The sequence below is a fragment of the Pinus tabuliformis genome, chromosome 8, assembly GCF_031772625.1.
Source record: "Pinus tabuliformis cultivar Carrire ecotype Pingquan chromosome 8, CPIR1, whole genome shotgun sequence".
Lineage (NCBI taxonomy): Eukaryota > Viridiplantae > Streptophyta > Pinopsida > Pinales > Pinaceae > Pinus > Pinus tabuliformis.
In genome coordinates, this window is record NC_142294.1 from 799,987,556 (window position 1) to 800,059,644 (window position 72,089).

Consider the following 72,089-nt stretch of genomic DNA (forward strand, 5'->3'; position numbering starts at 1 on the left):
TGCATAACCTGAACTAATCTGTGTAATTCTCTGTGGAAAGAGCAACTGTAGTTCAAGATCACTTTGTAGATGTATTCTCGCTTCACTAAAACCTCAAGAAATCTCTCACCAAATCTCAACAATACATAATTTACCCCAGGGAATGTGGCGAGTTCCACATAAAGTGATAAAGTGCCTCGAATGTGCCTTTGGGGTATGAAAAACATTGTCTCAAAGATCTTTCCAACCATAACTCAGAAAATGATTGAATAACTTATGGGAAAAGAAAAACCTTAGAGTAGGTTTACTAACTAGGGTGGAATCTTTCATGGGATCTACCAAGTGTCCTTAACCAAAGTTCTACCAAGTGGTTCCTTAGAATAGTGAAAAGAAGTAGGGAGAGAGGGAAACCTTGCTGAGGTCCTTGTTACATAGCAATTTGTCACCGTTTGTCACCGTCCTTGTTACCCCTCACCCGCACACTGGAGGACTCATTCCGGGACCTGTGAGAAGTGACATGACCTGAAACCACTTGCATCATATTCCTCTAAGTATGAGCTTCATATGCCCTGAAGACATCTCCTACAAAATACCCATGAAAATAGCTTTTTTTGCATTAGCGCGGGTCCACAGTTCATTGCCCATGCTAATGAGGGAAATCCTCTAAAAAGGGCGCGCCATTGGCGCTCTGTCTCAAAGTCGCACTCGCGCCAACCGAATTGAGTAAAGTTTTCAACGAACAAGCTTTCGAAGGTTCTCCTTAACCCATTCACCAACTGAATCTATGTTGAGCTAGGATGGTTTGGCTTCGAATCTCCATAGAAGGGGAGTGGTTTGCCACCTTTCATGGAAGTTTCCAAGTGATAAAGCCAATCCCATGAATAATGTGCTGGATCCTATCTCTTTCCTCTCTATCTATAAAAGCTTGTCTCTATGCCTTGAGCAAGCTAGTCAGTAGTTCCAGCATAGTGATAGAGAATACCAGGAGTTCAAGAGTTTGAAGCTGCAAGAGCCTTCTTTGCACCCATAAGGCAAAATCCAAGTAAGGAGATTCTTGTCACCCAAAGAGAGAGAGGCTTGTTCCCTATCCTAACAAGCATTGCAAGACTTGTGTAGCTGACTACCCAACCAAAGGAGGATTTGACGTCAGAACAATGGTTGTATTCTTCTTTGTTATTTATCAATAATAGATGACTATCATTATGGTTCCACTCTCATTGTCTTATGATTGATGTTGAGTTATATCTTTTCTGACTGATATATGATTGCATCTATTGGATTTTATGCTTGTATTTGTGTTGTTCTTTGCATGTGCAGGTGTCCAATCACGGAGATCGTGGGGATCATGACCGGTCGAAGCAAAGGAACGAGAGCGATGTCTCTTCTATGAATATTAGCGTTGGAATCCAAGTAGGTTCTCATCATCCACCTTTAATTTGCAATTAGGAACTTGCATGATAGCATTGTTTGATTATTGCTAGACCCGGTCTGGGCTAGTAGGGATCGCCTCTGTCCGCAGAGGGGATTTACCTCCACAACAATTTGGCGACTCCGCTGGGGAGTCTTGTCTCTTTGGTTTCTCGTTTGATTGCTTAGATAGCTTTCTGGGTTAGATTTCTTACTGTCTCTTGCTTCCTGGTCTACCTGGATACTGTTTTCAAGCCCTGGATTGCTTGCTTTTGTTTTTGATTTAGCAAACTTGATTAGCACGCTTTTTAGCCTTAGAGCCGCGCCAATCCCATAAAAGCGTGAGTTGCAGCTTGACAGTCGCGCGAGGCCTGTCAACTTTTCCAGTTTTCTTGTTTTCGAGCCCTCTCAGCTTGGATTGGTATCTTGCCACGTCTTTTTCAATTACTGGAGTGTGTTTGATCCTTGTTTGACTGGTTTTAGACCTCCATCCTTTGGGTGTTTGCCTGTTTCTATCGATTTCACATTTTGGCCCTAGGGCATCTGGTGGCTTTGTGCATCGAGCCTTCCGTAGGAGTCTTGGGTTCTTTGATCGTCCAGTCGACTTTGTGATTACTTTTTGCGCTTGCTCAGTAGTTGTTAAAGCCTCTTATTGATATTCAAGTGGTTTGCTTCTTTTCTGCTTGGATTTCGCTTGGCTTCGTTTGGGCTTAGATTACATAGCTCATAGAGGTCTTTGTGTTTTCATCTTGGTTTGAAGGACTATCTTGATGTTTTGGGGATTCAATTGTGTTCTCATTGAGTGAAATTTGTCTCACATTTTGTCTAAATTGAGTGAAATTTGCATTTAGGGAATTGTGAGAGATTACATACGGTAGGACCTGGAAATTGAAACTTAATCAAAGATCAACCATAAAATGAACTGAATGAACTTAAAAACGCATTGGAACATAACGCTCACTGTTTAGAGGTCTAGGCTAGAGATGTGCTCCAGCGTCGTTAAACCTAGTCACTTTTGTTTCACTTAAGGTTGGGTGATTCCTCCTTCCGTGACGCAACAAGTGGTCTAGCACGGACTTGAGCTCCCACGTACCGTCGAGTATATGGGGAGACCCCACTAGGTTATCATCCTTTATCTACAGGAAGCCGTGTCTGTCGCCTTACAAGCCGTAACGCACCGAACACAGCATTCGGGAGGATTGATTGCCGTACGGAAAGTCCTTGGTTTTCATATGATTGCCAAGGTGTATATGCAGTTTTACAGGTTGTCTGGTAAAACCTTTGCCTAGTTTCTCCAAAGTAGTCACTTTTGATCCTTTTCAGACTCCTTAAAAGAAAAGGCTCACTTGAGCACTTGTCACTTCGGGCTCACAAAACATTCAAAGGTGACTAGAGTCACCTTTTTGTCCTTTTCTCGACTCCTAAAACATGAAAAGGTCAAGTTCAGTTCCTTTTTCTTAAAATTTATTCGGCTACGTTCACATTTACCTGGTTAGATCTTATTTGCGTTAGCTTGAGTAGGCTTCTTTTCGTTCTCAATGGCAACTTTTCCGGGGTTCACCAACCCAGGGATCCCCTCTAACGGGAACCCTGGTCATTTCGCTCCTTTTGGAAATGTTGGTGCTCCTTATATGGCGACGTTGTCCCTCCCAGGGTTAACTGTTGGGTTTCCGGTCTGGTTGTTCTCAACCTCTTTGGTCCCTGCCATCTCACCATCTAGTCCATCCGTCCCTCCACCTAAACAACATCATGTTGATTCTAAGGTGGATCTCTCCCCTTCTATGCCCACTTCTACATCCTCATCTTCCACTTCACCTGGTGAAAGTCTCGATTCGAGTAACCAGGTGGCTAAGAAGAAGAAGAAGAAGAAGACGAAGAAGAAGAAGGCTCCTAAGGGAGAGGTTACAGGTACAGCTCCTTCACCCCAACCTTCTGCTCCTCCACGGAAGGTCAAGTTTCCTTGTCGATTATGCAAGGAGGACCATCTTCTTCGCTATTGTCCTGGCATTCCCAGGGTATTAGAAGTATGGTCTCGTGATCTGGCCCGCCCCTCATCGTCCTTTGAAGCTTATGGCGATGCTACCTTATCAGTCGGGAATGGTAAGGGAAAAGGGAAGATTCGAATCCCCTGTAGACTTTGTGAAGGCAATGATCCCCTTCACCTTTGTCCACTCATGGATAAAGCCTCCATTGTCTTGGAAAGTCTTACAGCTCCTTCACCCCAACTTCCCACTGGTTATCAACATCCCTCTGTAGCCGCAGATCATTCCCCTGCTGACAAAGAGATTGATTCATATCCTTCTCTTGTCCAACCTCCTCTTCCCAAACCTGGCTGTGCCAAGCCTATTCCAGACCAACCATTGGTCAGAAAGAGTGTCGACTCGAGTTCACCACCCGTCAATCACTCTGTTTCGAAAAAGCATCACTCCCATGTTCTTCTCATCTCCTCAGATTCTCCTAAGTCTGGAAATGACTCTCCTATCCCAGCTGCTCCCGAGAGTCCTGCTTCAGTTCCTTTAAAGCAGGGGGTCAATCATATGATTCCCCCACCAAGTAGTTCAGTCGTTTCCGTCGACTGGAGTCGTTTGACTACCTCCCCCCTTCCATCCCATGTGCCCTTCTGGGTCACGGTACATGCCTATAATAAGGCGCTACCTAGCATTGTGTTGGACGAGGGAGCATCGGTTAGTCTTATGCCTGCCACTACTTGGCAAGCCTTGGGTTCCCCACAGCTTGTCCCAGTCGCACCGAATCTGACGGCTTTTGACGGAGGAACTAGTCAACCATTAGGGATCCTTCCACAGTTCCCTGTTACTTTGGGAGGCAAGACCGTCTATATAGACGTATCGGTTACCCAAGGTGCTTTAGACTTCAGTCTTCTCCTTGGCCGTGACTATGTTTATGCCATGGGGGCCCTGGTCTCTTCACTTTTCCCGGTGGTTTTCTTTCGACACGATGGAAGAATAGTGACGATAGATCAATTATCATTCGTCCGTCCCCAGGTGCCTCCTGCGCAGTTGTCATCCCCTCCTGGTTTTCATCCACCAGTTGCATCTGCCCCATCACAGATCAACTACGTGGCTACCTATCCCGTGCTTGGATCCAGTGATGTCGCCGTCATGCATCATGTCATGGAGGCATTGGGCCCTGACTTCCAAGATGTTGGCCTTCCATCAGGAGTGGCACTCTTGGGAGCCTCAAATTCCTATTCATTATGGTGAAGTTCCATTGGAGCATAGTTCCTTTCTAGTGTCAAGCTCCTTAAAAAATGAAACTAGGTTTGGCGGAGCATAGTTCTTTTCCTGTGTCAAGCTCCTTAAAAAATGAAACTGGATCTAGCAGAGGATAGTTTTGATCTTGTGGCGACCTCGTTAAAAAAATGAAACAAGGGTTATGAGGATAGTTCTTTTACTGTGTCAACCTCATTAAAAAATGAAACAACTCCTCCTTTTCCAAATTGAGTCTTTGATTAAGATCTCGTAAAATCCAAGTCGAGTCTTTCCAAGATCTCGAAAGTGAACCTTCATTCCATCCACTTTGTTGAATGCAATGAAGCTTGGGGGGCATGTACCTCGATTTGCGTTATTATGTTGGGGGCATGTGAACTTATAACAAGCATAGTTTTTCATTTCAAGCTTGTGTAAACATGAAACAGAATCCAAGCAAAGTTCTCCATGGTTCAAGCTTGTGTAAAAATGAACCCATACCCAATTTACATCTCGTGATTTCCATTTTTATCCGCTAATTCTGCTAGATGAGCCTTGGTTGTTTCATCCCATTGCCACCATCTCTTTGGCCGATCATATGCCTTCACTTGGTTGTTTTTCCTTTCCTGAGGAACCACAGCGATGAGTGGTTTTATTAGCCAGCCTCTTGACCATTACATGTTTTGAGCAGTTCCACCATTGCCGGAACCAGTTGCTACCCTTTATACCACTCGTTCCTATAGGATGAGTCACCTTTAAGCTCTTTTCTGACTCGTAAAATATGAAAAGATTGCCGAGTATTTTCCCTTTTTGACTCGTTAAATAGAATAAAAATGGAGGTCTTCTTTCAGCTCTTTTCTGACTCGCTAAAAATGAAAAGATCGCCGAGTTATCCCTCTTGACTCGTTAAACATAAATAAGAGGCGGTCGTCTTTAAACCCTTTTCCGACCGTGTAAAAACGAAAAGATCGTCGGACCCTTGTCGTTTCAGGTTCGTTAATGGTTACGAAACGACGTGATATTGATCGCTTTTTTTACTTTTTTAGGTCGATGTCACTATATATGAAAAGTACTTCTCGATCGTAATGGTCAGGCGGTTCTTTCGAGCATTGTTTTATACTTTTTCAGGCTTGGGAGACACAACTTTATGAAAAAGGACCCCCCTGGAGTTTTCTTTTCTGTTGTCTTTTCAAACTCTCTCAACAAGAAAAGACGCCGAGTTCTTCTGTTGTCAAACTCGTTAAAACTTAATGACATCGGATTCTGTCGAAATGACGCTCATAAGCATATGCTATCCCCGTCAAACTTGTTAAAAATAACTGGGGTACTCGCCAGAAATGGTGGGGAAAATGGACCCATAATTATTGTCGTGTCGGCAGTATGTCGCTCTTGAACATGGCACTTGTCTACATTCGTGTCTGGGTGGGGACATCTCATCTTGTTTTACATTAGCCTCCGTGGGTTTGGGTTATTCTATTTGACCTGTCATCTGCTCATTGCCTTGTCACCATGACCTCTGCTGATTTGATGTCAAATATTGCCAAGTCCACTGTCGTGCCGCCAATATGTTCAAGAGAAGTTGACCTCTGCGGAATTACAACCCCCCTCTGATACCTCACATAATTCTGATTCACCACAACATTCTTCCTCTGTCTCGTGTCAATGATGTGGGAAACATTATGGCCCACCTTTGATCAAGGTCACTTCCTATCGACTTCAGCTCATTATCCAGGAAGCTGATCTAGAGACTCCCTTCTGGTGCCTTGGAGCCTGCATGCCTCAATGGCAGGTTCTTCTTGTTCGACGAGAGGTTTTCATCATTGGCCTCCGATCGAATGATTCTGCGGGTGTTCGACGCCAGCTCACTTATTCGCATGTCGTAGATTGTACCTATAGTACCTTGAGGGCCATTGTCATTATTGGTGGTACCTCTCGCGTCTATTAACAGTTTTCATCATTGACTGGTAATCAGACGATGTTCATGCATGTTCGACTTCAACTCATGTATTCGCATGCCTGAACTTGTACTCTGTTCGGGTCAAGATGGAGCGCAAGACCCTGGATTTTGTTTGTTGGAATCCAGGCTGCGATTTGTGGTTTATTATGATCACTACATGACTCATTCACTGGATGGCTGCGACCATGCCTGAGTCTATTTATCGATCCTCTCTGGATGGTTGTGCCCATGCCTTGGATCTAGATTATTATGAACTCTGTTATGGATGGCTGTGCCCATACCACATATATCATGTACTTGAGATATCAGTTGTACTTCTTTATGCAGGTTCTCCGGCGGCCGTGTTTTCAGTCACGCATGTTCTTGTAAAGCATTTCACCCCTCTCTCTCCCTCGGGCCTCATGCTTTAGGGGGCATCTGTTACACAGCAATTTGTCACTGTTTGTCACCGTCCCTGTTACCCCTCACCCACACACTGGAGGACTCATTCCGGGACCTGTGAGAAGTGACATGACCTGAAACCACTTGCATCATATTCCTCTAAGTATGAGCTTCATATGCCCTAAAGACATCTCCTGCAAAATACCCATGAAAACAGCTTTTTTTTGCATCAGCGCGGGTCCACAATTCACTGCCCGTGCCAATGAGGTAAATCCTCTAAAAAGGGCGTGCCATTGGCGCTCTGTCTCAAAGTCGCACTCGCGCCAACCGAATTGAGTAAAGTTTTCAACGAACAAGCTTTCGAAGGTTCTCCTTAACCCATTCACCAACTGAATCTATGTTGAGCTAGGATGGTTTGGCTTCGAATCTCCATAGAAGGGGAGTGGTTTTCCACCTTTCATGGAAGTTTCCAAGTGATAAAGCCAATCCCATGAATAATGTGGTGGATCTTATCTCTTTCCTCTCTATCTATAAAAGCTTGTCTCTATGCCTTGAGCAAGCTAGTTAGTAGTTCCAGCATAGTGATAGAGAATACCAGGAGTTCAAGAGTTTGAAGCTGCAAGAGCCTTCTTTGCACCCATAAGGCCAAATCCATGTAAGGAGATTCTTGTCACCCAAAGAGAGAGAGGCTTGTTCCCTATCCTAACAAGCTTTGCAAGACTTGTGTAGCTGACTACCCAGCCAAAGGAGGATTTGACGTCAGAACAATGGTTGTATTCTTCTTTGTTATTTATCAATAATAGATGACTATCATTATGGTTCCACTCTCATTGTCTTATGATTGATGTTGAGTTATATCCTTTTTGACTGATATATAATTGAATCTATTGGATTTTATGCTTGTATTTGTGTTGTTCTTTGCATGTGCAGGTGTCCAATCACGGAGATCGTGGGGATCGTGACCGGCCGAAGCAAAGGAATGAGAGCGACGTCTCTTCTACGAATATTAGCGTTGGAATCCAAGTAGGTTCTCATCATCCACCTTTAATTTGCAATTAGGAACTTGCGTGATATCATTGTTTGATTGTTGCTAGACCCAGTCTAGGCTAGTAGGGATCGCCTCTGTCCACAGAGGGGATTTACCTCCACAACAGTCCTCTAGAGTCCTTGAAGAAATTAGAGGGACCCCCATTGATGAGAATAACAAAGGAGGAAAAAGAAAAGAAATGTTACTCCCATTTGACCTATTGGGTTGAGAAACTAGTTTAGGTAGAATTGCATGAAGAATGTCCCATCTAATCTTATTGTAGGCTTTAGCTAGATCAATATTGAGAACATCCCATCCTCCTCGTATTTAGAGAGTGCGTGACTTCTTGGGCTATCACAAGGAAATTTAAGATTTGGTGTCATGGCAAATCTCCTTGTTCATTTGAAATCAATACTTGTCCTAAATCTCAAAGAGATAATCCTGGTTATAATCTTAAATGAAGAATTGCATAAGGACATTAGCCTAAAGATATTAAAACTTAGCTCATTCTTATGGGGTGTTTTTTATTAGAAAATTTGTGTTTAAAGCTTTGAATATAACCCTTGATTTCTTTGATTCTTCAACAACTTAATCTAGGAAGTCTATTTTAATGATCTCCCATGCCATCTAGAAAAAATCAATAGGGAACCCATCGATACCATGCTCTTGAATGCGATTAATAAAGTTCTCAATGGTATTCTTGGAGACCATGCTTGGGAAAATTTGAGAATTACATCATATCTTCTTCAAAACCCTTTCCATGCTCTGAAAGGAGTTTTTTCAAGTAATTTACTGCTTCCATATAGAGATTTTTGTGCCTTTCCATTTCATTATGTCTACAGTGCTTGCTATCTTTTTAGAGATATGTTTAATTTATTTTAAACCAACACAAGATTATGAAAGAATATAAAGTTAGGGTCTACTACTTGAAGCCAATGAACTCTATATTTATGACACAAGAAAATTTCCTCTTTTTTCTAAAGCTCTCCTCCAACTTGGCTATTGGATGAACTTCCTTATTTTTAAAATCTAGAGATAGATCACTATTTCAAGAGATGATTGAAGGGTTTGCATTCCTAAATCCAAGGATTCCTTCTCTTTCAAAAATATATTGATAATATCACTATTTCAAGAGATGATTGAAGGGTTTGCATTCGTAGCTTCAACGATTTCTTCTCTTTTAAGAGTATTATGAGAGATCTCCTTGTTCCAAACTATTAGTTTGGATTTTTGAGATGTTGGAGTTTCTTTTGCATGATAAACATTTTGGATCCCACCACTTGATAATATTTCCACAACTTCTAAATTTTAATAAGGAAATCAGAGTGAGAGGGCCACATAAGCTCTAATTTCAAGGGGTCGTTGTGTGGTTTGTCATCATTTCTATGATTAGAGAGATAACCAAAAGATCTAATAGGGTTTGAACTGCTAATGATTTGTGAGGGTTCCTCTATGGATGAGAGAATCTAAGTCAAAGTCACCCTCTATCCATTCTTTGTTAAGAATAAATATGTGTAATATTTTCATAACAAAACCTTTCTCATTTATCTTTTTATTCGAAGTCAAATATCCATTTCTTTGGGTAATGTCAATGTGGAAATCCTTTTGGATAAAATCATACGAAATTGAAGTTGGATTTCCATATAGGCTGCAGCCAACCTTTCTTCTCATGCACCCCTAGAATTATGTTCAACTCCCCACCAATTATCCATTGTAATTTATTCAATATTTTCTCTCTCTAGATAACATTTTCTAGCAATTAGGTTTGGGGATTGTTAAGAAAGGACCATAAACTAATAAACATTAGTGAGGTAGAAATATTTGTCCCATATTTTGGAGGGAACCTTAAGGTTATCCGGAATATGCCTTTATTAACATCCAATACTTCCAAGTTCATCCATGTAGCTATCCCTCCACTTCTGCCCTCTATCCCTTATAGAGATTTCTTCAACATTCTTTTACATTCTCCTTTTGGTGTCTTCCATCCTACTTTCATGAAGCTCAGATTCTTGAATGAATATGATGTCTATCTTTTCTAGGATGATCTTTCTATTAAGTGACCTTTGTTTAACCTTTGGACCCATGCCTCTTACATTTCATGATAGCATTTTCATGAGGATGCAGAAGACTACCCATTGGCTTTTCCTTTATTATATATGACACAGTCATAGATTATCATTGAACAATATTTTTTTTTTTTGTGAAACCAACTTTTGGAACCATCGTCAGTGGTTGCTATAAATGGAAGGGTAGGAAGATGCACAACGAGAAATAATGTAGCACTATATCTTATGACTTCTCCATAGGTACATCTGCAGAATGCACACCTAAAGTTCTATTGTTCACCTATTAGACCAATGTGGATTATAGGAAAACTTGGAAGGTTTGGACATGACTGTTCCAACCATACTCTTATTGGCCTACAATACATATATTCATAACACATACCTACAATATTGTTCACCTATTCAGCTAGTGCATATTGTAGGAAAACTGTTAAATGTTGGACTTTGCTATCTCAAGTTCACACAACAGTGCTAAAGATGCAATGCATTGTGTGCGTCCTTAGATATGTTTGAGATTGCAAGTTAACTATTTAAATAAATGCATGTATAAAACTTCTATATTAGCAAAATAACTATAAATATTTTTCCTAGCATTTTGGGATGAATTCACAATATTATGCTAAAAATTGTTGTTTCAATCTCTGGAAATTATGATATATAAATGTGAGATATATACTCTGCATCTTTGGGTTATCTCCTTTTCAAAACTGAGCTTTTTTAGGCTACATTTTAGTTGTTTGAACTTTTAACTTAGAAGAAATTCTTGAATGGACTTCGTAAATACTTGAATGAATGGACTTTGTAAGGTAGTGGAACCATAAATTGTGTTATTTCAAGGATTTGACTTCCATATTTTCACAAAATACAATGTCATCAATAAATACTTATATGTATAGATACTTATGTTTAGGATTATATATGTGTTGGAGCGGTTCCTTTATGTTTTACTATAATCCTAACGCTGACAAGCTTTAGTTGACTTTTTCATCAATTGTTCATAGAATATGCAAAATATTTCATTGTCAAAATGTGGAAAAAATTACATTTCTCCTAATTTATTTTTTTATTGTTCATGACAAGATAATCATGTTACATGAATGAGGTATCCTACAGTCTGTTTCAATTTTTAGATTTTTTTTTCCTTCCATTTTTTTTACAAGGATGTAGATTTCATTTTCATGTTGATAGTTTTTGCGTTTATCTTATCTAGCCCCAAATGCTAGTAATGAAGCAGATCTTGAGAAGTAGTCATGGATACAAACTATCATAGGTTAATGTTACAATACCACTTCCACTTGGCATCAGAAAAAGTTTAATGGTAAGTGACATAAAGAAGATTTATTTAACGACAGGGTTGAAAGGGAAACCTCATGTCTTAGTTCTAAGTCATTTATTTGCATTTCTTAGTTGTAAGTCATCTGTTTTTGAGCTTTACCAAATCAATTATTTCAGTAGTCCAATATGCATGGCTTGTATTTCTCATCTGATGTCAGTTACTTGACATGGTTGATATAACATTCAATTATAGGCCACTTTTATTTTAAGTCAGAGATTTTATTGATTAAAAGGATGTTCATATTTTGATTGGTTTACTTCAAGCTTGATTAAAAAAAGTTTTGTAAATTCCACATGGATGTTATTTTTTTAGGGTGAGCTCTTTGCACCAGTAAGGTCAGATGAGTCCTATAACATAGGTATACAACAAGCACATCTTTGGCCTTTGTTGTGTATCTATTATTCTTTATATCATTGATGGATGGTTATTGATGATGTAAAACAAAGGATGGGAAGGTCCTGCCAATTCTCTTGACAAAACAAAATAAAATGGAGTGGTAGAATTGTGTTTTAAAGGGTGAGCCATAAATCAGTACTTGAAAGGTAGAACTTGAGAATGGCAAGTTATATGATCTGGATCTAGAGACACAATAGACCGTGGAAAGAAACTGATGGTATTGATGAGTCTTCCTGGCAAATAAGCTCTAACTGTTGGACCATTGCCCAAATTTTAGTTATCTGCAATGGCAATAGTGACTCTATCTTTATTTGTATGAATAGCGACTTTGGCCATTGTCCTGTTCGTTTCCTATGAATGATTTTGATTTTCAAACTCGAACTAGTTTGTTGTTAAATTAATTAAAGCTTTGATGACAAACATATAGTTTTCAAAGCTCTTTTCTAAATCTATTTTATTGAGCAAATTTGTCTTTTTACTTTAGGTACTGTAGATTAATATTGTGTGACATATGCTATGATATAATTGCCTGGATAAATAGACATAAGTATTGTACAACATAGTCTTTTTTAAATCTAAAGAAAAAATATTTCCACATACAAAGTTTATTAATTAAGAACATCGTTTAGGCTTCTTTGCTAAGTTATGATTATATTTCGGTAGGGAATTTTGTGTACGCTGATATTCTATTGTCTCTTTGGCTTCTGTCAGGGAACAATGGTTAATAAGCAATGCGTTCTTGAGCAACATACACACATCTTATTCTACTATCGACAGGAAACTCCATGGATTTCAGGCATGGCAACAAAAACGCAGATGTTCATGGGATATCGAAAGTCAGTGTTGGATGAATTTAATACTAATGATGCTTTTGATTCCGTGTCAGATAAATAATGTCACGAGTCAAATTCAAATAAACAAAAGAAACTCAAGAATGAAGGTGAAGCTATTTCTTTCTGTCCTAGTCAATTTCTTTTGTTTGTTGGTTGCTGTCATGTTTTGAGTGCGGACTTGTGAAATTCCAAATTGCATGTTGGTTTATGTAAAGGGGAAATATATGTGTATATATATATATATATATATATATATATATATATATATATATATATATATAGAGAGAGAGAGAGAGAGAGAGAGAGAGAGAGAGAGAGAGAGAGAGAGATAGATATATATATATGTCTTTTTTTATCATATGTTGTTCATGGTTTCCAGAGATCCGTGTTACATTTGCACAGAAGTTTAGATATCATCTAGATATCTAAACAGCAAACAAGAATGACATTGAGATTTTTCTTTCACTCAACCTATAACATATTGCATCTATCTTCATCAATGTTCTTCTTCCATATGCTATCCACTTATGACATTTCCTTTGAAATATTTGGTGCATTTGCTAGTTATAGGATATTTATAGATTATAAAAGTCTTCAGAGTTTCACTTCTAATTGAGTATTCAACTGAACATATTGATTCTCTTATACATAATTATTTTTCCCTCCACCCAGTTTTCATAACTTCCATAACCATTAAGTAGGGACCTGCAGCTTCAATGTTTCTTTGCTTTTTTAGTAAAATATTGCCAAGTCTTTAATTTATTGAAATTTGTAGAATTTAAAATTTATAAAGTTTCAAGGTCTTATTTTTAAGAGTCTAATTCTTTAAAGGGTGCTAGCTCAATGGAAGAGCACTTTCTTTACAAGCAGGAGGTTGGTGGCTCGATTCCATCGTGCCCTGACATCCATATGAAATGGTGACGATCAATTTCTAGTGATGGAGGCTCTTCTAACCATCACCAATGAGCTTTGGTAATAGTTTTCGACCCTCTCCAAAATATGAAATGATGACAGTGAATGAACGCCACCATATATACACATCAATAGTGACAACCCTCAAAGGACTGTAACCATAAATCGTTGTTGTTGATATGAAATTGTGACAGCCGTTATCCATCATTATAGTCATTATTTATGATGGACCTTGAATGTCACCACAACACCTATACTTCTGGCAATGCAACTTTTGGTGACAGTCAACGAACGTCACCATATATATGCACCAATAGTGATGGCCATGAAAGATCCATCACAATAAATCATTGTTGTTCATATGAAATGGTGACAGTCACTATCCGCCATTATAATCAATATTCGTGATGGACCTGGAATGTCACCATAACACCCATACTTTTGGTGACGCCACCTTTAGTGACGTTTAGTTTTTTGTGACAGAGACTATGGTCCATCACCATTGCTCATATGAAATGGTGACGGTCACTTTCTGTCATTATAAATCATTATTGGTGATGGACTTTGAATGTCACTACAACACCTATACTTTTTGTGACACCACCTTTAGTAACGTTCAATTTTTGGTGACAAAGGCTATGGTTCGTCACCATTTCTCATATGAAATGGTGATGGTCGCTATCCGTAATTATAAATCATTACTGGTGATAGACTTTGAATGTCACTACAACACCTATACTTTTGGCGACGCTAGTTTTGGTGACGTTCAGTTTTTGGTGATGAAGGCTCTTTTGACCGTCACTAATGAGCTTATGGTGACATTTTTCGCCCTTCACCAATGTCCTTTTTTCCTGTAGTGTGCTACCGCCTAGAATCACTTCTAGCAGGGATTCTAATGCTACTACTCAAGAAACATAAGAGAGATTATCATCAGGAATCCTAGATAAACCTAAAACCACATCGGGGAGCACATATCAACCCGAAATCCAATGAAAAAGAGGTAGGTCCTATGGGACACTCTCACGTCATGTCTATGACAGCGGGGAAGGTCCTATATGACATTCTCACCCCAAGGCATCTCATCGAGCAATAAGAAAGATACAACTTACTAAGAAAGAATCATAACTACCCCATTTTGCAATCAACAGGTGAGATACCAATTGCTATACAAGGTAATGATCAAAATCATCCTATTTCTTGTTGATCTTCACAACAATGACCCTAAGGAGTCATGTGGTAGAACACCTACATCATAATTAGCTTGTGTGAGATATCTGACTTATCAAACGTAAGGATCACATACCCCCAAGATCTCTCTTAACCCGTTGTCCAAATGGGGAGCCACAAATCCAACAAGCCTAACTTATGGATATGATGCCAATTGGGGTATACTCTACATAGACCAAAATAGGGAAGAAGCATCTTCCACCCTGTGGGTAACAAATACTGGTAACACCATATTGTCTAGATTTCCTACAACTCGAGGTGCCCTGATGTTTTTTTGGAAATATATGGCAACATGGGTCCATGGACTGATGTTGCCTCCCAAAGTGGTAGTGCTCGGGTAGATCTTTCTAACAAGCTATTGTACACGTCAAATGGAGATCATATGCCAAAATTACGACCTTGGGAAGTTGATGTACCAATTTACCCAAACGGGGCCCACAGTTTGGCATTTCATCTTCTAGGGTTAGGTTTCAGGATGTGAAGGGTTTTCCATTGTTTCTCAAAAATAAATAGGCCTTTGAGCCTCATTGTAACAGTTCATAGGCATGTAGCCGCCACATCTCTTCTCAGAGATAAGCTACCATCGCCCTAGCTAGTTTATTTCTATTTCTGTTTGTAAGCATATTTTAGTATTTTACGGTAATGAAATGAAGAATTATTTCCGATGCATATCTGTATTTATGGTTATCTCTGTAATATATTGCGTTCCTATTTAAGTCTATATCAGGGGAATCAGAGTGGTCTGCTTTTTTTCTCTGTTTTTCTTTACATGTCCCCAATGAGGTTAGGATATAAGGAGTTAGGGCTTGAACTAGTCAAACCTTTATGAGACCAGCCTCACAAATCCCGATGACCTCCCATGGTGGATAAGAAGAAAGATGAGGGGGCAGGATATCCTATCAAAATCTTGCTCGAAGAAGCCCTCGAGCAACAAAGGAATGTGATGATGGATATCTTTTCATATATTCTTCAGCGGCTACCCAGAGGCGATGCATCGGCTTCCAACAGCTACTCTGGAAATGCCACACCCTTCAAGGTACAAGTTAATTTTGAAATCCCCATTTTCGAGGGTCAAATAGACGCAGATGCTGTAGATAAATGGTTAAATTTTCTAGAAAGGTATTTTTCTGTTCATGAATTTTCGAGTCAGGAAAAGATTGTTTTCACTCTTCTCAAAGTAGCCCTCCACATCAAGGACTGGTGGGAAACCTACTACGAGAAGAAGGATGAAATTACAGGCTCACTATTTCTAGCCGCACCCACTTGGAATGACTTCCGGGATGCCATCAAGGAGCAATACTACCCTGTCAAAAGCTATGAGGATAAATACATAAAGCGGACCACGCTGCGGCAGGGAAGGGACCAATATGTGCTGGAGTTCAGCAACATTTTCATACCCTTCGCACACAGTTGGGTATCAAAGATTCTAAGCTGCATTTGGTACTCAAATACATGGCTACCTACATAGATACATCCAGGAAGAGATGGAGTTCTTGAACATCTCATCACTCGGCACTGCATACCAATACACTGTCAAAATTGAGCAAAAGTTCAAACAGAAGAAGCGAGACTTTGGATTTGCAAATCCGAAGACCAAAGGACAAAGCCAAGGTGGGGTGACCCAATACAACCCCTCGAATCCACAAGAAAAGAAAAACACCACGAAGTTGAAGAAGGACACAGGATAGTGGTGTGAGTTCCACAAGAGTCCCACTCTAACACAAGTGAGTGTCGAACCAAGTAGTTGCTGGTGGCCTACTTGAAGGCTTCCGAATCAGATGCATGTTCCGACCCTGAGCTAGAACCTGACAAGGGAAATGGCAAAGGGAAGCAGATCATTGATGCGGATCCCAGCACAACTGCTGCCACTGCCAAGATCTAGAAAAATGAGCCCGAAGATCCAGAGGAGTGCGAGCATCTTTTCCACTCACAGATGTGGGTGAAGGGTTCACCGCTACAATTCATTGTCGACAGTGGTATCCAAAAGAACCTCATTTCAGCAGAGGTTGTGAAGCAGTTGGGCCTACCGACTACACCACACCCGCAGCCGTACAGTATCGGGTGGCTTCATGAAGGACGAGATCTCAAAGTTCGCCAGCAGTGCCGCCTTCCCTACACATCAAACCATTCACAGAAGAGGTATTGTGTGATGTTACACCTCTGGATGTTTGTGATGTATTATTAGGCCAACCATACTTGTGGAGGCGGCATGTTCTGTATGAGTCAAGGCCCCGTGCTGTGATTATTTCTTTTGAGTAATTCATTATACAAGATACCAGAGGTAGCTCCACCTACTACCACCCCTTTGATCACTACTAAGAAAGGCAGCAAGCTCATCTCCTAGGCTAGGAAATTCATCTGTCTGGTTCACTCCCAAAGTAAGGGGAAGATCATTGCTACATCCATGACCCCTGCAAAGGGCTCCTCCACACAGCAGCAGCAGCAAAGGGATACAGTCATGACAGAACACAGGAACAACTTCTCCTCACCCACAAGGGTACCACATAAGTTTCAGGTGGGCAACAAAGTTTGGTTACATCTACAGAGAGAATGCCTTACCAGAACCCATCGGAAACTCAGACCACTCTAACATGGTCCTTACACCAATACCAAGGCTATGGGCAACAATGCTTTGAAGCACAACATTCCTCCATTCCTTTTCTTGCACCGAGTGTTCAATGTGGACCATTGTCGACCATGCTTCCCACCATTTTTGGACACATCAGAGATTGCAGAACAGCTCACCAGAGACCCAGATCAGCAAAAGCTTCTTCATCTCACGGGGAACTCAATGCAATGGGGACCATTGCTTCCTAAGGGGGGAGGAATGATCTAGGTGGATGTTGGTGGCCACCCACTTATTCCATTTGGACCTCCACAATTGTCTCTTTCAGTCTTTTAAGTTTCCAAAAATATAGCACAGTTTACTATTTTTAGCAATTTTTTGGGTCCTGAACTTCCAGAGCCATTTTGAGGCCCTAAACGACGTTTTTTTGGAAATCTAGGGCAACATGGGTCCATGGACCATTGTTTTCTCCCAAAGTGGTAGTGCTCGGATAGATATTTCTAATGAGCTATTATACGCATCAAACGAAGATCATATGCCAAAGTTACGACCCTGGGAAGTTGATGTACCAATTTACCCAAACGGGGCCCACAGTTTGGCATTTCATCTTCTAGGGTTAGGTTTCAGGATGTGAAGGGTTTTCCATTTTTTCTCAAAAATAAATAGGCCTTCGAGCTTCATTGTAATAGTTCAGAGGCATGTAGCCACCACATCTCTTTTCAGAGATAAGCTACCATCGCGCTAGCTGGTTTATTTCTATTTCTGTTTGTAAGCATATTTCAGTATTTTATAGTAATGAAATGAAGTATTATTTCCACTGCATCTCTGTATTTGTGGTCATCTCTGTAATCTATTGCATTCTTGTTTAAGTCTGGATCACAAACATACCAGGCTCGGGGAGATTTCTTTGTATAATGCTTTTTGTAAACATAAAAATTGAGCAAACAAACATGCTCAACCTCACATAAATCAATACTTTGTAATCAAATCAGCTATGTCTACTTGTCAATCAAGAACAAACATCAAATCGATGAAAGTTCCTACTAGTATCACTTGTTAAACCATTTAATCCAAGTCTGCAAATAGAGCTCACATACAAGTACCAAGTTATAACCTTATCTATTTGACCTAACGACATTTTTCATTTATAATATCAAGCCAAACTTCAATGTCATCCTTATGATCATCATTTATGTCCCTAAATGTGAATGCGTACATTAATAATAAGTCATAATGAGATCACTGCATACTAAATCATAACGTTTTACTCCTCAACGAATGTGCCAAGTGCCAATGGTTCCAATACAAAATCAATTATGTCTACATAACACTATTGTTTCACATCAAGGAAAATTACCATTATCAAGAACCAAAATTGATGAAAACCGTAATTCATTATCATTATGACCTCAATAAATCCATAAAATGAGACATATTTATGAATTGTTAAGTGTCATGTCAAAGTTCTAATACTGCTTATCTATATGAAGTCAAGCCAATAAGCAAAATCTTCTCAAACCCTTGCGATCGTTAATACCGACATATACTAAATTCAATGATCGAATCAAAATATCATATTGAAATGCAAATTCTAGTCCCATAGAAACATAATTTTAGTCAACACATTCTCATTCTATATAGTAAGTCAAATATTCAAACTTCCATGCTCATAGGAGTTTCTATTTCCTACTCCATATCTATGGGACTATTATACTCTTGGTGCGCTCCCGATCTTAGGCATAATGCTTCATTTTTTGTGTCCTACAGGAACAACCAAACACATAGGCCTTCTTCTATGTGAATGGGAGGCTTAAAACCACATCCTTAATCCTTCTTCCATGTGGTTGGGACTTAGACTAGGATAACCCTTCTCTGCTAAAATCAAAACATGTCAAAACCTTTTCCATGAAATCAGATGTTTATTCATGTCTACAATCCTTCCTCCAATAGTCAAGCACCTTATTTTCAAATAATAATAGGTGTTAAAATCTCATGAAAAAATTCTCCCTCTAAATGGGAAGCCACTTCAGTCATCATCATTTAAAAAAACAACCTGTCTATCACAATGTTGTCATGCATCAACAAAACTTTCAGTTAATGAAATCAAACTATACCAGCTTTTTCAAACATTTATGCATCATACTCATAACATATATACATCAGCTACTTCATCATGACATATTAACATGACATAAAAAATTCATCAAGTGTTAAAATCAAATAATTAGAATAAATAATAGGAGTATACTTCAATGATCATAATCACAACATCACTTCTTTATCACATTATCCAACCATCAAGAGATGGAATCCATATTTACCACATTGTCAAATTTACTAAGCTTATCAGAACCTAACAAGAAGGTCCTCAGTATCAATATTACTATTACACTTTTATATTCAAGTTTATCATGTTTATAAAAAGTATTAACAGTAGTATCAAGTCACCATATATCTAAAACAATATATCTAGCTTGTTTCATAAAATCAAGAAATCCATTATGTCTAAAATGTAAGATACTTGTCAAATATCAAGTGCACCAATATATCACATGTACCATAAATCAAATTTATTTTCATATTCATATATGGGTCATTGATGAAGGTGATATTCCCATCATACCTTACAACTTACCTTTCCATCCAATATTGCATGTGAAACAATATACTATACATACCTTATACAATTCATATAGCTTTGCACTTTGTATCACTTTTCATCAGAAAATGTAGATAATCTCTTCCTATACTAGCTATACCATCCTACACCTTGGATGATCCTTAAGAAGGATCCACTTATCACATCTCATCAAGAAGTTAGAAGTATCCAAATACTCAAATATACATGCAAGAATTATAATCAATGATCAAGTAAAGACATAAATAATTAACATAAATCAAAAAGTAGTCATCCTCAATGAGAGGTGATCATTTCCCTCTTGAACCAACCTTTAAGAGTCATGATTGTACATGTCCCATATAACAATGGTGCCTTCATTATATTTCAACCAAATTCATCAACAACCAGGTCTACTTGAGACTATCTCATCTAGTGCTACACTAGACCTATCATGAGTGCTAGACCATCTTCACACTAATCGTGCTAGGGTTTTGTTGATGCCTGTAGACCACCTGGTCCAGACCTTAGTGCAACTCCATCAATTGGTGTGGTGGATCTGACTAGATATTATGGGACTAGTTTCCCTTAACAAATGGTTTAATGGATGATTGTTTTGTGTGGTGGAGATGGATAGATGTTTCAACTTATAACTCAAAATATACAAGTATAGCTATATAACCTGGGTATCCTGTTAACAATGTGATTTTTGATTATTTCTAATAGACAAATAATCATATAGATAGCTTATTTGTCAATATAAGGATGTATTCATATAATGATTACTTCGTTTAAAAATTTAAACGAAGCAATAATAAAAGCATATCACATTCATCGTAATATATATCGATGACATATATATTCAAATCATAACAATTCTAAAACCTTCAGAAATGATATGCTAATGAATTGTTTGAAAACGCATGCATATATATCACCAATATCAACTTTTTAAAAGAAATGTTTATTCACATAAGGAAATAAGACAAAAGCAATGATAGGAATACTACATGCATTTGAATCCTTCTGATGTAAACAACACTCCAATTCCACTTTCTTATTTGAGAAAACTTCCAAGAAATACAGAAGTGTAGGTCTTTAAAAGGCTTCTTTCACAAAAATGTAGAATCTTGATCCACTATTGATAAAAATACTTAGAAGTACAAAAGTGCAACTTCTTAAGTCAAATCTTATACAAATTGAGGACCCTTTCTTAAAAGACATGAAAGGGTTTAAATAATCAAAATAAAAACTAACTATCAATAATAATCGTTGTGAGCTGTTAAAACTACCAATATGAAAATCTAGGATTTGATATAAAAATAATAGTGTGATAGCGGTTGAACTAATACACTAAATCTACTTCCTCTCTTGTGCTTGCAGTTGACAGATTGCGAGCATTGGCTGGATTTCCGTAGTGTGACTCATTCTAGAATGTAGTTGGGTTGTATATGTGGGATCAGAGAGTTCAGGAACCATGTAGTTGATTGTGTTGGAGAGGAATTTTATGGCCATCTGTTGGCTATGTGGTTCAACTAAGAAAAACCAGAATGCATCCCATGTAAAATTTTGAACCTCTCCAATTTGTTTTTCTCTGCTTGCCATGTCCTATCTCCATTGATCTTCTAGTGCTTTTTCTCTTGAGAGTTTTCCTAGAAGGCAATCGGAGACCAAATTTGTGATACATAAACTGTCATTTACTAATTCGATTACCCCGTTCATTGTAGCCCTGGCTCTAGAAGTTGCTATTTCGGCTTTTATTAGCTATGACTCCCATTCCGAAAACAAGATTTCGTTGTGCGTTTCTTGTATTTTTGGTAAATTGGTAGCCATGCCTTCTTCTGAATTTTTCCAAAAGAGAAAATTTCTTATCTTTTCATCTGCCTTTTCAAATTCCAATCTAGTTTCAATTGCATTTTCAAACAACGATGCAGAGATATCACACAACGGGTCAACCAATGATAGATTATGGCAAAGGATGTTTAACTGCCGAGATAAGGCTTTGGTTACTTCCAAGGCTTCTTTCCTGAATTCATTAACCTGTGGATAACCATTGAAATTTTCTATCTATAATTGAAATTGTGTAATTTGATCTTCTTTAGCCTTCTTTTCCTGCTAAGTTTCCATATGAAGCCTGCTTAGCTCTTGAGATAACTCTTGTTGTTTCTGGAGAGCCTTTTGATCAATATTCTGCTTCTCAACATTCAACTATTCTTTTAGTTGCTCATTTTGCTATCTCTGCTCTGCTAGCTATTGTTCAAGTTGACTAATCCTTCGTTGTTCTTCCACTGATTGCTCTTCGATTTGAGTGATCCTCTAATTATTTTCCCTGATTAGCTGGCTAACTTCTGAGGCTTTGTCTGTTGTTGTAGCTGTATAAGCCCCTGCATATTGAGATAATTTGGTTAAATCCTCAGAAGGATTAACTTCTGAGTTTTTCCATACCACATTCATCATTTCGGCATGAGGAGTTGAAAGAGGTCCTTGATCAATTTTCCTCTTTTTCCTCTGTCTTTTAACCACAGCCCTATGCTTTGGACTATAGAATACATCTAGGGGTGGTATTTCTTCTATTTTCAGTACAATCTCCTCTATAGGATTTTCAGGAATTATCTCAATATCCTGTTGAATGTTGGGTGTGCCAATTGCCCCTTCAATTGGAACATTAATAACTCCAGGCTCTTGTGTTGCGGGTGATTTTGGTGTAGTGAGCTTTTGGGAGTCATTCTAGTTCTTGATCATTTGATCGAACTGCTCCCATTCCTTGAGTAAGCTGGAATCAATATTTACATCGATATCAAGGAGCTCACTGGTTCCTTCATTTGTTCACTCCTCCTCGGGACTTTTCTCCCTTTTAGGGCTCTTCTCTCTTTCAGGAGTCTTCTCCTTTTCAGGAGTCTTCTCAGTAGTCTTTTCTTCACTGTGGTCTTCATGTTGCACCATAGAGGTAGTATTTAACAAGTCCAGAGGTAATGTTTGCAACCTTTGTGTTCTGAACTCCATAAATCTCTCTAATCCCTTTGCTCCCAATATGATTTTTGTTGGATGTTTTACTTGAGAAAACAACTCAGCTGAAGTGAACAAATCATCATAATCATCCTTCTCATGTTCAAACTTGGCAAGTTTCATATGAAAAGTGAAGTTGTATGCCATTTCTTTTGGATCATACTGCCTCTTTGGAATGACTACTAACTTTAACATTTTTATTTTCTCTGTTTCTTTCTCTGTATGTTTGAAGTCATGCAGTGTGTAAGTAGCACATCGGAGGGGGAATGAAGGCCACATTTTCTTTCTTGATTCCTTAAGGTTCTTGGACATCCTTGTTTCTATTATCTAATAAGCTACTTATCTGGCCAATAGCTTATCAGGAATGTATAATGGGAGGACATGTGGATCTTTAGTGCTGCCAAAAAGTCTGATGTAGGTGAACGTTTCTTCACCGAACCAACTACCAATTGATGTTAGGTCAACACTGGCTTCATTGGACAATCGAGGAGTAGGTTTTTTGAATATAGCATAATGAACGGGCAAGACAAAACCATGGTAGATTCTATAAAGATGATTTCTATAATGGCCTTCCAAAAATACTTATGACAGATATGAATGGGAGTTGGGTCTTGTGGAGTCCATTTCCAGCCTAAAATGGGGTGATTAGAATTGAAGCAAATAGTATCCATAATGTAGGAACTCATATAGAACGGGGGAATTATTCGAGTAGTGACAAACCTGTTTCTTCTATAATCAAGGATTTGGTTGGCCATTTTATCAGATAAAATGGTTGCCCAATCCATGATATAAGAGTCAATTGCTTCTTCCATCAAGGGCACCATTTCTATAGAAAACCTAGCTGAATCAGAGACTCCAAAGAGTCTACATATCATGGCACCAGCATAGCAATAAGGAGATGCTAAGGAGTCTATGGAGTACATACCTGAAGATTCATGCTTGTGTTTGTTTGGAAGATTCCTCCACTACTTGATAGGGTTGGACTCCACCTTGTTCTCCTTGGCGAAAGCTTCTAAAAATGCCTTGTTGTAATGCTTCTGTGGTTCCGGAAAATGGTACATCTTTCTGATATCTTCTGCCCTAAATGACCCAAACATCCTTCCATCAGCGGTAAAGAAATCCCTACCTGTTATGCTGATACTCTCAATTACCCATCTAACCAAGTCATTGTAGGGTAATACTTTGGCGCGCGCTGCTATTCTCTGGAGGAAGGAGCTGGCCAAATCTTTAAGAGTACTTTATGATTTATCAGTGGAGTCAGCCATTCCTCTTTCTTCTTCAATTTTGGCTGAATCCTCGGCTTCCAGTAAATTACATATGCTTTCCAATGAAGCCTTGCCAAGACTGAGGCAAGTAGTATTGGCTATTAGTACCCTTTTTACTGGTTCATCTTTGGTTATGACGGGGACTTTTATTTTCTTTGATTTCTTTGTCATTTTTGCTAGATTGATGAATTTAGACTTGCTCTGCAAAACAAAACAGAAGAACGTATCAGAAGATAAATTCATTCAAAGATAATACACAATATACAATATTAACAGCAATTAATTGCAATGGGTGATACGGATTTTGATATATTATGATACCACGGATGAAATCCTTCAAGGACTCAACCATAACTTCTCTCTTAATGATTTCCCATAACTTCCAACGTGACACTTAAATGTCGTAATAACATGTCGCATCGCAAATTTATAACTGTCCTTTTAAAATGAATATCGTGACTTCCCAATCGGCGATTAGCGATAATCACATATCGCAGATTGGGAGGTACAAGCGTTATGCTTTAAACGTTTCCTTTGCATATTTGTGATTGCGATTAATGATGAGCTGGCATGGGGAGGCGGGATGGCTTTTAAAATTGATAAATCATTTGTTTTTCTCTTTATAATTGATTTATAACTTTAACCCACAATTCTTCGTAATGGCTCACATTTCACCTTTATCGAAAAGTGCGCTTTTCAATAATGAAATCACATCGGACTATTTCAAAGGGGCTTATGATATGTATTTCATGATTCGAGTGATGCGCGATTGCGATCGACTTATCGCATCGGAGGACTTATGTGAACAATTAGAATGGTTCCTTGATAAGTAGCGATATGCGATTTCTGATAGTGTTATCGCATCGGCGAAAGTCAATGGAATCTCTTAAGTCTACCATTGAAACAAAGGATGTGCGCGATGCGACATATTCCTTTATGATAAGGTTTATGTTATAATTTTAAATCGGATCGGACCTTATCATAAGGATTTTCATGTGTTGTGTGGATTTTGCAAATTGCGATTATTATTTAACTTATCCTAAAAGAAAAAGACTTATTACAAATATTGATTTTTTTGAAGTTTTATTGCTTTTATTTAAGTTATAAAAGGGGACCCATTTCTTATTAAATTTTTATATGATAATTTTGAAATGGGGAGGGTTTTTCTATAGCACAACAAGTTTCCAGATTGCATCTCTCAAATATTTGTCATAATCGAGGGTTTCTTCCAAACCCTAGCCTCATAATATTCATCAAACACTAATAACCAAATTTCCTAAGGGTTCCTTCAAACCCTAGCCTTATTTTAGTCTTCTATGTATTCTCTTGCTTCCATCAATGATGTCTTCAAGAATACACTTTCCCTTGTCCAAATTGAGTGCTTCAGTAGTCAAAATTGTTCCTCTTGAAAAGGGAAATCTAGACCCATGGTTGGAATTTGTCACTGAACTTCCAAATGAACATAAACCCAACTAGTTCATAAAATTACATTTCAGATTTATTCTAAGAATTTCAATTCCATAACATAGGATGGGCCTTGCCCTGCACTAGTAATATGCCTCATCCTCTTGAGCCCGTAAGTATTTCTAATTCACCTTTCTGAAAAAGATGGGCCTAGCTTTCTCTGGTGTGTTGTAGCTGGACCCCTTTAATAATATTGCGCTTAAAGTACCTAGGTAATTCTTTTTGGATAATTTTATCTACCTCCTCTTCTCCAACCTTTCGAGCTATCATAACTTGTGACTTGCTTGAATTTTTCTCCATGGTTTACTCTTGAATTTTCATCCATTTTTCTCCTTTTCTCTCCGTATTGGATCTCATCATCCTGACAATATTTTTAGTGTGCACCATTTTTTCTTTTTGGGACACTCTTGAGTAGCCGTTATGCAAAATCAGAAAATTAGTAAGAAAACACAAAATATGCAAAGATAATGGACCATGGTCAGTTTAAGTTTGATTTCTAATTCTCTTGTGGTTTATTTCTTTTATATGTGTCACTCCAATTCAACGATCATGTACGAATCAAGTCCTCTATCTATATTTTTATGAAAATTTAAATTGGTTAGGACTTGAAATTTGGTTCCATGGGTTTTTATGGATATTTGGGGACGATATAAAAGTAGAAAAGGTAAAGAGAATAATTTTGGCTACAATTCAAACAAAATCACATTTTCACTTATGATGATTTCTAATTCCTTGAACATGAGACATTATTTCTCTAGTTCAATGCTAACTATAGTTTATATTGAAAAAAATATTGATCTTGGGAAAATCGAAACTTCATAGAATGGAACTTCTTCATTATTTTAATCTCAATTAAAAGAAGAAGTTAATTTTTTATAGAAAATTTATATCTTTAAGGTAAATCTTAGTGAAATTATTCAAGGTAAATCTTGTATGCCCATTTTCATTTGTCACCATTTTCTTATGCTTTTTGTTTCAACTTTGTTTTTACTGTTTGCTGACCTAAAACCGTGTATTTGTAGGTCTTCAAGACTCACTCTAAAAACTTTGCACCCCTGTTTTCTCAAATTTGGAATTCACTCTCTTCATTTTTTTTTTCTTTCAAGCTTTGGAGAAACAGTTATAATGTCGATCAAATTCTAAATCAGCTAAATTGAGGAGCCTCTAAACCTTTAATGTGTTTTAGAACCCTTATTTTTATTAGAAAAAATGTTAAGATGTTTTCATGCAAGATTAATGTTGGAACAATAAAATTTTCAAGGGGAGAAACTTCTTCTTTATATTCACTCTCTATCATAACTATTATCTATAGTTAAAAATTTTGTTTGAATAAAACTCTAATCAATTGCAACTTTACAAGATAACTTAACGAAATGTCAAGTTAATAAAAACTTGTGTTTTGTCCCTCATACTTGTCCTTTTGTTGGGATATTTTTCATAAATCATCTTGTGGATGTTCTTGTTTAGTTATTGAATTTTCATCCAACTCTGTGCTTTTAGTTTTCACCTCGTTTCTTCTTTATGCAATTTTTGGAGTGGTGATTTCTGTTTCTCTCTAGATTGGTTTTGGTGAAATTACCAAAATTTGTATGGAAATAATTATTCTTCCCAACATTGGTTGGAAATTTTTACTTTGTCAATTACATAGGTTTTCATTTACCTTAAAGGGATATATTCATTGAATTCTAAATTCTTCTTTCCTTAATTATTTTCCCATGGAGGAACATACATCTTTTCCAAGTGATATACTTTATATTTTCAAGGAAAGAACTGGTTTGAGTCTAACACAATGAATCTCACCCATCCCCTCACTCCACATAAAGATCCTCTATATTGATAGTTGTAGGCAAAGGCTAAGGAGTGAATTTTTTATGAGTATTATATCCATTTTCTTTAAAATCTCTTGTAAAACCTCGCCCTCTTCATCCAATGGCAAAAGGAAATTCTCTCAATAAATCAAAAGGGTGATAAAAGACTGTTGAAAGCACATATGTATGGGAAACAAAAGTAAAATCATCAGGGTACTGAACAAGATCACTGGCAGCGAGGCTATGATTGTGTGGTACTAAGACAACTTTGTTGGGGCTATGGATGTTCACTGGCAGTGAAGCAATGTCAGGTAAGGGAGATTATTTATATTCATGGATATATACTTTATTTGAAATTTCTTATACGTACCTCTTATGTCACTCATAAAAGGTAAATTTAAAATTTATCATTTTCCTAAAAGAATGTATCCATGGTTTTAGACATAGTTTCTTTCAAGTCTTTCTTTTTTCAGAGCTCATATAGTTTGATCAATTAATTTGAGATCCATGGGAAATGTTTTGACGTTGAAGGCTTGATAGAATTCATCATTTCAACCTTTTGGTAAATTTGACATCATTATCTTTTCAACCAGAGATAAATGCATATTCCCCATGTGTCAACATTGCTGTGGTAAAACAACCCCCCATTTTTACTTTATTACCACTATAATAATAATGGGGACAATCTATGTAAATTTCAGTCATATCATTATTTTAATGTTTTAGTTTGGTTAAATTTGTGGGATTTTCACCTTCTTTAGATTTGTGTTTTAATTATTTCATTGGGTGAGGTTTGTTACAAGCGTCCAAATGACTCTAATTTTATAGACTTTGGGCTTATGGTTTTCAAATAACGCTTATTCAAAGTTCAGGTAATTTTCACCACCTAAGCTTAAAATTGTGCAAAATATATTTTACTTTTATTTGTAAAATAATCAATTTTAAATATATAGCTAATTATTTTATTAATTTTAATTAATTAGGCTAATATTAATATTTAAATATTATTTTTAATTATTTTTTATTTTATTGACAAACCACTCTACAAAACAACTATAATTAAGATTGTATAATAGTTAACTATATAATAACAAATGTATTATGAATACTATATTATAATAAAATGTTAAAATAAATAATAAAAAATTAATTTAAAAATAACGTGATGCTTGGATCCCAAAACAAAACGTAATTAGAAATTCCCAATAGTCTACAAGCCTTCGAACCTCCAGGTATTCTTTCTAATTAGCTCTTAACCTCCCGGGCTCCTAGGCCACCCATCCTCCTTTGTTTTTATTGGAATCTTTCATTTTCATTTAATAAAAAGGATAGTATAGGGGGAAGGCCCACTCCATGTGGAGCCCAACTCCTCCCTCCCCTCTTTAATACCTTATGGGGCTCGGAGCATCTGACCCTCCCCTCCTCCATGCACTTGTATAATCTCATATATTAACAACTGAAGAAAAAAAAAATTGATGTGACTTGTTAAGTTTTGACTTTTTATATTTTATATTCTTTGTATTAGGGCTTTTGTATTATGTTTTTTAATTAATTACTTTCCAAATTATTTTTTGTAATTAAACTTTTTTAATATTTTTATTTATTCTAAAATGTTGGGCGCGGGATCCCCCAAGGGATGTTTTGGGGCTTAGAGCCCAGATTTTGGTCCAATGTTGTAATTCCAATGTAAAGACTTCAAATTTTGTGGGTGCGGAGTGTGTAGCTGTTAAAGAGTCATAAGGTTTTCCGCCCATATTTTGATAATGTAATGTCATCTGTAGAAGATTTACCCATGGTCCGTGGACCATGGAATTGTATAAATAGAGCAAATTTGTAAGTAGTAAAAGGCATCTAAGATCGAATAATGAGGATATGAAGTATACGAGATAACTTTGGAGTGTAAGTCTAAGTTTTTGGTCATAGCATAGGTAGAGGCTCTGCAGCTAAGTGCGCAGAGGCCTAGTAGTCCGTAGCTAAGTGCGCAGAACCCTACAGCTGAGTGCAAAGGGCAAGTCAAGTCTGTAATCATCTAGAAGTATTAATAAAGAGAATTTTCTATCATTTCTGTGCCTTTATTTTCTCTTTATGCATCTGTTATATTGGGTATGAATTTCAATTCTAATTCTTATATGATGCACGAATGAAAATAACTGTATTGGTTAAGGGAATGTAAGTAAGAACATTTGTCTATGCAACGATAATCAAGATCTGTCAATAAGGTAAGTAAGATACTTAGTCTAGTTTGGAAAATAGCGTAGTTCGCTTCCGTATCAGCGTGAAAGGACATCACCCCCTACTTAGGGTTGCGCGAAAGCCAATTGTAATAGATTGCGAAGGTACTAAAGGATAGGTCGAAGCATGAAGCATCCTACGCAAAGGCAAGTATAGTTGGAATAAACTGACATCACAACCATCTCAAGGGTGCAAAAACTTGGTTCCATAACCCCCCCATACTGCTTCAGGTGAGACTTCAATCCGCGCTCTGCGGGCTAATGCCGAAGGACCAGTAGTGTAGGGATTTGTTTGGCTAACTAACGCTGAAACTGTGTTAGGCCCCCTCAAGCCAACAAATGTTTCCATTTCCAAGACTGTAATCTGCATAAGAGATGTGTGACGTTGTATCATTGGAATCCAACTAAGAAAGAAATCGAAGGTTGGCTAGATAGAAGAATTCACGAGTTCGCTGCGTAGAAAAATAGAAACTCACAACTGTCAAAATAATAGTGGTTAGATAGCTACCCATATATGGACATCCACGAAATATTTCTCGCATCCTTCCCTACTGAGCTATACGAGTGGATCACGAAGCTAATAGATAGCCAAGGAAAGTGGAAACTTGATGGTCCTATTGTGTGGACCCCAGAGCTAGTGCGAAGGTTGGAAGCATAGAAGGGTAAGATCGCACGCACTGTCAATCATTAGCTCAATCATATTATAGGAGGATTTGTTACTAAGTTCACAGTTGAAACCTCAGTTAGCTATAGCGAGGTGGAGCAACACTTTCTTAAAGGACCGCGAGGTAAGTATGTAAAGTCTTTGAATACTTGGATTAAAATGTTGATGTGGGAAAAGTAGGTTATGTATTTTCCTTGATGTTCGGGGCTACGTGAAGCGGAAAGGTTTATAGGAACAAAGGAAATAAGGGCCCTGAAAATAGCCCCTTGATTTCACCTCTATGTGGGGATGAGGAAGAGCTTGCGAATGTCTCTCCGCGAAGTGCTATTGATCTGATAAGACAAAGAATTCTACAAATCCCACCTCCACCCACACCACCACCTTCTTCACTGCCATCACCTCCATCTTCACCCATACCACCTCCACCACCACCGCAATTTAGTATGGTGAAAACAGTGAACTTTCCTTTGTTCAAAGGCTTGGGAAATAAGGACCCAGACCAATTTTAGTTCATAGTGAAGGTTGTATGGGAAGCTCAAGGTGTTACAGATGACCATATAAAGAAAGAAACACTGGTTAGCGCCTTGTAGGATCGCAAGTTGACTTCGTAAATTAAGTACTCCAATGATAACCTGAATGCGAGAGTAGCGAACATCAAAGCAGCACTGAATAGGGAATTTAGCAAGCCTAAATCTGAAGCACAATTGATTATTGGATTCAAAGAAATCACAATGCTACTAGGTGAGACACCTTGGGAACTAGATGAGAGGCTGAAATATATGATTCATGAAGAAAATATGAATTTGACAGATGAAAAACATCATGAGTGGTTTGTAGCTTCGCTACTACCACACTTAAGGAGTGTATTGTTGCAACAAAAAATAAAAACTCAGGTAGAAGCGTTGGAGATTGCCATGAGACTACATGAGACCCCGATGCAAGATCCTAATCTAGGAGTTCAGAAGATCCACGCACAGCTGAAGAATTTGTGCCTTGAGATGCAGATCTTGAAGCAGGATAGGACATTTTGACCAGAAGTGCTCAAGGAAGTATGGTGCCTGAAATGAAAAAGTCAGGGTCGTGACAAAGACCACTGCCTGGTCTTTACAAATTACCTTGCAGGAGGAGGACTTATGTCTTTAAGGCCAGAATCTCAAGCAGGACCCAGCGCGACACCTGCTTTGTGGCACGCTATCTGTCAAGTAGCGGAAAGCATGCCACGGATAACTGCCACTTGTTACAAAAGTATACGCAAACTCCACAATAGTTGTTTTGCAACTTTTGTAAGTCAGTAGGACATGATGAGCACACTTGTAGGAGCTATGAATTGATTATGGATAGAACTCCCGCCTACAGGGTTTAGGTTGAAACGCAGCCCCTTGATCAAAATGTAGGGATGGTGTGGATAGGACTCTAACGGTGCGGACAAGGCCGAGGCAGAGGAGGACCTGGTAGAGGTCAGGGACAATTGATTTGCTACAATTAAGGAGGGCTAGGACACTATGCCCTTGATTGCACTTATCCAACATGCACATTGTGCAAGTATTGCACATTGTTTGATCATGAGACAGAAGATTGTCGTACATTGATAGCTAGGATATGTTACAAAGGAGCGCTACCACCTCCCCCAATTCAAAACCTGTAGATGACGAGGTCTAAGCCACATGAAGAAGATCTGAACATAAACATTGTGCTCTGAAGTGGAATCGTGATAGGAGATGACAAGGGAAAAAAACTGGAAGACAGTACCTGGGTTCACAAAGCCCCGATGAAAGAAGCTGAGTTTTATATGGAGCGCGTTCAGAAAACCTTCATGGAAGCTAAGAAGAGCTCCGCTTCAGCCTCCACATCAGGAATCAAAGATAAGCCTGAGCTGGAGATGGACCCCTCTATGTTCACAACATTCTTTGTTAGGGTCCCACCCTAGCCCCCTTATTTATGTAATGGGATCGAGTCATAGTCAAGAGTCAATAAAGCCCATATTAATAATTGTAAATGGTTAACCCACAATTAATGATGGGACCACAATTAGTTGCAAATGGGCCGCGGTATTAGATAGATGGTATTAATAAAACCCATGGTATTGATCCTTGGTATTGCATGTATGAGTCATATATAAAGGATAGAGACTCCCTGTGAGGAGCATCGTGTCTTATTTTTGTATTGAGCTTTGCTCTATTGGAGGTTGCCCCCTCGAAGAGGCCATTGAACATTGCTTTTTGAATAATAAAATATTTGTTGTTGTCACTTACTATTCTATGTTCTCGGTATCTTTCTTCACATATTCTGTATTTGGGTATCTTTTTGTAGGTTAAGAGCATAACAAGTGGTATGAGAGCACTTTCCAGGGCCAGTGGGATCTCCATTTCTTAGCAAAATTTTTTTTGGCTAGAGACGTGTTCCGGTGTCTTTAAACCACAGGATCTGTCATTGAGCACATAAACTTGCGGATTTGGGAGGCATGCACGCAGGAAATACAAGAGGTGGTCACGCTTGTTGGACTCCCTTGCAACCCCTGTGGGTACCCCTTCGAGTAGTAGCGCATTAGACAGAACCGCGTATGGACTGTCTTCCAAGTGCCTTCTAGGTATATCGAAAGCCCCTTAGCTCCTCTGCAACCTCGCCATAGATAAACCGTCGGCCATATTGCTGCTATAGTACACCGAGAACAACACTCGGAGAGATTACTCGCCCGTACGATGAGGTAGTCGGGTTGTACGGATAAGGGTATAGTTGATCCTCCTTAGTTAGAGCCCTGAAACATTAGGCTGAGTACTACTGTCAGACACTCCTCGAGACCATAGTTCCCTTTTCTATTTCGGTATCACGCATCATCTCTACCAGATCAACGCGCAAAGAGGTGAAGCAGCAGTAGACATCAGTCCCACAGTTCCGAGTTAGTAGACTAGCCATTCTGATCTATTAGATCCATCAGATCCGCAGTAGCAGTCTGTTCCGCCGCCCAGAGTTGTCCGATCCGCCATTCAGATCTCTCAGATCCACCAGATCTGAGTAGTGGTGTGGGGTTCCTATACCGGGGTATAATTTTTGCAGGACTTTTGGAAGCATTGACATTTTGAGGATTTGGCGACTGCAGTATTCATAAGGAAGGAGTAAAACTTCGTTAGGAGTTTTCAGAAAAAAAAAGTCTGAGATCTCCGGGGTGCTTATTGGTGATCTAGCCCTTCAGAATCAGGACGAAGAGCTGAGCATGGTGGTACCATTCAATTCTTAGTGAAAAAAATAAAAATTTAGACGGTCCCAATTTTCAAGAACATCAGGTCAGTGCGTGGTAGAAACTAGAGCTCAAGCTATGGCCAATGAAAGGATGGACAAACTTGAAGAATCCTTGCAATCCCTCCAAATTCAGTTTGAGCGACTAAATAGCATGGTCCCGAGCATAATCCCAACGGACAAGGAGGAAGCCCATGAGGAGGCATATATTGGCAATGGACACAATGAGGGTGAGTCTAGCCGCTCTCTTCACCTTGGGGGCCCCCACCAACAATACTGTCCATGCCCTCCCAAGTTGGATATGCATAAATTTGATGGTTCTCACCCAGCAGCATGGATAGCACAAATAGAGCAGTATTTCAATCTGAATAACATCTTAGATAATGAGACTGAGCTTATGTTGGGGAGCATGTACTTGGACAATGAAAGGTGGCAATGGTGGGAATGGCATCAACGTTTCAATGGACATTTTAGGACTTGGAACTCCTTCAAAAAAGCTCTTACAGAACGCTTTGACCAGGAATCCTCTTTTTTGGGTCGTCTTACTAAGCTCTGATAGACTGGCACAGTGGATGAATATGTTACAGCCTTTGAAGCCTTAGCCTTCCGCACTAGCGGTCTCCCAGATGTGTTCTACATAGAATGTTTTATCATTGGTCTTAAAGAAGCCATAAAAGTCCACGTCTTACTGCACCACACTCCCACATGGATGGAGGCTTGTATGGTAGCTCGTAACGTGGAACGTGTGTTAGTAGCCCAGTACAGTCGCCAAAATTTCACTGCTAACGGTCGCCCCCCACAGGCTCACAGCACGACTCAAACAATTAAGGTTCAAAAGGTGTCACTTGCAGAAATGGCCGAAAGAAGAAAGCAAGGATTATGTTACTACTGTGATGAAAAATACTCCCCAGGTCATAAATGCAAGAAGCCCAATTTTTTTCAAATTGATGCCATTGACTACAGCTCAACGGGGGAAGATCCGCCATTGGAGGAACATGAGCCGGTAGAAGAGGACAACCAAAAGGACATTGTCCCTGACGAAACAATTATTTCACTGCATGATTTGGCAGGGATTTTTGCACCTCAAACTCTCAAAATCAAAGGTTTTATTAAACATCGCCTAGTAGTAGTCTTGATTGATAGTGGAAAAACACATAATTTCATCCATCAAAAAGTCGCGGAAGCAGTGCATTGTTTTGTACGAGTAGTTTCTAACTTCCAAGTCCAAATTGCGGATGGGGGCACAATGAAATGTGAAGGCCGCTGTGAAAATGTCAAATTTCAAATGGGGGATTATCAGTTGATGACCCACATGTTTGCCATACACATGGGAGGGTGCAACATTTTCCTCGATGCTGAATGGATTCACACTCTTGGGCCAATCACAATGGATTTCCAGGAGTTATATATGAGTTTTAAGCAGAACAACTCCACACATACCTTCCGTGGACTCCAGGCGGGAGCTCCCTCTATCATCAGCTTGCATAGGATGGAAAAATTGCTAAAAAAGGGCCATCATGGAGTTATAGCTCAATTTAATGCCATCCGGGCTGTCGAAACCAAGTCTCTACTAATTCATCCTGAGATGCAACAGATTTTAAATAACCATCTACCGGTCTTTGACAAGCCTCATGAGCTTCCACCCTCGAGAGGGGAACATGATCATAGCATCACCTTGGTTCCAAGGGCCCAACCCCCAAATGTGCGCCCATACAGATATCCGTTCACCCAAAAGAATGAAATAGAAAAAATAATCAAGGAACTTTTGGAAGTAGGTGTCATTCGTCCCAACATTAGTCCTTATTCATCACCGGTGGTCATGGTGCTCAAGAAAGATGGGGAGTGGTGGATGTGTCCAGACTTTAGGGCCCTCAATAAGTTGACAATCAAAGATAAATTTCCCATCCCGGTGGTTGACGATTTGCTGGATGAACTCAATGGGGCTCAATTCTTCACTAAGCTGGATCTTCGCTCAGGCTACCACCAAATTCGCATGAAGGAAGTCGACATTCCAAAGACTACTTTCAGAACTCATGAAGGCCATTATGAGTTCTTGGTCATGCCATTCAATCTTTCTAATGCCCCGTATACTTTTCAGAGCCTTATGAACCACCTTCTCAAACCATATCTCAGGAAATTTGTCCTTGTCTTCTTCGATGACATCCTCATTTGTAGTTGCACTTGGGCCGCACATCTTCAGCATGTAGATCTACTCTTGCAACTGCTCCGCAAGCATAAATTATTTTTCAAGATGTCCAAGTGTTCGTTTGGCATGGAGGAAGTTGAGTATTTGGGCCACATTGTGGGGCGTGAAGGTGTCAAGGTGGACCCCAAAAAGATCTAGGCAATGTAGGATTGGCCTCAACCTAAGACCTTGAAGAGCTTGAGAGGATTTTTGGGTCTCACAGGCTGTTATCGTAAATTTGTCCGCAACTATGGTCACATAGCGAAGCCCCTCACTCAACTCCTAAAGAAAAATTCATTCTTCTGGAATGAGGACGCACAACAGGCATTTACAGCTCTCAAAAATGCCATGTGTTCCACTCCAGTCTTAGCACTACCTGACTTCACCAAATCTTTTGTCATTGAATGTGATGCTTCGGGTATGGGTATTGGGGTGGTCTTAATGCAGGAAGGGCAACCTTTGGCCTTCACAAGCCAACAACTAAGTGGGAAGAATCTTGGCCAATCTACCTACGATAAGAAAATGATGGCCATCTTACATGCAGTAGAGACCTGGCGACCTTACTTATTGGGGCAACGTTTCCAAATCCGCACAGACCATCACAATCTTAAATATTTTTTGGAGAAATGCCTATCCTCCCCACAACAAAATAAATGGCTCACAAAAATGGTGGGATATGATTATGAGATCATTTACAAGAAAAGGCAAGACAATAGTGTAGTAGATGCATTATCTCGCCAATTTGAGGAGGAAAGTACTCTGCTAGCAATTTCCCTCCCCATTCCAGAATGGATGGAAGAGGCTCGCAGGGAATGGTTTTCACATCTTGGGCTCTCCCAACTCATTTCTCAATTGCAGGTGAATCCAAATTCCACCAAGGGCTACTCGTGGCAGGATGAGATTCTTCGCCACAGGGACAGAGTCGTAATATCACCAACATCCACCCTCAAAAGTTGCATTTTGGCAGAATTGCACTCATCCCCCATTGCAGGACATTTAGGCTTCCAGAAGACGTATGCTTTCACCAGAAGATCATTTTTTTGGACAGGCATGAAAAAGGACATCCTTACTTTCGTAGTAGAATGCGATGTCTGCCAACGCCACAAAGGGGAGACCGTCAACACAGCAGGCACATTACAACCGCTGCCCATCCCGACATCAATATGGACAGAGGTTTCTATGGATTTCATTACAGGTCTTCCAAATTCAGGAAACAAGTCAGTCATCATGGTGGTTGTGGACATACTTTTGAAGTATGCTCATTTCTGCGCCCTACCCCACCTATTTACACCGACTTTGGTCGCTCAATCTTTCATGGATCAGATCTTCAAATTGCATGGCATGCCCACTTCTATTGTATTCGATCGCGACCCGATCTTCACCAGTAATTTTTGGCAGGAACTCTTCAGGCTACAAGGCACTCAACTAAAACTCAGTACTTCCTATCATCCGCAAATGGATGGTCAAACTGAAGCCGTCAAAAAATGTCTAGAAACCTACCTTAGGTGTTTCAGTTCAGAAAAGCAACATCTTTGGTTACAGTGGTTACCTCTAGCTGAATGGTGGTATAACACCAACTATCATGCCACCACCAAAATGACTCCCTATGAAGCAGCATATGGTCAACTCCCTCCTTCCCCTACTTCTTATATCAAGGGGTGCTCAAAGGTACAAGCAGTGGATCAACTCCTACAACACCGCGCAACCATGCTAGCCCATCTTAGAGAGAATATTCATCAAGCTTAAAACCGCATGAAGCAACAGGTAGACCAAAATTGCTCAGAGCACCAATTTCAAGAAGGGGATCAGGTCTTTTTGAGGCATAAACCATATAAGCAAACATCACTCAAAGACAAGGGTTGTCAGAAACTATCTCCAAAATTCTACAAACCATATCAAGTACTTCAGCGCATTGGAGAATTGGCTTACAAGTTGGCTTTGCCACCTATTGCAAAAATCCATCCAGTTTTCCATGTCTCATGCCTCAAGAAAGTGATTGGGAACAATTGTATAATTCAAAACCAGTCTACCTGAATTAGACAAAGAAGTGTCAATCTGGCTCCAACCTGAACAGGTCCTAGACACACGAGACAAGCACTTGCAGGGCCGCATGATTAGGGAAGTCCTCGTCAAGTGGAAAGACACCTCTCCGGAAGATGCAACTTGGGAACCAGCCACTATTCTTCAACAGTTTCTGCAGCTTCAGCCTTGAGGACAAGGCTAGTCTTAAGGGGGAGGGCATGTTAGGGTCCCACCCTAACTCCCTTATTTATGTAATGGGATCGAGTCATAGTAAAGAGTCAATAAAGCCCATATTAATAATTGTAAGTGGTTAACCCGCAATTAATGATGGGACCATAGTTAGTTGCAAATGGGCCGTAGTATTAGATAGATGGTATTAATAAAACCCATGGTATTGATCCTTGGTATTGCATGTATGAGTCATATATAAAGGATAAAGACTCCCTGCGAGGAGCAACATGTCTTATTTTTGTATTGAGCTCTGCTCTATTGGAGGTTGCCCCCTCGAAGAGGGCAGTGAACATTGTTTTCTGAGTAATAAAATATTTGTTGTTGTCTCTCACTATTCTATGTTCTGGGTATCTTTCTTCACATATTCTATATTTGGGTATCTTTTTGCAGGTTAAGAGCATAACATTCCTGGAAACCTGTATGAAGCTACTATGTGATAGTAAGGTTGTAAAAGGGTTACAAGAACTCATCAACAGATGCGTTGGGGCTGCGCCAGGTGAATCACATGTAGTGTGCAAGATTGGAAAGCATAAAATAAGAACGGGGCGTGAAATGAGACTAACAGCACAGATCAGAGAATATGAGATGGACCAAGTCATTCTGGATTTGGGATCAGACGCAAATGTTTTACCGAAATAGACATGGGAGCGAATGGGGAATTAAAGTTTACCGAAACAGACATGGTGAGTGATTTGTATACATCTTAAACTGAGTCAATAAGCTTGTGTTGGGGGGGCGCATCTGAGGGAATTATTTATATATCAATAATTTTCATTATAAAATATTAATTATTTTCTTTAAATTATTTTTATTATATTTATTAAAATTTAGATATATAATTTTAATTATAATTTTAATAAAATATCCAAATTTTTCCTGAGCATGCACTTTCTAGCACATAAGGAGTTTTAACGCTATAACTTTGGAAGCTAATATCTTGAGTTCTACTTGGCCAAGTGAAGCTCGAGATAGGTCATTAGAAACATAAACCCATAGAGAAGACTTTGAGAGTGGTTGTATGACCATATTTCGTAATTTACTATGTCTACAATTTAGCAGAAAATGGAGCTCTGAATTTGCACCAAATAACTAAATTTGTTTCGGAAAATTTGGTTGCATGAAACTTATCTGTTGCAAATTCATTTGAAGGCAGCCTTCTTGGGCAATAGAAATGTTTACAGGGATCAATGGAATCTCACATTTCTTTTCCTTTTATTTATTTAACTACATTTTAGTTTGAGAGTTTGCTTTCCCAATTTTTGGCACTTTGTTTTCGTGTAAAAAATTAATCCATTTTATTTGAATTTTGATTTGTTTATGGAGGAGATATGTTGGAAAGGATGAATCTAAGAGATCTTGGAGCATTTCTATTGCACTATAAAAGGAGAAAAAGAGGATTTGCAATTGAAAGTTTGATGGATTTGAACCACTTCCAGCAACTCTCCATTTTTTACAGATTTTCTTTAAATTATTAATAAGAGTTTTGAGAAAGAGGAAGGGGTTTGTCTTCTATGCAAATTAGAGGCTCTAGGAACTTTTGTAATGAAAATTAGAGCTGTATATCGGGAGGAAAACTCATATATGGGTTATTTGGTGTTTTCGTTTCAAGATCTAGACATTGTATTTGAGGTAGAGCTTGCACTAGTGTAGCTCTTTCCCTTTAGTGGAAATGCTTATAAATCTTGAAGGCATTTTTTAGATCAAATTAAGAAATAGAACAAAGGAATTAGGTTTTATTGATTGTATTTCCGAGAACTTATATTTTTTAATGTAATTTTCATTCATTCAATGACAAATTTATAAAAATTGTTTCATATTTTTCATTTCTCTTGAATACGCTAATGATTGTTCATTAGATGAGCTATCTTGTCCAATGGAATTAAAGATCTGTTATTCATTTCCTATTTGCTCAAAGTAATTAAAACAAATTTTTGAGTAACTATTCACTTAGAAATTTGCTGTCTAAAATCAATTTAGTTGTCATTAGAATTAAGTGAACTATTTCTTAGTTTTAGTGGTCAATCATTCATTATTTTAAATCACCAAAAAAACCATTGACATAACTCATAATATCATTTGTTAGAACTTATTCAACAACCAAGTATTCATTAATAAAATCATGTTAAATCCTGAATTTATTTTAAATCTTGCACATGGTATTTCGTAGTATCTCCGAGATATCAAGTTAGGTTAGTTTCTTTTACTTTTCTGCATTGCATGTAGATTTATATTCATAGTTTGATTAATTAATTTCATTCATAGAAGTATCCTTATAGAGGTGCAGCCTTAGGTGTGTCTTCGTTGAGTAATTAATTCATCTTGAGGATTGCTTTCTTGCAAGCTAGCAGCAAGAGAGTAGATCAGATAAATCTCTTCTTCTTGGTAAGTAACAAAAATAACAAAAGTTAGCAAGGAGAGAGGGGGTAACTCAACCCAATAGAACTCGTTAGAGACATCATTTAAATGGATAAGATTTTAATTTGGGACTCTGTCTGAATGACATTCCCAAATTTTGATGAGGTCAGCTTTCACCATCAACACATGGTTAACATCCACTAAGATTGAAGTTTGTTTATAGGGAATTATTTATTTATTTCTAATTTAATTTTTGTACTTGAAGAGAATTATTGGTGAGTTAGAAGGTTAGGAAGGTTGGCAGTGCAACAAATATTTTGAAGTTAATATTTAGTTTTGGAATACATTGGTCATTCTAAGATAAAGCAACTTTCATATTCAGCCTTGTTAGTGTCGCAAATATATATTCTTTTATACCATCACAATTTGGGAATTTTCCAACAATGAGTTTCACTATGCTGATTTTCTTCTTTACACTAGTCAAAACTAAAAAACCATTTTGATATTCTAGATTAAGGTTAATCACCTCTTTATACATATCTTAATTTTATTATATCATATAATTTTTCATTGCACCACAATTTAGATGCAGTAATATTTTAAATTCCATAAAATGAATAATCTTTTTATTTCCCAATAATTTAATGGAGATTGAGAATATTTATGCTAGCATCCCACTTCTCTAGAGTTTGAAGAAATTTCTGTAAGACGCTTGTCTTCCATGTTGTTCAACTTGTTGTTACTTTGTAAGTCCCTAGTCATAGTCATGCTCTCTAAAAGGAAAAGGATTGTTTATATGATGAGAATTTGATTTGGTGTATTCACTTTGATTTTCAGATTATAATTTATAAGATTCTTTTGGATTTAATATCCATTGAAATGATTTTTTTTTATAAGGGACCATATATATTTCTTTAGATGTTTTTAAGAGTTAAAGGTTTAGAGGTTTCTATTATGATAAATAATTTGAAATTAAGATTTAATTTTTGGCATATGTAGGATATTCTAAGAGAAAGTGAATTTCATCTTAAACCTTTTAGTGTCGCAAATATGATCGGATTCTTTTGTCCCTACAATGTTTGTGAGTTTGCCAATACTTGATCTCACTATGATACTTTTCTTCTTTATGCTAGTCAAAATAAAAATATGCTTTTGTTATTTTAGATTATGTTTGATCACCTCCATATAGTATCATAATGTTATTTAATTCTTCATTGCACCACAATTTATTCTTAAATTTAGATGTAATAATATTTTTAATGTTATTCTTATTTTATAAAATGATCTTATTTCTTATTTCTTAATGGTTTAATCATGACTCAATATCGTTATGCCAATATGCACTTGAGCCTTTGGTGATTTTCTTTAGAGTTTCAAGAAATTTTGGTAAGCCTCTTGTCTTCCATTTTTTTTAACTTGTTCTTATGCATTGAATACCTAGTTGTAGCCATGCTCTTAATAGGGGAAATGATTTCTTATATGGGGAGGATAAGATATAATTTATCGACTTTAATTTTTATATTATAGTTATAAAATTCTTTTAGATTTAATATTCACTAGGACCAAATTTGATTTATAACAGATTATTTACATTTCTTTAGAGTTTTATTTATATACTTTAAGAGAACTTCTAATCAGTTAAAGGTTAAGAAGGTTGGTAGTGTGACAACTCTTTTGAAATTAATATTTAATTTTGGCATAAATATGACTTTATTATAGAAAGTGACTTCTATCTTCCACCCCATTACTGTCATAAAAATGATAAATTATTTTATCCATTGACTTTTTAGGACTGTATAATACTTAATTTCACTATGGTGATTTTCTTCCTTACACTAGTCAAAATAGAGATATACTTTTGATGCTCTAAATTAAGGTTGATCACCTCAGTATAATATCATAATCTTCTTATATCCTCTACTCGTTCATCGCACCACAATTTCTCCTTAAATTTAGATGCAATAATATTTTTATTATTATCATGATTTTATGAATTGAATTATTTCTTTATTTTCGAGTGATTTAAACAAGACTTGACATATTTATTGCAACCTCCACTTAAGCCTTTAGTGGTTTTCTATAAAGTTTAAGAATTTCGGCAATTTATTTTCTTGCATATTGTTTAACTTGTTTTTATACATTAAGTACCTAGTTTGTAACACCCCTAATATACTCCCCTTGACTTTTACAATGTAATTGTATTTTGATTATAAATTATTATAAATTTTTTGGAATGGCATGAATAGTGGGACCACAAATCTACTTTCTAAGCGTGAAAAATGAAGAAGAACCTAAGAGGTGTTAGTTGGAATGACTGCTTAATCAAATGTGAAGCTAGTAAGTAATATCTTGTAGAACGTTCCATGAGGAACATGAAGAGACACATAATAAAAAGGATAAAAAGGCATTCAAACAGAAATATGTGGTGGGATTTTAGTTGAGTGATAGAAGTTCAATGATATAATTGGATTTTTAGGAAAGGAGCCAAACTTGTGAGAACTATTTCTAGCTAAGTTTGCTTGAAAAATCCCCTTGGATCATGGATCTATCTTTGCGATGACTATTGCAAGAAATACATGTTGTAACTTATTTATGGCTAGGTGGAAAATTAAAGTCCCACATTCATTTTCCACCTTTGTTTGATATCAATAGTTGTTATTAATCGTGACATATTAATATGATGACTAATTATTTATTGAAATTAATTTATGGCTCTAGAATAATTTTCCATGACTGTAGGAAATTGTTGCATATAACCAATAGGAAAATGCCTTGATTGTTCTATGGATTATATGAAAATTCTACCTTGAGATTGTAGGAAAGATGTCTTTATTTTGATGTGAGACTTAATATGTTGTATGTGGACATGTGGGGCTTAATGATTACAATTGCTCGCATTTCTACTATAATATTTGTTTTGTGAGGTTTCAAAATATAAAATTTAGACCATAGAGAGGGGAAATCTTGTTGATCCTCTGATCCAATTTTCTAATATTGTGAAAATTTAGGAGATATTATCATAGGAATTGTGGCTTTCTAAATGCATATTTAGATAGGTCATGTTAATATTTCTACTATAAATTTTATTTTGGGAGGTTCCATAAGTTGAAACTTTGTCAATATTGAGGGGAAATCCATAAAATAATTTGTTCCAACTTTCAAATATTGGGTTGTGATATTTTAGGATATATGACTAGATGTATAGCCTATTACTATAGTTCCATTAGAAAATCAAAATTTAACGTAAAATATATCAAATTAAATACATGTACGTGCCCAATTTTCCTATATGGTGTTGATCCCTAGCTAATGTTGCTCCCTAGAAAATCCAAGTCCTCTGATTTATTTTATCAAATTGACCAATTCCTCCCTTCCTGTATTGGGTCAACCTCTCTAATTTCCAAACCGAAAAGACTTCGAGATGAAATTCTTCTAGCCCCCATGCCTAAAACTCCAAGAACTGTGCTCAAGTTTCCAAGTTTTCAGTTGAGTCCACAACCCTTGTCTCATCCCTTAGGTTTATTCCATCATAATCTCTCTTCACTGTAACTCCATTTCCTTCTTCATCCCATCTACGAAGAAAATTAACCCCCATCTTCACCTTCTTCGAACTTCTTATACCATAAAGATTTCTTCCTCTCTCTGCAATCCCCTCAATGCCTCTCATAAAATAATTTATTTTCTTCCGTCAGTTGCTTGTCATGTTCCATGTCCTTTATGATATTTGAGGAAGTCATTCAATTATTTATTTTTCCAATAAATACATACACACACACACACACATATATAATGAATGGCTTTTATGTTTTTGAGGCCGTTGTAAATTTCCTCATTTAGAGGTATTTATAAAAATGAAATCACTTAATTACATGAATCAATATTACTACACCCCTTATTCCCTTAATGGTTGCTCCAAAGCTAAACCAACTCATAAAAGAAGGTAGGGTGTAAATGATGGAATAATGTGTATCAAATTTGGTGTAGTGTTGTTTACAACATTTATAAAGATTAAACTAGGTTCCCTTTGTTTTCTTAAAATATATCAATAATCGATTAGGTGATTTACAAATATATCAACAAAATATCAATTTTCTTCTTGACTTTTATTTTTTCTTTGAACTAAAATTACGGGGTTCATTAACTAGTGAGCATTTATCCTTGTTAATTTGAAATAGTAGAATCGCATATTTATTAAATTGTGCTATTTAGTTTTAAACATAATACATATGTTACCTTACTGGTAGTTAGGTATTTAATTTAGTGTTTTTAATAATTAAATTCCTTTATCCTATAATTAGACATTCTTCATAATCAATTAGTATATATAATAGTGCAATGCATGTGATGCATGCTTCTGATGCATGCATATGTTGCTATCATATGTATTCCTCATATGCATGATAGTAATCACATTCTTCTTGTAATTTGATATGATTATTTAGATACATTTCTCCTTCATAAAAAAATGTCCTAGAGTTAGGAATTATATAGTATATCAATAATTACCTTAGTGATTATTCTAGTCATGTAAGGATTAAGCCTTTTAATTTTATTCTCATTTATAATGTGAGGACACCTAAAATTTCTACTTGAACATTCATTGGCTACATCTTCGTATTCGGAACCTACGCCAACAAATTTCCCAAGCTATTCTAGAATCATCCTATCCTTCCTAATATATATTTTTTCCCATCCTATCTATCTTCTACTGGAATATGCCATGGCATCATCTATATTGACCTAACTATCCATAAAACCGCAAGGGTAGGGGCATTGACTACATCAACCTAACTTCCCCAATAAGAATTTAGAAGGCATCGTCACATGTCTAGGGGATCACAACTTGCAGTCCTCCCATGACTCCAAATTTTGCAGGATAAATGGTGAGGAACACCTCCACCCCTCCTAGTAGGACCAGGGTCAACACCTTATCATGAAATATCATTGGGCCTTAATTGTTCTTGGATTTTCTTCATCAGGTCAGTTTGATAACAATATTATCTACAATATAAATAGTTTTGTACACCTATAACATATGCATCCATATATTCAAAATCAAAATAATGATATCGTCTGCAATATAAACACTTCTCTACACATTATAACATATGCATTAATATATCCAAATTAAAAATGACAATATCATCTGAAGTATAAACACTTGTTTAGACATTATAACATATGCATTAATATATCCAAAAATAAAATAACAATATCGTATGCAATATAACATATTTTTTGATATCTACAATATTGATCTTTGAGTTCATATAACATATTTGGCTATCTCTAGACATTATACCTATAGTTAGATTTCAAATTAAGTATTCAAGTGTGGTCACTATAATTATACCCATCTCATAAATAATACGAAATATGCAGTGTTTAAAATAATCACACATGATGATAAGTAAAACATAATATGTAGACATTTCATTTAAAACATAATTCACTTTGGTATCCATCTACTCCCAACATGTACATATTTAATCATGCAATCATTTGAAATAAGATTCTCATTCATAACTCTTAATAGTTATAGATAAAATCAAAATGATAGTCTTATGTATCTGGCTAAATAAAGTAAGGATATACAAAATAAATTTTTAAGTGCCTTAAAAATCAAAACATGTTGAGATAATTCTTGGATATGGTGAATTTTACCCTCCCAGGTAGCATACCTAGGACTATACTTGTCCCATTGAACATTAAATTGGTCCACTCGGTAGTTCTTTATTTGTTGAACCCTACGTTCTAATATACATAAAAGTTTTACCAAAATGGTTCCCTTATTTGATACCTGCAGTTCCATCCATTGAAGGTTATGAGATTCGTCAACTATGTAGTGTCTTAGTATATACATGAAAAAAATTATGAAATTTATGCAAGTGTGGTGGTAGTGCAAGATGGTAGGCAATAGGTCCAACTCTTTCCATAATTTTAATATCACCAATAAAACTAGGGTGACAACTTTGTTCCCTTAACAAACTATATGGTGCTTTTCTGTTGTCTAATATGGACAAAAACCTAATATCCTATTTCATAATTTATATCCATCTTGTGATGATCAACATATTTTTTTGTCTATCTTAAGCTTCTTTTAACTATTTCCTCTTTGTTTTTACCTATTCTTCCATCTCTTGAATTAATTCTAGTCCCACAATCACCTACTCCTATAACCCATCCCAACTTAGTGGTGTTTTTCAAGGTCTTATATATAACTCTTCAAATGTAGGCATTCCAATTGAGCTATGATAATTATTATTGTATGAAAATTCAACCAAGGGAAAATATTTTTCCTGGTGTGTGTGTTGGTCCATAACATACATCCTTAGCATATCATCCATTACTTGGTTCATCCTTTATGTCTTTCCATTAGTCTCAGGGTGATAACTCATACTTAAATTTAGTTGGGTTCCTAAAGAAGATTGCATGCAATCCTAGAACCTTGAAGTGAATCATGAATCCCTATTTGATATGATATTCTTAAGAACTCGATGGAACCTAATAATTTCATTTATAAATAATCAAGATACATCAACAACTTGATAAGTATATTTTAGAGAGACAAAGCAAGAACTTTTCGTTAGTATATCCACCATGACCAAAATTGCATTATGCCTTTATGGGGTAAGAAGTAGCCCTATGAAAAAATCCATAGAAATGACCTCCCACTTGGTTATAGGAATGTTCAATGGTTGTAGGAGACTTACTGAGTGGCGATGGTCAACTTTAAGCTATTGATATTCCAAACATTTTGCCGAGAATTGGACAATATCACACTTTAGGCCTACCCAAAAGAATAGTTTCCTAGTGTCAACATACATTTTCTTTCCACCCAGATGTGCAAAAAAAGTGCTATGTGGGATTCCTTGAGGATGGTGTTTCATATATCTCCAATATCTGAAAAATAAATCCCACCTTGGAATCATAACATTTCATCATTCTTTAGTTCATATCCTCCAAACTTAGGTTCTCTTGGACCTTTACATTGAAGCCTAGATCTTACTTTTAAATATTATATATCTTCCAAGTGATGTTCTAGCACTCACTACCTTAAATGTACCTTAATGGTTATAAAGGAAGATATCCTTGGTCTTCTACTTATAATATCTACCACTACATTCTCCTTCCCCTTGATGTATGAAATTCCAAAGTTGTTTTCACTTAGAAATCCACTTCATAACATTTTCCTAGAATTCATGTCCCTTAGGGTAAACAAGTATTTCAAACTTTGGTGATCTCATATGAGCACAAAGCTTCTCCCTATAATTTAGTGCCTCCATATCTTTAAAGCTAGCACTATAGCGGCCAATATAAATAATTCATGGCATAAAGTTCCTCATGAGGTATTAACTTTTTAGAGGAATACACTATTACTCCTTTTTCTTGAATTAATATTGCACCTAATATTTTCTTAGATGCATTGGTACATAAAGTAAAGTCCTTGTCCATGTCAGGTACTCATAAGATTGATGCACTAGTCAACATTTTTTTAAGCTCAATGAATGCAATGTTACATTCCATGATCCACTCATACCAAAATCCTTTATGTTGGAGGGTTGTGATAGGTTTTTCAATATTTGAGAAGCCTTCTACAAACCTTTTATGCTATCCTACTAAACCCTTATAATTATGGACTTTTTGTGCATTTTTTAGTATCAAAAGTTCCATGATTTCTTTTAACTTCTTAGTATCTACTGAGATCCCTTCACTAGATATAATATGACATAGTTAATGAATATTCTTCTAAAATAAAAATCACTTCAATAACATTCCATATAACTGGTTCTCAATAAGGCAAGATAATAATTTTTTCAAGTGTTCTTCATCCTCCTTCTCATTTTTGGAGAAAGGAGAATATCATCTATGAAGACTTGTACAAAGCGGTCAAGATACTTATGGACAACACTCTTATCATGAATCTTGTGGGTCCATCGGTCAACCCAAATGGTACCATTGTGAACTCATAATGCCTAAAGCATGTTCAAAATGTTGTCTTAGGAATATTGCTATCTTTGATTCTTAATTGATGATAACTAGACCAAAGATCATTTTTGAAAAGATAGAAGCCCCTTCCATTTGGTCGAAGGCATAATCAATTTGAGGCATTGGATACCTAATTTTATTGTGGCTTGATTTAAGTCTCAATACACTAGTACAAAATAGCTAATTAGTTACTAAAAAAATGACTAAACTTTTTCATATAAATGAGCATTTTTCAATCAGTGACCAATAGTGGCTAATTTACAGTATATTATAACATGATCACCTTTTAGTCATTTTTAGCCTAGTCATGAATTGGTTGTCTCAATTTTATCATCTAGTAGTATATTTAGTCATAAATGTTGTTATTAATTTAGTTTTTGATTTAGTCATTATTGCCACAATTAATGACCAAATACACAACAAAATATATTACTACATGATCACCCAAGAAAACCAATTAATGACCAAAGAAATATGAGAAAAATGTTGGTCATGTTATAAGATACTATAATTTAACTACTAATGGTAATATATACACCAATTTTAGTCATCATTTGAAAAAATTAATGACCAAAGAAATATGACTAAATTTTGGTCATGTTATAAGATACTATAAATTAGCTACTAATAATCATATATATGTAAAATTTAGTAATCATTTGTAATTAAAAATTTATTATTTACAATAGCTATTTATAAATTATTTTGGTAGTTTCATATTCATTATATAAATGACTAATTTGGTAGTTTATATTCATTTATTTACTTTCGTTAATAATCATTATAAATTACTAATTTAGTCATTATGTATTCATTTTATTTGTGTTCATCATTAATCAATATAAACTACTAATTTAGTAGTTTTAGATTGATTTTGTGTATTCATTATTAATCAACATAAATCAAATAGTATTATTTTGTTACTAAATTAAAAAATCTCATAAGATGTGCATGTTCATCTCATATGAAAACACAAAGTTATATATGTTAATTACAATACTAAAAAATATAAGATAGAACTATAAATAATTTCAACTAGATAAATTATATTATATGAAATGTCAAGTATTACAATAATAGTTTCCAACCTAATATTGGTTGGACCACAATTTATACATGAAATATTGTTTATCACTTCAATACATTATCATTTTTTTGCCAAGGCATTGTAGGTAAACTCATGAACTCTCAAGACTTGACTATCATTATCTACCTCATATTTGATATTGTCTCTAAGGGTATCAATAGACTAGTTCTCCTCTTTCTCTCTTTCTATATTTTTCACTCTAGTGTTATTACTTTCATCTTTCTTCAATTTATGCCTCTTACCATCAATATTGAGTTCCCTTTCTAAAAATGAAAGAAAATACAATGTAGAGCATAAGGAATGACAAACAATGAACATTATAATATGAAATAAAGTAGACTCTAAAATATTTATACGACATATACCTCAACATCAGCAATGTCAATGCCGTTTTTCCCAAAAAATGTAAGAAGCTTGCACTTCCTTAGTTGGAAGCCTTTTCTCCTTGATATACCTAATGGAATTCACAAAGTATGCCAATGCACAATATGTCAATTTAAATAAGCCATAATATTATTTTCAATAAATATATTGACTACGCAAATAAATCGAATAATAACAATCAATTTTGAGAAACCAATCTGTCTCTAATTGCAACATAATTTTGTATAAAAAGTGTTCTCTAACTAATCAAACAATAATGACAGTGTCATTAGTGTGCTTGGTAATGAAAATTGCAACATAATTCTCTATAAAAAGTGTCCTCGAACTAATCAAACAATAATGACAATGTCATTAGTATTTACAACCAAAAAAAGACTTATTAGAGACATTAGAGAAAGTCGATGTATGAACATAGGATAGGACTAGACTTGCATTACACTCCATGAGAAACAAAAAATGCTAAGCGAGAGAAATCAAGAAAAGTTCAAGAAAACATACAATTTTGAATTTTAAATTTGGAATGCTCAAATCGAAAGTCAGAGTTCTGACAATAATGTCAATACCTAATATGTTGAGGAATGATTGCACGCTAACTAACTTTCCAACCTAATGTAGATAAGAAAAGATAAGATAATTTTATTAATGCCCAACAAGAGACCACAAAAGTGGTCAAAGGGACTAAGATAATACATCCAATTACAATGAAGAAAGCACAGATGCATATCAAAAAGTTGAACTACAATATTTATAGAATAATGGGTACATCTTCAATGGTTCATGGAGTTGGCACTTTAAGTACCAGAGAAGAAGAGTTCCATAAAAGATAACAGAAAAATTGAGCTAAAAGGTAGTATACAAAATTAACACCCCAAGGTTGTCAAAGTAACCATGTAATATTCAACACAAATCTTAAAGTTATATTATAATCAACTAAAAGTATACATACTACTTATACACGAGGATAATGTAGCAGTTTTTTATATAGAAATCTAAATTTCACTTGAGTATAAACAAATAGCTCCATGCTTCAGATAGTCCTCATAAAAAGGGGAGTCATTTGCACTTCAGTTGGAAAATAGATTGAAAGCATTTGGAAAATGGCATAGTCTAGTTACAATTAATCCTCGTAGATTACACAAGTAATACTCAAGACATGCAATAATCAGAAAACTTATTTCACACATCAATATTTTAGCTTGATCTTTTTAAATTTAATTAAATGCATATAATCCCTGGTAGTTAAATGACAACCCCAAAGTAGATAAGCCTACAATTTATTTGAACATAAATGTAAATGTTCTAGAGGCAAAAAATTGGTAAAGGGATTATTACTTTTTGCAAGGGAAATTTTAAGGATAGAAATTTATCTGAAACTTTAGAAACCTCAACGAATCTTGTTAGTCTTTAATATGAAAACTATAAAATATTTGGTGATATCTTTGTAGAAAAATTCAAGTTTATTGTTTTTTTATATGTACTCTCTATATATCTTTCGCGATATTTAAGGTAAAATAATTTTAGATTATAAAACTTGGGTGAATTATTTTCAGAAAAACCATGGAAAATTAGCCCACCTACGAATATTAGCCCCTAATATTTTCCATGATGTCTATTTCTCACAAAATATGATAGGCTCAAAACTAATTAGAAAATAATATAAACACAATTTTACACAAAGAATATGTCTAAAATTAAAAAAAAAAAAAAAAAAAAAAAAAAAAACACACACAAACTAACATAAGAAACTAAATATAAAAGATACAGTTACATCTGAGATTAAAGAAAATCATGTCAACAGTAACTTCAAAACTTTAGAAAGCACCTATTAAGATTTACAAACTATCTTCATCAAATCAAATTTATCATAATCATGGTTTCCAAAAATTTCACTAGAATTGTAACCTCTCTTGGGGCTATTTCTAATATGTAACAAGCGTTTTCATGCGCTTCATCCAAATGCAGGCCAAATGGAATGTCCTGAAATTCATAAGAATGATCACCATCACTCGTTGAATAATATTGAATGGCCTGAAGGACAACTCATATTATGAATGTTTATCATTGAACACAACTAGTAACATGGTATTCATATAGATATTTACAATGGTACCTTCAAATTATAAATTACCAAGCAGAAACTTTTATGTAGTATCTCCATTTATTTAATGAAGCAATGATAAGCTCTTGATTTCTGTATGTCTTAAAATATGTATCTGACCTCCCATATCTAAAAAGAAAATAATGAAATGATTCCATTGATAGCACTGAAAGGCATAGGGACTACCTAATTCATTTGAGGTGAGAACTGACTGAGTAATACTAGCCAATCTTCTCTTTTGATACCGATATTGTTTAAAAGTGTATAGATTGTACTCCACACTAGATAATTAAATTATATTTTCACCACACTGAAAAGTCATATATTCATGGCATGTTATTATAAAAGCATTTCTCACATGCAACCATCTTTACTCTTGATAACAAGCACCTAAACATTCTGAGATTCATAAAATTTTGAGTTTTGTTTTGTCCTCGAGAAGGTAAGACACATGAAGATAAAATAAGACAATGAAATAGTCACCATAGAGACAGAGGTAAATGTCAGTACAACATAAAAAATTAAAGATGCATGGGTACAAAGGTGGATAAGGATAACAATATGAGTATAGGTATGAATACAACAAACATTAAAATTGCGATGTGCCATGTACAAAAGTGGAATGCAAACAATAGACACAATCACATCACACATGAATCTAAAACTAGACATGTCACTTTCACCGGATACAGAATAACCTATTTCTCATACAATCTATCGAATAATTCACAAATAGAAACCATCTAGTTTGCTTGGCTATTTTTAGGAACTCTTTTCATTATTTTCTTTGTTAGGTATAATAATCATCCAATAAGAGAAATATAGGAGATATGACAAATAAAAAGGAAAAAGGAAAAGAAGCCAAGAACAATTTAGATATGAAAAAATATAGAATGTATGCCTTTTATAAGAAAAATAAGTAAAGTTTAAAATTTGTTGAAGGAAAAATGACCAGAAGTATTTCAGTGGTTTTGTTCTACTTCCTAGAAATACCCATATTTGTTCTTAATTTTTTTCTCTAAAAAAAATGGCTTCTTGATATTGTGATATGTACTAAATTTGTCTCTGAGGAATCTTCCTAGACTTCTGATATCTACTTCTTATTCACAACATAAACAAGTGTACAAAATACATCTAAGGTAAATTGTTGAGGAAAAATATGTCTTTCATGTACCATCTATCAACATCAAGCATGCAGAAAACAAGGAACACCTCGAAATATAGTTAAGATCAACTTCTATGCAAATTAGAAAATCAAGAAAATACAAGGTGATTATGGGGTGAATTCTACATACATAGATAGACCCCATAATAGTCCAACTTAAATATTACTTCCAGAACTTTGAAGCGATTAATGAGTTTATAGAAAAAATATTGAAGTAATCATTTGTTTAATGCCCAAAAAGATAACACTACTAAAATTTCCCTCTTTGATGTATCTTCATATGTATGGTTACCTAATTTCATAATTATTTCATGTGTTACATCTAAAAATCCTTATTTTATTAATTTTAGACTATTACCCCCAATGGGGGAGTCTGGCACTCGGAACCATGCATCACGTCAAGAATGAAATTTGACATAAGGTATAAGTGGACGAGGGAAGGCACATAGCTACTCCATCTCGCTATAGTTAATGTTTATATGTTTGAATGTGTAAAACATCTTCCCTCACCTGCGTGCAAAGGAATTGTATTTTCTTGAGGATCAAATGCATCGTCACTACGATGGTTAAGTAGTATGGCGCATGGACAAGTCTGGGTTTTTTTTTGGTCATTAAGTGATACAAATTTACATGTGTTCTCATTCCTTAGGTTTGTATTGATATGGAGGTCGTCTTCCATTTATTTCTCCTCCTGCGAGTTCAATAAGGTAACAACTCTTTTGTTATTGCTCTTGGTGAAATTTTCTCTCTCATTCCTTAGCGGGAAGGTGTGTTGATTGAGGAATTGGTCGGTTTAGGGCGTTGATGTTTTGGGCCTACGTGTTTTGTTTCTTTGGAAGTACAGGTGGTGGTTCCTTGTTTGTCTATGTAAGGTTTCTATTACTTTTATAATTAGCGCCCGGGATTTTGGTGGTGGTAGTTTTGTTCAAGCGAAGGTTTTGGTGGTGGTGTTGTTTTGCCTTTCGAGCAAGCATTGCTTGGCATTTACTTCCTAGTGCCACTAATGGAAGAATCCCCTTTGGTGAAGCTGAGTGGATTTGGCATTAGTTAGGTTTCTGGAAGCCTCAACTTCTAATTCTTCTTGTGTGCATCTAGAAGGTATCCTTCTGGATTTTCCAGGCGAGGGGTTGTTTGCAATTTCTAGCCTAAATTTGTGAGTTTTTAGTGGTGAATTTGAGTCAAGGGGACAAACGACGTTGGGTTACCTTTCCTTCTCTATCTATTGTGTGGAATGTTGAGTTTCTTATGGAGGTTGGTCGACTTGTGTTGTGCACCATTTCCAAGTGTGTGGTGTTGGGTTTGATTTAGTCGTCATTCATGTCGATTAGGGTTAGCCTCGGGGATTTGGGCTTCGATTTAGCTAGTAGCTTGAAGCCAAGTCTACATTCCTCATGTGCCTCTATTCAAGTGTAGGTGGAAGCATCCCATCTCGGGGAGGGGTCAATTGGGCAAGATAGAGTGTGGGGTGACAGTGTGAGAGCTAGGGGTGATAAAAATATCGAGGGTGCCAGAATTACGCATGGTGTTGTCTATGGGGGTTATGGAGGACGTGGTGGGTCAAGGTCTTTGGTCAGTCCTACGGGTGGAAAAGGTATCAAGGTTCTAGTTATGAGTGGCCATGGAGTAGGCAGGTAGCGTAGGGGAACAAGACATGGTCGAGTCTCGAGTTCCCGGGGGCGGACCAACAATCCTTGTGGTGTGGGGTCCATTGGAAGCGCATCTGTGGTCATGCTGGGAGAACCAAAATGCTCCAGGTGATGGTTCGATATGTCATAGACATGCTGGAATCTCATGATAGGGTCTAGAGGGAGGAACATGAGGCAGTTATTGCTAAGCTAGAGAAAATCCATTATCTTCAATGCCATGTCCACGAAAGAATTATGGTTGTATGGCGTGGGTAGAATCTATTGACTAAGAATATGGAAACGTTGGAAGCTTAGATTTCTCACTTTGAGAAACATGTCAAATTCCTATACCATCCTCCTCCTCCTATAGGAATGGGGCTAGATAATCCTGCTTCAATCACCTCACACTATTGATTATGGTAACCATTGTCTTACTAGCTCTTTTTGTATTCTAGTATGTAAGGCCTATAGGGTTGTGGATCTCTCTGTTGGGTATTTTTCTTTTTATATGTAGCATGGAAATAGCATTGCTCAACAATCTTGGTCGAGGAGAGACCACATGCATTTTGACATATTTGTATATCTTTTTTGAGTGATGAAAAATATTTGACTTACAAAAAAAATAGACTACTAAAATTTAATAATATTTAGGTTAAAACAACCAATACATTAAATCTCGATATCAAGGCCACCTTTTTTTAGTAACCAAGTTTATGGTTTAAATAAAAAAAATTGTTACAAAAATGGATTATAATGCCTCTAAGAAGCACTAGAGCATGAACAAAGGCTAGAGGCCAATATGAATACAATGCACATGTTGCCCTTCCTGGGACGCAATGTGCCAAATATAACTTTTTTATCTTCTTTTACGAAGGGGTTTGTCCTTAATTTCATTTCAACATTGGAAATCTTTCACTTTCTAAATATTTGCTCATAAACCCTTTATCATAGTGGATTATTTATAATGCCCACAAAATCAACATGGATCTCAAAACTAAAACTGCATACATGGATCTAAATACAATAAAATATTTAAACATCCATAGATCAATAAATATGTTCAGAAAAGTAAATAACAGATTTGCAAATGCACATTACTTATCATTAGATATATCTACAACAACGATTTCTCGGGGAAGATTTTACCACCCAACCATAGGCTCTCATCTAGCAAAGTAAAGCCACACCCAAGTTGAGGGCCAACGTGTAACAAAATCATCTCAAAAGAACCCAAATCCTATGAGTGGAAGTATAAGTATGTCCTAGGAAATCTCTGAGAAAATATACAGGAAAAATCTCAAAACCCTTTCCAGCCACAACTAAATCAAGGGAATGCTAAGCTAAGTCACAAACCCTTCTCAGTCAAACCAAGCATCGCAGAACAATCACATATCAATCAATCCACAAGTATACATACATGCTCTTAATTCCCAACACTCTTTGTTGACCCTAATAGAATCAATACTCAAAACTGCAATTCCTCTCCGCTAGGTGCCTTTACAACAATGATTAGGACTTGCTATCACTTTAAGTTTTCCCTTGAAAATTTTCACAAGGGAGGTCGAATGACTGCTTAATAAAGACCTTAGTGATTCACAAAGACAACATATACCTTTTTTTAGACCCATTAAGACTCGATGACATCAAGTAAAATGGTAGAAGATGAAGACTATCTAATCATGATTTGACCTCAAGCCTTATCACAGTCTCATAGTTGAGGATTCATATCTAAAATATCCTTCCAAACTTACCTTTATTTTCCCCAAATATAGCCATGCTCCAAATAAACTATTCTCTGAAAGGAAAAAAGGAAGAAAAACCATTCTCACAAGCATTCCAAAAACAATCGATGCCTAAAGTAGATGGTTGAATCCTCTTGAACGAATGATAAAATTAGCTTACATGAGGCACCCTCCTTCCTGACCATGTTTGGAATCAAAAAGGTCTTGATTTTTTCATAGCGAACAACCTATATTTAAAAATAAAATAAAATTGAGAACCAAAATCCATCAATGGTAGCAGCATTCTATCCATTGTTTTCTCTCTGGCAAAGCAACCGCTAACCAACCAAAGATGTGTGTTTTTTGTTGAAAAGGAAATAAGTAAACCTTGTGTGAGGTTACCACCTAATTAAATGCATGTTAATTGATGACAGATAAAATATACCAAAATTGGAATATAAAAGCACCCATTCTCATTCAAACAGGGCTCTGAAAACAAGCAGTGTACAAGCTAAAAATATGCTTAATAAAAGTGCTTCCTCATGCTAAATTTGGAATAAGATAAAGCCACAACATAATCCCTGAAAATTACAAAAGCTTTCCCAAAAAAACACCTCCATCACTAGACCTCCATCACCAAAAGTAAACCACATAAACACTAGGTTCGCAACATATAATATATATGAACTGCAGAAAAACACCATCCATGGTGACATTATACTTCCATAACAATGTCTATATCTAGTCCAGAAGTAACACAAAAGAGGGATATTTTTATAATAGAATGAAATACCCTCTTGCTACTGATTTTGGCATCAAAGCATCCCCCAAATGTCTTCTAAAATAATTTTCTTCCTGCTACTAAATTAACACAAAGCAACCTTAAGAAACTTCCTATAAATCATCACTCTTCTCTCATATATTCTTAATCGTTCTTCCATGTCATATGCCACCTTAAGGAGTAAACTCATATAATTTAGATCCCCATGAAAGACATTAAATCAATACCAAATGCCTGCACCCAACTCAAGAAAACCCCCTCTCAACGTCCTCATTGGTTAAATGTACGTGGATTCCCCATCAAAGCGCAATAGTGAGGGCTTGGAGAGAATCTGTTACAACAAGTGTTCATATAATTCTAGAACCAAAGGAAAAATATGATTTACTGGACACGCTAATGTGAAACAACTCACTATACTCAAATTAATCTTGAAGCCTTCTTTTCGTTTCTTAAACCTTGCTTTCTAGCTTAAGAACACAATTCTAATTGAAACTGATTAATTTTGGATAGTGGTGCTTTGCAAGGTAATTTTTTTTTTTAATATGTAAAGAATAAGATTGACTTTTATTGAGAATTAGGAAATCGCAAAATGAATTTGATATGCTCAACATACAGGGAATTCCAAGCAACTACATGATAAGAACAAAACTAAAAAATATGATTCTATTTGTTGATTTTGTTTGTGGGTATAGAACTTAACAAGACTAGTGCCTACTGAGCCAACAAATCCACTTGCTTCTAATCCTCACCATTCATCCTCCACAAAAGTGTTATGATCAACAACCTGCAAAACCATGGTTGAAAGTACCAAAACTTCTCTCCAAGCATGCTAAGCATGGGAGCTTTGAAACACCCAGTGGGGAAGCAATGAAATGGAAGTGAACCCTTCTCCCTTTTCAATGATTTATTTATACGGAGGTTGACTTGCCAATTGCCATTGATGTCCCCCTCCCTAGCTCTCTTCCTTTCTAGGAAATTGTTTTGCTTTATAGTTTATTAACAACTTATACAAATTTTCCTTTTACTACAATTATACATCATAAAATATCTAAATTCAATAAATTAAATTAATGGAGCTTTTATAAACGAACTCCCAAAGCACTACATACCTTTTATCAATAACCACTTTATTTACTAGGGAGCGGAAATTGGGGTGTTGCAATATACCAGACTAGATTGAGAGCTTTTTTAAAGAAAGTACTTCAGATATGTTGTTCGAAGCTATGAGCAAAGGAATGTGATTTGAGTTTATGTTAAAATTTAATGTGAATGGTTTCCTAAACTTCCAACTATGAAAGAGGAAGAAATATAAAAACTAGATAACACCTTTATTGTCACTCCATTTTTTAATGAGAAGAACAAAAGAAAACCTGAAAGTATCATTAAAAATAACAAGGGTATAAGGCCCTTCACCCTGGAAATTTTAATTTCCCTTATCAAAATCACCCTAGCTATAAGTTGAGGATTTTAAAATTTATTGATTGGAAATAGCCTAGTCCAGATAAAAAGGAAAAAGATAAAACATAACTTAATGAATTCAAAAAAATGTCACGAGTCTTCAAGAAACTTCTACATGATGCAATGGCATAAGCATTCTCACTACAAAATAGATAAATTCATGTTGTAAAATGAGAAAAAAGACACTTCGATGAGGTAGACTTGATATGTAACCACCATAATTAATTATTATAATTTATAAATTTTGCATTTGACTGTTAAGGGTTAATGAAGCCGTTGAAAATAATACTGAGAGGGGGGGTGAATCAACATTATCAAATCAATAACTTTTTCCTTTCATACTTAAATTTATATACGCTACTTCAATTAAGGTAACTCACGTGTACATGCAACTGTCTTTAAAGCAACCAATGTATATCTAGCCAACTTATGATTCAGTTAATTCATCAGATGTTGATCTTTAATTAGTGCATCAGTACTTCATTAACCATATAAACAGTAACCATGTGAAGTAATAACATAATAAACCATCACACATAAGCAACACACATGAACACCAAGATTTAAGGTGGAATCCCAATGTAGGAAAAAAACCACCTGCTTCTGTCTTCTTTTAATATAAGAAAAACTTATTTACAATCTTGTACTAGTGCAGACTCACACTAGTATGCAGGCACCCACCTGCAGAAGGCAACAACCTTCTCTCGTTTCCCAGTTGCTACTAGGAGGGAGCTACGACCCCCCTAGCTCCTGTACTAACCGATCCATTTACTAGTACATAGCCACCGGCCTGCAGAAGGCTCCAACCTTCACTCGTTTTCTAGCTGCTACTGGAAGGGAGCTCCGAACCCCTAGCTCTTGTACTAGTATATCCATTTACTAATATGTAGGTGCTGACTATAGAAGGCTCCTACTTTCACTCATTTTTCAACTACTACTGGAAGGGAGCTCCAACCCCCTGGCTCTTGTGCTCGTCGATATGTTTACCAGTACCTAGGCGCAAGCCTACAGAAGGCTATGACCTTCTCTCTTCCTCCAGGGACCATGTTTCATAAATTTTCAGACTGGATACTCCCGGAACACAACACCACAATCTGAAGGCCATGTTTCATTAAATTTTCATACCGGACCCATCAACAACATTGAATCTCAAAATCAATCACCACTGCAATACAACCATCAAATACATCTACATCAACCAATCAATGAAATACAATCATCAATTTCTGAATTAACCATAACTGAATCAATCAATCACTGAAAACCCCTAATCACTGAAGCAAATCACAATCAATCAATCTGAACATTCAGAATGCTGTCACCATAACATAAAATAGAACCCATAACTCTGCATCAACAACTAGAGCCAACTGCAACTTCAAACATCATATTTCATACTGTATACGCTACTTCGATGTGCCGAACCAATGTGTATATACGCTTTTATAAAAGCGAACTAGTGTACAGATCTACAAATACTAACTTAAAACCTTCACATCTATTCCAAACTTCAGTCATACCCAGATCATAACATTTACAGAATAAAACATGCGTCAGTATTTAGATCTAGACTATCCATGATCAAACCACATAATGATAATTCATTTTATGTCTTATGATACTGATCCATCATCCATCATCAACCACATAGGTTCATCCTTAGTTCAGATCAAGCAAAGCATCAAAAACCCATAACTTGCATATTTGATCTAACACTTCATAAGATATTCAATACTTGCTCACTTTGGCCTAATGATATTCTCCTCCTTACGTAATTTTAGGCCTTTCTCAATACCTCGGACCAAAACCACTTAGGACCAATACCTCGGACCAATACCTTGGACCAAAACCTCGAACCAACACCTTGGACCAAAACCTTGATTTTCCATCCCATACGTGCTTTTCCTTCTATGAAAATGTGTGCATACGTATACGCTCCTTTTTTTCTGTTAACCCACGTGTATACGCTACTTGGACAAAATGAACTAGTGTATAACTCTCTTTCTGCAATCTCTGGAGTCTGATCTATAATCCTTTGTTGTTAACCTATTGCATTGTGAACTGTCATCTATGTGTTGCCATGAAGGACAACACCTATATCATAATGCCAACAATCTCCCCCTCTCGACTTGATGGCAACAACAACACGAATACTCTCTCCCCCTTTGGCATCAAGGGAAAATGGTGGACCAATATATTCTCCCTCTGAGTACTTGTTGAATTCTCTGATTAATCTCCCATTTTGTACTTGCTGAAATGCATTAAACCATCCATGCTCCCCTTGAGCACATGCAAAGTCTGCAAAAATATTTTTCAAAAGAATAACAAGACTCTATAACTCAACTAAGTGAGTATGACCTTCCTATCACCAATGACTCATACATACATCAATCTAAACAAGACCATGATATTCATCAACAACTATCATACACCATATACGATATGCACCATCAACATCTGTCAGTAACATCAAGATCAACACCCTGTATATGTCCATAATCAACTAAGTCACCTGAATCAAACAACTATGTGGATCAAGAAATATAATTATCTTCATGTACCATAATGAAAAAAAATCATTATTATAAGCATATGCTCCCCCTGAACCTGTGCCTATTGTTCACTGTTAGATCTGATCATTGCAAATATTAGTAAGAATCATCAATGCATCATCATCAATCATAACAACTTATGAGGGCCAAGATCACTTTTAAATATTATCAGCAGACTGTAATCATCATCAATCATAACAGAGCAGATATTTGATAATTTATTGATCCATATCATACCCCTTTTTCTGAGTCTATCCCAATGCTTTTTCCTCAAACCAACATATGTGGGACTGTGCAGCTTCGAACTCACGTATATACACAACTTGTCTTCATGATAACTATGTATGAGATTTAGAACACTGAGGTTTCACACTTTCATCTCCCCCAGAGTCTGTTATGTCTATATATTGTGTTATGCCACATCTTTCTGATTGTACTTCCTTCTTCTTCCATATGTTCAAGTGTGATGATGTTTTCTCCTTTTGGTATGGTGGCCGAAATTTTCTCCTAGATTCCTTTCCGAGATGTCCGAACTTGTTAGATGCATAACATATTACATGTTTCATATTCCTTCTATAGCATTCAATGGCTTTGTGAACAAACATATTGCAACAAAAACAATATCCCTTAAAGTACCTAGAAGCTGATGATCTTTCTATGTGATGGTCTTGAACCATTCTACTTCTGCATCTCACTGCAACATGTCCAAAATTATGACATATGAAACATTGAACATTATTCATCGGAGGAACTAACCGACCGTCACTTCCATAGTTAGGAGTAAAATATTTTCTTTGAAGACTTTCTTCCCTTGGTTGTTGATGGGGTTGACTTCTCATCTTGTTGAGCATTTTAGATTTTGCATTAGAGTTCCTTGCCTCATCTTGAGAGCTAGATTCACCTTCAACAGATTCATGAAAGCTAACACTAGTTTTGATGGTAGGAGACCTTTGACTCCTAAGAATATTATCCAAAATCTTAGTACTATCTTGAAATTGTAACATTTTATCTTTTTCTTCTAATTTACCTTTTAAGATATTTACCTCAACCTGATATTTCTCTTCCTTTTCCAGATATTTCTTCTTCATGATTTCTTCAGCATTTCTTCCTTCCTCCACTTGTTTCCTTAATTTTAGAATCTCATTTTCTTGTTCTCCATTCTGCATATTTGAATTGTCAGGATCTTCTTTTAGAGGGATGATCTTAGCTTCAAGACTTTCATAGTAAATGGATCTCTCTTTAAGTCTCTTGATTGCTGTACTCTTTTCATCTACTTCATTTCTTAATGATGTCAGTTCATCCTACAGCTTTTGACAATGATCTTCCTTTTCCTTGTAATGCTTCCTTACTTTGTTTCCTTCCTCCTAGTGAGCTTTTAATTTGGTAACTTCTTCTCCGCAGGCACACTCCCTTTTGTTAAATAGATCTCCTTGACCTCTAATTTTATTTGTGAGTCTTTTAACTTCTACCTCTATATTTCCTTCACTATCACTTTTAATACCTTCAACATTGCATGAACAGAGAAAAGTATCACGAGAAGACCAAAATTTTGTACCTGATACTTCTTTTTCTTGTTCATCTTCAATATGATGTGATTCTGAATCTGAATACTTGCTTCCACCTGATGGCCCATTGTCTCTCTTGTTGTCATTATTTCTTTGACATGTCTTCTTCTTCTGAGGTGATTTCTTCTTTAGCTTCTTTCCCATTGTTTCTATGGATCTCCTTCAAGTGATCAAGCTTCTACCAAAGGACCTCCTCTAATACCAATTGTTGAAAATAATACTGAGAGGGGGGCTGAATCAGTATTATTAAATCAATAACGATTTCTTTTCATACTCAAATTTATATATGCTACTTCAATGAAGGTAACTCACGTGTACACGTAACTATCTATAAAGGAACCAGTGTATATCCAACAAACTTATGATTCAGTTAATTCATCATATGTTGATCTTTAATCAGTGAATCAGTACTTCATTAACCATATAAATAGTAACCATGTACAGCAATAACAGAATAAACCATCACACATAAGCAACACACATGAACACCAAGATTTAAGGTGGAAACCCAATGCAGGACAAAAACCACCTACTGATGACTTATTTTAATATAAGAAAAACATGTTTTCAATCTTGTACTAGTGCAGACTCATACCAATACATAGAAACCCACCTACAGAAGGCTACAACCTTCTCTCGTTTTCCAGCTGCTACTGGAAGGGAGCTACAACACCCTAGCTCTTCTACTAATTGATCTATTTACTAGTATGTATGCATCGGCCTACAGAAGGCTCCAACCTTCACTCATTTTCTAACTGCTACTGGAATGGATCTCTAACCCCTTGGCTCTTGTACTAACCAATCCATTTACTAGTACGTAGGCATCGGCCTACAGAAGTGTCCTACCTTCACTCATTTTCCAGCTGCTACTGGAAGGGAGCTCCAACCCCTTGGATCTTATATTGGCCGATATGTTTACCAGTATGTAGGAACTGGACTACAGAAGGCTACAACCTTCTCTCTTCCTCCAGGCACCACGTTTCATAAATTTTCAGACTAGATACTCCTGGAATACAACACCACAATCTAAAGGCCACACTTCATCAAATTTTGCATACTAGACCCATCAACAACACTGAAGCTCAAAATTAATCACCACCGCAATACAACCATCAAATACATCTACATCAACCAATCATTGAAATCTAATCATCAATTTCTAAATCAACCATAATTGAATCAATAAATCACTAAAAGCCCATCATCACTGAAGAAAATCACAATCAATCAATCTGAACATTCAGAACACTGTCACCAGAACATAGTGAGTAGAACACAAAGCATAACCTAGAACTCTGCATCAACAACTAGAACCAACTGCAACTTCAAACATCATATTTCATACTCTATACGCTACTTCAATGTGCTGAACAAGCATGTATACGCACTTTTATCAGAGTGAACCAGCGTACATATCTGCAAATACTAACTTAAAAACTTAACAACTATTCTAGACTTCAGTCATACCCAGATCATAACATTTACGAAATAAAACATGTGTTAGTATTTAGATCTAGTCTATCCATGATCAAACCACATAATAATAATCCATTTTAGGTATTATGATCTCGATCCATCATCCATCATCAACCACATAGGTGCATCCGTAGTTTAGATTAAGAAAAGCATCAGCAACACATAACCTGCATATTTGATCTAACATTTCATAAGATATTCAATACTTGCACACTTTGGCTTAATGATCTTCTCCTCCTTATATAGTTTTAGGCCTTTCTCAATACCTTGGACCAAAACCACTTAGTACCAATACCTCAGACCAATACCTTGGACCAAATACCTCAGACCAATACCTCAGACCAAATACCTCGGACCAATACCTTGGACCAAAACCTTGATTTCCATCCCATATGCAATTTTTCTTCTGTGAAAGTGTGTACATACGTATACACTCCTTTTGTTTTGTTAACATGCGTGTATACGCTACTTAGACAAAATGAACCAGCATATACCTCTCTTTCTTCAATCTTGGTAGTCTAATCTGTAATCCTTTGTTGTTAACCTGTTGCACTGCGAACTGTCATCTATGTGAGTTGCCATCAAGGACAACACCTGTATCATAATGTCAATAGAAGATTCCTATACAATGTGTATATATTTTAAGGATTTATTATCAAGACATCATCATCACCATGTATCAAATCATTCTTCATGCAATAGTGAATAGTTTGTCTCTCTTGTCAGTGATACATGTTAGCCACCTAACTATAGAGAACCCCCAAGGAAAAAGTTTCCCTTATTTGACAAAGCTTGCAGCTAGAAACTCCACATTGACCCACATGCAACCATTTTCCCAATTTCTTGGTTTGGAATTATTTCACTCCCAATCAAGGCCCATGCGAATTTAATCCAATTCAATAAAAGTTATAGATATGTCTACATTAGTGGCTCCAGATTTTAATGAACAATAAGAGACAACAAAGTTCCATACACACTAATAATTAGAGAAACTCAACAAAGTGTCAATCAGTGCTGGAGACATAATATTGGAAAATATAAAGTCCAAAGGGGTAATGTGAGAACTAAATTATACACTACCAATTGAACAATTCATTCGACATCTACAAAAATTCATCAAATTGAACAATCAAAGGGTAGAAGAATACCATGTATTGCATAGAACAAAATTCCCTTGTTGATGTGTATCTCCTCAAACTCCAACAAATGACTATTCATGGGCTCTAGGAGAGTCATACAACCTCAATCCTTTATCAATTACTGTGTATAATATTTTTAAAGAATAACCTCATCGTATTTAAGTGATAATGGTCTCTCCATAATCCAATACTTGTTATATAAAATCAAAAACAAAAATTTGGGTAAGTAATTGCAATTATTATATTGTCAAAATGATACATCTTAGTGAAAACAATTTGATTCGATAGTTTGAGTTTCATGGTTGTTGCGTTTAGCATGACAATGGAAAACATTTATTCTCATTATAATTAACCTTCAACAATCCACATTTTCCATAACAAACCATTAAAACATAGCTGAGAATGAAAACCATCATACAGGAGATCACACAATAGTAAAATACTCATAGTAGACACAGCAATGCATCATAATGAAATCTATTAAAGTTGGAAACTAAGGGTTTAATTCCTTCATTTTTCTAGACCCTTCTTGATGGTATTATTCATCTATGGATCATTATTGATGGCACTCTTCTTTACTTCCAAGATTGTAATTTTTCATTAACTACAAATGGCCCCACTTTAAGACAACTCAATTCTTCCAATCTTCAAGTTGACTCTAGGAGAGTTCATGCCAGCCCTAGTGAAGAGTTATGTCTCTTCAAACCTATGTCAACCACTATAAATATGGATTTACGTTTACCTTCATTTGACACTTCTCACATACCATCCTCTCATCTAAAAGGATCTCAGGCTTGTGGAAAAAGGAGTCTTTCCTATGGCTCCTGTGGACACTTTTAGGATTCTTCTTCCTCTATGTTGATCAAACATCTCTCACTATGTTGACATCCATTGACCATATTTATCTCCTAGAAGTTTGACTAAAATACACTAGGAAGGATATTTTGAAAGGCATATTGATCAAGTTCTTGAAGGCTGAAAGACAAAATTTTTGGCCTCATTAGTTGTAGCTTCAAACCCTCTATTGACCTACGTTGACCACAGGTCAACTGTGCATTCCTTGACCAAAATTCCAAAGGTTTGAATTCAGGTTTGCTAAGACATTTCATAGGTGACACTTGCCTATTTTTGATTGGTTTTTTTAGTATCTTTGGGTCATTTGTTGTTGGATTCTGGAGGACAGTTTTATAGTCAAATAATTGAATTTGACTTCATTATCATTGTACAATATTAGATTATCTCTCTCTGAACATTTGATATCTACTAAGAAGAAGAACTCTTGCATTTTCCCCTTGTGGATTTTTCCCTAGCATTAGGCTAAACATTTGTGTTCTCTTGTGTTGGTTTGTCTTATGCATTTTATTTCTATGTTCTATCTATAGTTACTGTCAATGTTGATCTCATGGTTAATGTGATTTCTATTTAAAGTGGAATTATAATTGGGATAATAAAAGGGACATTTAAGTAATTTCTATAATAGTAGAGCATACCATTCTTAATTAAAATTCACATGGTATCATAGCCCTTTGAGGGCAAGCCCAAGGAAGATTGAAAGCAATCACCATTGAATTCCTAATTGGTCAAGGTGGAGGTGAACATAAAAAGAGACAATAGCCAGGTTTGTATACATAAGGATAGGAAGAAAATCAAGGGCATCAACTCAAGAAGTCTAGTCACCTAGAACTGAGCTCCTAGTGGAATTAGATCAAATTTTGGGCATGATCTCAAACCATAATCACTGTGACTAGGTCAAAGACTTAACCAAGGAGAGAAAATATTTTTGAGGGGAATATAAAACCTAATTTGGAGGACTGAGGGGCTAATCTAATAGCCCACATAAAGTTGAGTTACTTGACAAAGAAAACACAATACTGGGAACAACATATGAGGTCTAAAATCACAATTTAGGAGGACCGAATTTTCTGAGTTTCCACAGAGATCCAAATTTCAGAAGCACTATGCACATATGGTTAACCAAATCATTGTTTGAAAATAATTTTGAAGCCTTCCTCACACCCGATAAAAGGAATAAACCAAGTTTGATTTCATTGAAGGCCTTATAAGACTAGTTGAAAAAGAAGTTGAGTCTCCTGTACCAAATTCTTGGCATAAATATATTTCAGAGGGTTTTATTTGAAGAATTATTCACTTAGAGAGGAATTCGATGCTCCTCGATTATGTTTTGGGCATAGCTATTATATGAAATGTTTACAAGGAGTAGCCATAGCCATCCTAAAGAAGGATGATACCCATAATAGTGACCTAATATAAGGTACTAGGCATGTCCTGAAGAAATGTAATCAAGCTACAATTCATAGTCCTGTATATTAGTAAATAGGCCAAGAACTTGTGACTCGGCCTATGCATCTAAGCATGCTCATTTACCCTTGAAGTTAGCCTTAGAACATTCTTGTTCCGAAAATATACTAGACAGTGTGACGAGGAGCTGATTTGTGACTCATGTTCTAAAGATATCCAGTGTTGTGAAGAAGCCCCAACTAGAAGGACTCGTCTTTACTCATTCTCTTTGATCCTATTAGGGTTGTCTCAAGTTTCTTATAACAACATTCAAGGTGTAGTTTTCTTGGCACGCATATATTTCATTTGAAGGAAGTTTATACTAGACCGAGGGTGTAGTTTACTTAAAGAAGCTATAGGTAGTAAAGAATACTTCTCTTGAAGAAATATTGTGGTAAGTTCCTATCTCAAGGAGATTGGAAAGTTAGTATATCAGAGCAATTTTTCAAATATTCTCAGTGATCATCAAAGGAAATCATATGTATATGTCAGTTGGTTTTTCAAGACTTACAGAAGTATCTTCTCTTATAGTGAAGTCTAATCCTGAGAAACATTTGAGTGTATAGAATCCTATCCAAAGGATCAATAAGCTCAAATCTAGTATTGCAATCTATAGTATAAATATAATCCATAGCTTGAGGTAGTGGGAACAACCTCCTATGTATATATGGTAATAGGAAGCTCTAAGTTCCATATTAAAAGTCCAATAGCAAAGCATAGACACTATTGAAGACGTGTTGGAAGGAAATCTTGGCAAAGATCTTAGATCTCTTGAGAAGGAATTGTCTCCCTGGATGCAACTTGGAGACCTTAAGCTATCATAAAAGACAAGGACAACAACAATTTTATTTGGAAGAAATAGTTTAAAGCAAGAGGGCCATATCAAGAAAAACAAAACTTTCATCTTTTGGAAGGTTATCTACTCTGAAGAAGCTACAGGGATCTATTGCAGTAAATGAAATTGCACAACATTTGACTTTGGCATCTTCGATATGGGTTGCAATACCTTTGAAGTATTCATTCTTGAAGAAAGATTATAGGAGCATGTCATTGCATTGCAGGCATTTGATCATGAACTACAGAGGTACAAAATCATGATGTGTCTATCAAGAGATGGTTTAGATTAGTATCGTATATGGTTCTAGGGTTTGTTGTTTACATTATTGAAATTTGTTGATGTTTAGGATTGCAAACCCTAGTGATGAGAAGACCCTAATCCTAAGATTATTGTTCCATCATAAACCCTATGTCATGATCTTTTGGGCTTATGGAGTATCTAGGGCATAAAATAAACCCTAGTAATAATTTATAAGGATGATGATTTGATTTTTCAAATAGATTTATGGTTTGTACATGGAAACCCTAGGATTCCATCCTCCATTGTTGCATGGAATCTCTGGATTAACAAATTGATATCATATTTTTGTTATTGCATTTTTTCCTTGGTAGTGTTTGTCAAATAACATTGCAGGTGCCTCATGAAGAAAGCATTGGAAGGAGGATATGAAAAGAAGATCCTATGTTTTGGCAAGCATGATGGAAAGAGGGAACTGTGAAGATTCTGAAATTGGTAACTTGGTAGTAAAATTGAATCCCTAGGTACTTTCATGATACTTTTATGAAGAATGGTTGTATGAATATGTTGATGTATTGGTAGTGGTCATATAGAAATGAGCATATAAAGTTATGAAGCAGCTAGTTGATGGTTTGAAAGACATGGGAGGATTTCGTCACCTTGCTTGAAGAAGTACCATGATGATATTGCAAGATTTTCCTCTATGATTTGGAGCAAGCTTCCTAGAATTTTATCGATATAGTTGCAACATGATAAAGTCACATCTTATAGATGAGGAGAATATTGATGAAGGCTAGATGATCAATCGAAGTAAGGATTCATAGGGAGCTACAAAAAACTTAACAGAGTAACTTAATGACTAAATGACTCTTCTTTCCGAATGATTAATGCAAGAAGTTAGACCATGACAAAGGATGTTGATGAAGACAAGACATGATAGCTTATGAAGAAGTTATTATGATGTAATGACTTAGTTGCTTAACTCTGATAAATCGATGTATCTCTGCTACCTGAGAAGATGCAATATATATGATCATGATTCAATTCCTTGAATTTAATGGATGATTTTGGCACATAGACCAAAAAATTAATGTTCACCTCGATTAGAAAGGTAGAAAGTGGCAGATAGATCAATAGTGATTTCTTGGGAGGACACTTTTCTGAGGTTTAGAGGGAACTATGGTCGAGCTATGATGAAAAGTTCATGAAGATGCATTTATTGATAATATCCTTCTACACGATGCTAACCCTCTCATTTATCTATGGAAGAGGGATTTGACTTCTAAATTCAATATGAAATACCTAGCCTTGGTGCCTTCCTAAGCTTAAAGGTCTAGAAAAAGCTTGATTTTGTGGAAAAGTTGTTGGTCTAGATATAGAAAAGTTGTAGGGACCCTGGTGTTCTTAGTAAAAGCATGACTAGACATATTCTTTGTTGTAAAGACATTGAGTTAATTTATTATTAAGCCTCTTATATTAGATTGATTCTTGTTGATATATATTTGTGATACAATTAACTATGGTCTAAGGTACATTGTTGAGAATCTAATATTTCATGGAAATTTCGATGTTGATTGTGCTATGAGTGTGATGGATAGAAGGACATTTGGATGTTATTTCTCTTTGGGATCCAATTCTTTTTCTTGATGAGTCAGAATATGGAAATTTCTTTCTTTGAGCACTGTTGATGATGAATATACAAAGCAATAAGCATGGACTCTTGTGAATCCATTTGGTTGAGTAAGCTCTTCAGTGAGCTATTTGAACACGTGTTGGATACCACTGTTATATATATATATATATATATATATATATATATATATATATATATATATATATATATATATATATATATATATATATATATATATATAATAAGAGTTGGATTCAACTTACAGAGAATCCCTTGTTCCATGACCTCTTCAAGCATATTGACATTAGGTACCACTTTATTTGGGGTATGGTACAATGGGGAGCAATCAATATCCATAATTTGAGGATGAATGAGTAGGATACTGACATCCTTAAAAATCCTTTTTTGTAAAATTATATTACCTTTAGAGAAAGGTTGGGAGTCAATGAATGACCGTATTATGAGGGTCTCGGTTCAACAATGAGTTGTATGAGCTCATGGGGGCCTTGGGTACTTTTTGAGCTATATGTGACTGTAGGGTGAGTGGTTCATCCTTCCACTATGAGTATCAACCCTAGTATGATATATACATATATGTTGGCAGATGACACATGTATAGGGTGAGTGCTTCACCTTGCCCTATGGTTGATGATATATGCAAAGGATGAGTGGTTCACCTTCTTCTAGGGCATATGGGCAGGATGAGTGATTCACCTTCTCCTGTGGATACCCCAACATACGTCCTACCCATGTAGTTCAAGACTCTTGAGAAGTACCTCTCATCTGGACAACGAGTTGGGGAAAGAGGATAGGGACCATATCACTACAGATGTATACATCATATATTGTCATACTTCCTATGATTACGATGCATGATGTTCAACAACTTGATTTAGGATCAAGTCTATTAGGGGTTCTAACCCTGGACATGAGCATTTTCCTCTATCACATGTTTGAAGGTGGTAGTGTCTTGTCACCCACCTTCAATGATATTATTATTCTTAATGTATCATATAAATCTTCAGTAGAGTTGAGAGAAAATGCAGAGATAGTACATGATGAGCTTGATCGAATAACTACAGATGAAAGTTGACTGATGGAATTACCCATTAGCTGAGAGGGATTGTGAAAGTTGGAAATAAGGGTTTAATTCCTTCATTTCTATACACCATTCTTGATGGTATTCTTCATCTATGGATCATTCTTGACATCATTTTTTTTCATCTCCAATATTGGAATTTATTATCATTAGCTATAAATGGCTCAATTTAAGTTGGATCGATTCTTCCCATCTTCAAGTCGACTTTAGGATAATTCATGTCGACCCTAGTGTAGATTCATGTCTCTTCAATCTCACGTCAACCACCCTAAATATGGCTTTATGTTCACTTTCATTTGACACTTCTCACATACAATCATCTAATCTAAAAATCATTTTAGACCTATGGAAAAAGGAGTCTTTTATGTGGCTCATGTGAACTTTTTTGGGAGTGTTTTTCCTTTGTGATGATCAGCCATATCTCACTGTGTTGACTTGCTTTGACCATCTTTCTCTCCTATTTGTTTGACTGAATTCTAGAAGGATCTTTTGAGAGGGGACTTGAGCGAGATCTTGAAGGATGAAAGACCAAAATTTCAGTCTCTTGTAGGCTTAGACCCTCTCTTGAC